We start from the raw sequence: 60,948 nt of genomic DNA on the forward strand, positions 1-60,948 counted from the left end.
CACAGGGAGAAAGACAGATAGAGGGAGAGAGGGCTTCCAGCCTCTGCAAACGAACTCCAGACGCGTGCACCCCCTTGTGCATCTGGCTAACGTGGGACCTGGGGAACCGAGCCTTGAACCGGGGTCCTTAGGCTTCACAGGCAAGCGCTTAACCACTAAGCCATCTCTCCAGCCCTTATTACCCTTTTTGTCCTCACTCCTTCACCCATGTTCCACTGTTGATATCCCATTCCTTTTGTCTGTCTCTATTTTGTATTTCAAATGTTGATGGGCTCAGAATTGTGCATGCCTTGTGGGGTAATGACAACCACGGTGAGGTCACTAGTCAGTTCATGCCCAGAGGACAGTGCCCCAGCGTATTCCTGCTCACCCTGTGGCTCTGGAGTTCTTTCTGTCCCCTCTTCCAAATGTTCCCTGAGCCTTGGGGAGCAAGGTAGAGACGTCTCTTTAGTGTTGAGCTCTCAATGCCCATTAGCTTCAGCTTCGATGAGCTCGGAGTCTCTTCAGTGTCTGCAGCCATCTCCACAGCGAAGTTTCTCCGGCTAGCAGTGAGAGCAGCGCTCGTTCCTTCTGCCACCGCGTCTTGGCAGGTGTGATACAGATGACTTGTCAGTACTAAGTGCTGGGATTTCTCTTCTCGTCACCTTGCTGAGTCAAATCTCTCCGATAGTCACTACCATCTGTAAAAAGAAGTTTCTCTTACCAAAGTGAGAACTGTATTGGTCAATGAGCATAAACATATATTTTTTAAAAATTTAAATTTTATATATATTATAACAGGTTATACTCATTTATCTCCTTGCCCCTGCTTCCGTTGCCCTGGGGGCCCTCCTCAGTGGGTTTATAGTATTCAATGTGGGTCATGAAGGCCTCAGTCAGTCTCTGTGGGGTAGCAGGGTGAGGTACTATGCCCTCAGGATATTCCTACCCACTCTGTGGCTCTTAGAATCTTTCCACACCCCTCTTCTGCAATGTTCCCTGAGCCACAGCAGGCCTGTTGGCAGCCTGATTGAGTGTTGAGCTCTCTCTAGCTTCTGAATTTCTACTTTGATAGGTTTTAATTGATCACTATGTCTGTCACCATCACCCTGGAGCTGGTTGTCAGCCTAGCAGTAAGATCAGTATTTCTGTCACTGGTTGCTCTACAATAAATATATATAGTTTTTTTATTTTATTTTATTTTTTTGTTTGTTTGTTTGAGGTAGGGTCTCACTCTGGCTCAGGCTGACCTGGAATTCACTATGTAGTCTCAGGATGGTCTAGAACTCACGGTGATCCTCCTACCTCTGCCTCCTGAGTGCTGGGATTAAAGGTGTGGGCCACCACGCCCGGCTCCTTTTTTTTGAAGCAGGGTCTCACTCTAGCCCAGGCTGATCTGGAACTCACTGTGATCCTCCTATTTCAGCCTCCCAAGTGCTGGGACTAACGGCATGAGCCACCACACATGTGAGCCACCACATCTGGCCATAAACATTTAGAAGGCAATTTGGTGGGTTCATCACATACATTTAGCCAAAGCACAGTGGTAACTTCCCTCTAGGTTCTATATCCTTCCAAGCCATAGGCTTTTCATGAGTGGTTAAGAGCCGTTGGTTCCTACTATGACTTATAGGCCACTATTGCACCTGTGGGCTCATCTTGCCTTCTAGCTCTTTCTCCTCCTTGCTTTCTATCCACCTGCGTGCACACCTAGGCCAGAGGAGAACCTCAGGTGTGCCCCTCCACTGTTCACTGGCTTGTTTCCTCGAGATAGAGTCTCTTCACTAGTTCTGGAGCTTTTGGTGGTTTCATGAGTTCCAGCAAGTCTCTAGTCCCTGCTCCTGGCAGGACTGGTTCCAGGCATGTGTGGCCATGCCCAGCTACTTAAAGGGGTTCTGGAATCAAACTACCGATCTCAGGCCACTTCCAGCCCTCCTGCTTGTCCGGGAAGTGCTCTTAATCAGTGAACTATCTCTCTAGCCCAACAAGGTGGTTTTAACTAGAAAACTGCAGTGGAGTCCCCCAGCCTGGAGCTGAATCATCTCCAAAATTGTGGGCTTTGACAGAGGAGAAAGGCTCAGAAGCCCTGGTTCACTCCCATCCCCACCCCCCACCCGGCTGATTTGAGCACAGCAAGAAAGTTAAGGACATTAGGCGAGGATAGGAGGTGAACTGTGGAATCACTGTCAGTTCATTGCTTATAGGACCCGCCAAAGTCGAGACACCAGGCACCCACTAAGAGCTCAGTGCCCTGCTCAGAGCGGGCCTTCCCCACAGCTCCCACCTCTCCTGCGGGAAGTCCTTTCCTGCCATCTCTGCTGCTCTGGGTCTCTGAAGTCGCTCTACTGTCATGGTCACAAGCCCACATTGCAGCTACCTGGACTCTGGAAAGGCCTCACATTTTCAGGTAGAAGGCTCCACCTGTCACCAGACACATACCTCAAACTATTAAAACGATCCTCAAAGCCGGGCTTGGTGGCACACACCTTTAGTCCCAGCACTCAGGAGGCAGAGGTAGGTGGATTGCTGTAAGTTCAAGGCCACCCTGAGACTACATAGTGAATTCCAGGTCAGCCTGGGCGAGAGCAACACCCTACCTCGAAAAACCAAAAAGGAAAAAGAAAAACAAAAAGCAGTCCTCGAGCAGAGTGGACACATGACGAGGTTTTATTTAATTCAGCAGGGAATCAACAGGGCATAACCCATACCAGAGCAGACAGACCACACACGTCATTAATGAAGGAAATGCTGGAACAAAATGGCTTGACTTCAGAGCCTGGAGGGGGAATGGCTGCAGTCAACACTACCCTAACCTTCGGAGCCGGGCACAGCTCTGTACTCCACAGACATAACTTGTATCTTGTCTCTTCTTTGCTTTTGGTGTGCGTGCATGGGGGGGGGGGGGTGTAGCATGTGTGTGTGTGTGCACATGTGTGTGCAAGTGCTTGTGCCTTCTGCTCATCATGCAGAGGCCAGAGGAAAACAATGGGTCTTCCCTGATCACTCTTCTGACGCATCTCCGTGACACAGTCTCTCACTGGACTCCCGCCTTTTTGATCAACTGACCAAGGAGTCCCAGTGATCCTCCTGTCCCTGTACCCTCAGTGCTAGGGTCACAGACATTCATGGTCATGCCCAGCTTTTTTTTTTTTTTAATTTTTTATTTATTTATTTGAGAGTGACAGACACAGAGACAAAGACAGATAGAGGGAGAGAGAGAGAATGGGCGCGCCAGGGCTTCCAGCCTCTGTAAACGAACTCCAGACGCGTGCGCCCCCTTGTGCATCTGGCTAACGTGGGACTTGGGGAACCGAGCCTCAAACCAGGGTCCTTAGGCTTCACAGGCAAGCGCTTAACCGCTAAGCCATCTCTCCAGCCCATGCCCAGCTTTTTTGATGTGGATTCTGAGCATGGAACTCAGGACCTCATGCCTGCACGACCAGTGTTCCTACCTCTGATCATCTCCTCAGCCCTTGTCTGTTTTTCTCTAGCTCAAAACCCTGACACCCAGTCAAGGTTCCTCGTGGGTCAGTGAAGCGCCATTCTCCCAGAGCAACCTGTCCATTCAAACTGCCTATGTTCTCCATCTGCTGTCCAGGGCAGGGGCTGTTGACTAGTGGCTAGTGAATCACTAAGAATGTGGCCAATGTGAATGTAAAGCTTAGTTTTTGGGGGGCTGGAGGGACAGCTTAACAGTTAATGCATTTGCCTACAAAGCCAAAGGATCCAGGTTCAATTCCCCAGGACCTATGTTAGCCAGATGCACAAGGAGGCACCCATGTCTGGAGTTTGTTTGCAGTGGCTGGAAGCCCTGGCACACCCATTTTCTCTCTCTCTCTCTCTCTCTCTCTCTCTCTCTCTCTCTCTCTCTCTCTCTCCCTCCTTTCTCTGTCAAATAAATACATAAAAATAACATACTAAAAAAAGAATGTGGCCAGTGTGAATGAGAAGCTGAATTAAAAAAAAAATGCTTCAGGGGGCTGGAGAAATGGCTTAGTGGATGAGGCACTTGCCTATGAAGCCTAAGGACCCAGGTTTGACTGCCCAGTACCCACATAAGCCAGATGCAGAAGGTGGCACATGTGTTTGGAGTTTGTCTGCAGTGGCTAGAGGCCCTGGTGCACCCATTCTCACCCTATCTATCTATCTATCTATCTATCTATCTATCTATCTATCTATCATCAATCTATCATCTATTGATCTATTTCTTTCTCATAAATAAATAAAATAAATATATTTTTTTGTTTTTTGAGGCAGGGTCTCACTCTAGTCCAGGCTGATCTAGAATTCACTATGTAGTCTTAGGCTGGCCTTAAATTCACAGTGATCCTCCTACCTCTGCCTCCTGCGTGCTGGGATTAAAGGTGTGCAACACCACACACAGCCTAACCTTCTTCTAATAAACTTTTAACCCCAAAGAATCAGCGTAGGCATTTCTTTCTACCTAACTGGCAATCTTTTTCAGTCAATTTTCTTTTCTTTTTTTTTTAAGATTTTTTTTTTTGTTGTTGTTGTTGTTTTGTTTTTCAAGATAGGGTCTCACTCTAGCCCAGGCTGACCTGGAATTCACTATGTACTCACAGGGTGGCCTTGAACTCACAGCAATCCTCCTACCTCTGCCTCCAGAGTGCTGGGATTAAAGGTGAGTGCCACCACACCTGGCTTTTTAAAGATTTTTAATTTTTTTTTTAATTTTTATTTTAGAGAGAGAGACACACACAGAGGAGAGAGAGAATTTGTGCACCAGGGCCTCATCCAATACAATCGAATTGTAGACACTTGTGTTACCTAGTGGGCATGTGTAGCCTTGCTCTTGCCTCACTTTGTGTGTCTAGCTTACATGGGATCTGGAGAGTCGAACATGGGTCCTTAGGCTTTGCAGGCAAGTGCCTTAACCACTAAGCCCTCTCTCCACCTTTCAATTTTATTTTTACACTTAGCATGCACCAAGACCCTGAGTTTCACCCCAGCAACAGACAAACAAAACCAGACAGCTGGCTCCACCCTAGCTTCCACTGTGCTAGTGTGTAGGTGGGGCCCAAGGCCTTGACCACCAACATGGCGCTTAGTGCTGCTGCAGTTCCTCAGGCGACAGCTCGAGGCTCTGAATCCAGATGGACCCTATTGTCTTGGAACACAGCTTTTATTCAAACAGTAAAACTTTGGGCCAAATATGAAGAAGTCCTAGATGCCTTGATGTTACAGGTCTACACAGGAGCTGAGGCCCTTGGGAGTACAGTGGAGAACTATGCAGCAGAGGCTGAATGATGGCCCTATACCAGACATGACAGTAAGCATCCCTAAGACCCAGCCACTGCCCAAGGAATAACAAAGATTAGGTGAAGCGGTTAAGTACAAGCTAGAATCTAGGCTCTTCTAACTTAATCATGGAGCCTTGAAAATGTGGCTCAATGACCACCTGCCTCAGTTTCCCCACCTATACACAAAAAGGACAACAATGGTACTTAGGGACTAGCATAAAGAAAATGCTTAGCCAGGCGTGATGGCACACTCCTTTAATCCCAGTAGTTGAGAGACAGAGATAGGAGGATCACCATGAGTCTGAGGCCACCCTGATAGTGAATTCCAGGTCAGCCTAAGCTAGAGTGAGACTTTATCTCAAAAAAACAAACAAATAAATAAATATAGATCCAATGATAAATATAATAGGTGAATCCATTCTCTTTGTAAATTAAAAGAAAAGAAAATGATTCAAAATGGCTCACATGGGCTGGAGATGGCTCAGCAGTTAAGGCACTTGCCTGTAAAACCTAAGAACTCATGTTCAAATCTCCAGGTCCCACATAAGCCAGACACACAGTGATACAAGCATGCAATGTCACACATATGCACAAGGGGGTGCACATGTCTGGAGTTCATTTGCAGCAGCTGAAGGCCCTGGCACTGCCATTTTCTCTCTCTCTGCCTCTTTTTCTCTCTCAAATAAATAAATAAATATATTCTTTAAAAAAGGGTCTCAGAGGCTAGAGAGATGGTTTAGCAGTTAAAGTGCTTGCCTGCGAAGCCTAAAGACCCAGATTTGATTCCCCAGAAACCATGTAAGCCAGATGCACAAAATGGTACATGTATCTGGAGTTTGTTTGCAGTGGCTGGAGGCCTTGGTGTGCCCATTCTCTCTCTTCCTCTTTCTCTATCATATAAATAAATAATCAAAAAAATTATAAAATGGCTCGTGCTGCTGGGATTATTATTTGTTCCTGAGTTTATCCAGTGGTGGGAGGGAATGGCAGCAACAGAAGCACCGCTTCCAGAATATTCCCATCTTCCTTTAGCATCAACTAGTCCAGATTCCATCCACTGACTTTACCCCACCCCTCAGAGTCTGTCTCCTTCTTTCTTCCCCCTCCACTCCACTTTCCTTCCTCCCATCTAGCCATGCTGAGATGACTGAATGCCACCCCACCCCAGCCCCTCCTCAGCACGTGATCCAAGGTCTCTCCATCACAGGGCAGTTTTTCTCCTCCTCTTCCCATAACCCTCACAATCTTCTTGTTCTCTCTCCTCTCCTCTTCCTCCCTCTCCCCTCTCTCATCCCTTTCCTCACTTTCTTCCTTTCCTTCCTTTCCCACACACCCCCACGTTGTGATGCCTCTCTCCCCCTATGGCTTCAGATCCTGCTGTTAAAATAAAGTCCTGGACTCAAAAAACCTTTTGTCTCTGTTCCTTTATTCCAAACCCAGAACCTGACAAATCCCATGAGAAACTCCAAATCAGATTATAAGAAAAGTTCAATATAATTTATTAAGTAGACTCTGGGGGCTCCTCCAAGGAGCATTAACAACTCAGTACAATAAATATCAACAAGGGCTGGAAAGATGGCTCAGTGGTTAAAGGTACTTGCTTGCAAAGCCTGATGGCCTGGGTGCTAGTCTCTAGTCCCCATGTAAATCCAGGTTCACAAAGTGGTGCATATGTCTGGAGTTTGTTTGCAGTGGCAAGAGGCTCTAGTGTGCCCATATTCACTCTCTCTCCCACCCCCCTCTCAATTAAATAAATAAATAAAATATTTTGAAATATATATCAATAAATAAATAGAGCTGATACCTCTAGCCCTCATAAGGGCAGAAGAGGTAAGATTTTAGACTGCAGAAGAAAGATATCTCATAAATAGCAAGGCTGGTACCAAAGATACAATCTTTTTCAAGTTACTTCCTTTGTTGCAATCTCAGCCCTCTCTGGCCGGAGGATACTGGGTTTCTTCACTGGAATACCTCCAGCCGTGACTCAGCTTCCCAGCCTTTCAAAAAGGCTTCATAAGTATCTGTCACACACGTTGACAACTGTACTAAGACAGTCATTATGAAGCACTTACGTTTAAAACTATCTTGAGGAGGCTCAGAAATGTTTAGTTTGGGTATTTTGTGAGATTTGAGGTCTTCGAGTCGTTTTATGATATCATCAATGGTTGTTTGGTTGTTGCTCAACCTTTTGACACTCTCCAAGTGTGCCTGGAGAACTGAAATGTTGTTTGACGCTTCGGGGTGCAGGGTGAAGCATGGCAGCAGCGGGAGGTAAGGCTGTCCATCCAACTGTTTAAGCACTCCGGGCTCTTCCTTCTTCTGTGGAAAAGAAGATTTGCGAGCTTTGTGAGTGTTAGGCTGGCAGTAACACCTAGACGTCCTCAGAGCTAACACTCCAGGGCTGCCTCTGTGGCCGGCCTGGCTTGTACTCATCTAATTGGTACAACATTCCCATGAGGCTGAAGCCATCACCGCCCCATTTCCAGAAGAAACAATTTGTCACAACTGGTAGATGAGGCACACGCTCCGCGGCTGTTTGCTACCATGGCTTCCTCCTGCCTCCTCTGCAGGAAGGACCTCTACAGCTTCTGTAAGCTGCTTCCAGGTGACGAGGGCAGTAGGAATGAGGGCCTCTGCCTGTCTGCATCATCTCGCTCTTCTCTGTGAGCTCCATAGGCCCTTGCTTATGTTCGCCTGGATAAAGCCTTGCCTTCCCCTGCTCTTCCTCAGAACTGACAGCTCTTGGGTTAGACCAAATTGCTGAGATTCCTCAGTGGCTCCACACCTCTGCCTTTGAATCTGCTAAAGCCGAGGCTAAAGCTTAAATGCCAGGGCAGATGACAAGATCAATGCCAACGTGTCACTTGTTTCCACTTTTTGTGGTTTGTTTGTTTTTTCAAGGCAAGGTCTCACTCTAGCCCAGGCTTACCTGGAACTCACTCTGTAGTCCCGGACTGGCCTTGAACTCATGGAGAGCCTCCTACCTCTGCCTGCTGAGTGCTGGGTTTAATCAAAATTGTCTAACAGAACCTATGAAAATGTACACTTAATTAGGTCTCCTGCTAAGCTGGCAGCTTTTGGCTGGGCAGAGAGCCTCCTAGCAGGCTGGACAGCACACACAGACAGACATGAAGTCAACTGCGCAGAAGAGGCAGCAGACACGAGGGGATGTAACATGCTGCCTCCTGGGACCATCCTTTCAGCTTACATTGGCTCTTGCTTCTCGTAGCGCGTCCTGAATGCAAGACAGCCCATCTCTGAGGATGCACTTCTGGCAAGAGCACTAATCTAGCAGGACTGTGAGCCAAACAGGTTTGAGATAAAGAAGCCTATGAGCTCATGTCCCGCAGTACACTGGAAGTTACTGGGGTTTGGGTTCCTGCTCTGACGTCTGCCTTAGCCTCCTTCATTATGACAGTTGCACCCACATAAACATCCCACCCCAGCTTGGCCAGTTCCCAATCCTTTCCTGGCTTCACATCTGGAAAGAGTAGCTGCTTTAGAGGGCAATTTAGAAGGCACTGAAAAAAAATAATTTGGAGCCGGGCATGGTGGCGCACACCTTTAATCCCAGCACTCAGGAGGCAGAGGTAAGAGGATCACCGAGAGTTTGAGGCCACCCTGAGACTACCTAGTGAATTCCAAGTCAGTCTGAACAGACAGAGTGAGACCCTACCTCAAAAAACCAATAATAATAATAATAATAATAATAATAATAATAATAATAATAATTTGGCCAGGTGTTGGTGACACACAGCTTAGCAGGCAGAGGTAGGAGGCCAGCCTGAAACCACATAGTGAATTCCAGGTCAGCCTGGGCTAGAGCGTGACCCTACCTCAGGGTGGAGGTGGGGGGAGGAAAGCTTGAAGAAGAAATTTCAGGCTATCCCGGCACTTGGGAGGCAGAGGTAGAATGATGGCTGTGAGCTTGAGGCCACCCTGAGACTACATAGTGAATTCCAGGTCATCCTGGGCCAGAGTGAGACACTACCTCAAAAAAACAAAAAAACAAAAAAAAAAAGAAAGAAAGAAAAGAAAAAGAAAGAGAAAGACAGAAAAGAAATCTCTAGGGTACTTACATAGTAATGCAACAGTTGGTCAGAGTCCCGTTTTAGATATGCAAGTGTCCTCTGTATAACAGACGATGGTGGTTGTGGGGCACCGAAGGACGGTGTGCAGCTGGACATCCAGGTTCCTACACAGAAGAGCAGCACCAGTACAGGCTTTGCAAGTCCTGGAGAAAGAGGAGAGTGCCATGAGACACAGACACCCTGGCCCACCTCAGCTTCATTCACATCCCTTGTCAAGCAACCACCATGGGGACCCTCCCAGACCTCCACCCCCGTCTAAGGCAGTATGACAACAGCCAAGGGGCTGGAGGCCCGGCGAGGAGCAGGGCCAGAGGTACCTGCGTGGGAAAGCATGGTCGAGGGCAGAGAATGCGTGAGGCCCAGCTTCGCCAATGGCCTCTGGAGTCCGCTGAGTTCACCATGGCTGCTAGAAGATATATAGGGTTGAAGTCCCACCCATGGCAAAACCATTGCTCAGCTTTTCCAGAAAACACTTTCAAAATTCTCTCAGCCGTGTCTCAGAGAACCCAAGGCTGGAAGGAAATGCTGAGGTTACCCTCAAGGCAGGCAGAGGTTTGAGTCACGCACTCACACACACATGCACATACGCCACACACCACACAGGAAGACACACGTCTTGGCCCTTTTTAGAAAGTGCTTGTCGATCTGCCCAGAGGAAGCGCGGAGTTGAAAGGTTCCACCAAGGAACGGGTGACTTAGAAGAGCCGAGGGTCAGTGCCCCTTGGGGAATTTCTGGGAGTCCATGCTGATTGCGTGTGGGGAGAGAATGGGTGGGAGATTTGCGGAGTATCTTCTTTGGGAATCTCTGAAGCCGATGAGCGAGATGGCTCTGATAAGCACTGAGAAGAGACGAATTGAAGGCTGCAGCACTACTCCATGGCCTTCAACACACTTGCACTCTCGCCTGAGCTTTTATGACCTCAGGTGCTAGGACCAGAGCCAGGCTCAAAAGTTAGGGGGTGTGTGTGTGTTTTGGGACAAACTGAGGGGGCATACACCTATAATCCCTGAATTTAGCTGAGACAAGAGGATTGATCACAAGTTCAAAGCCAGCCTGGGTCACATAGTAAGACCCTGCCGCAAATATAAACTAACATTTTATTTACTTATTTGTTTGAGAGAGAGAGAGCGGAAAGTCAGAGAGAAAGACAGAATGGGAGCGCGAGGGCCTCTAGCCACTGCAAATGAACTCCAGATGCATACGCCCTCTTGTGTATCTGGCTTATGTGGGTCCTGGGGAATCGAACCAAGGTCCTTTAGCTTTGCAGGCAAGCGCTTTAACCACTAAGCCATTTCCCCAGCCCCACTTTTTTCAGGTAGGTTCTTGCTCTAGCCCAGGCTGACCTGGTATAAGTCTTAGGCTGACCTAGAACTCATAGCATTCCTCCTATCTCAGCCTCCAAAATGCTGGGATTAAAGGCATATGCCACCACACCCACCTTTTTTTTTTTTTTTTGGTTTTTCAAGGTAGGGTCTCACTCTAGCCTAGGGTGACATGGAATTCACTATGTAGTCTCAGAGTGACCTTGAACTCATGGCAATCCTCCTACCTCTGCCTCCCAAGTGCTATGATTAAAATTAAAGGTATGGGCTGGAGGAATGGTTTAGTAGTTAAGGTGCTTTCCTGCAAAGCAAGCCAAAGGACACTGGTTCAATTCCCCAGGACCCATGCTAGCCAGATGCACAAGGGGCACATGCGTCTGGAGTTCATTTGCAGTGGCTGGAGGCCCTGTACGCCCATTCTTTCTCTCTCTCCCTCTTTCAAATAAATAAAGAAATAAAAATATAAATACTAAAAAATTAAAGGTGTAGTAGAAGAACAGATTAATGGGGGTGAAAAGGCCCAAGTGAGGTCAGGAGAAGAGATTGAGTAAAGGAAAGGTAGAGGGAGGGCTAACCAAAATCTAAAAGGATATAAATAAATCATATGGAAACCTACTTTTTTTGGACAACGGAACACTCAGGAGCCATAAGTTGTTGCTAGAAAATTTTCAGTGCCAGGAATGGGATACCCTCCAGTGAGTTGTTGGCCAGGGAGGTCCTTGAGGTGGGTGCCAGTGGCTTCCAGAACATTTTCTGGAGAACTAAAAGGCACTTGGCAAGGTAATGAAATGATTCTGGGGGACTGAGTCAGAAGGGTGGTGCAGTTTCTTTCTAAAATACCTTGTTCTTTAGGCCGAGTGTGGTAGTACACACCAGGGAGGCGGAGGTCAGAGCATTGCTGTGAATTTGAGGCCAGCCTGGGAATAGAGTGAGTTCCAGGTCAGCCTGGACTGGAGTGAGAGACTCTACCTTCAAAACAACACCTAAATTAACAAAAACACTGATGCCCCTAAAACATTACAGGCCATTGCTGAGGCCCTTGGTTTCCCACCAGGAATAGATGGTAAGACCCTATTGCTGAAGACTCCACATACTTGGGCTGCAAGTCCACTGAGAAATCCTGCTGGAACTGAGCTGATAACCTCCTCCATGTAGACCAGCTAACAGAAAGCCGGAAGAAGTCATTCTACATGTAGTTCAATGGGAGAAAGAGATACCACCAGTGAAGATACTCAACAGTGGACACTGCAAGCCTTATAATTGGCCAGCCAGGCCAAATGAACCAACGGGTGCAAAAGTGGCAGGTCTGTCATGGTGGAAACCAGCTGCCCTCTAATTGGACTGGAGACCCACTTCATGGGAGGGAATACATCCCTGATACTGAAAACTTAAAATAGGGGTAGTCATGAGCCCTAGGGGTGTGACACCTGCTGATGTCTAGATAAATGTATATACTATGCTTATCAAACTACCCAGTAAGCACTTCTGTTAATGTTCATACCTTTATATTAATGCTATTCTCACTTTTGGTAGAGATTCTTATTTTTTCAGATGGCAGTGACCTTGGGATGACTCAGAAGACATCATGGTGCTGGAAAGAAGTGACAGGAGTGCTCAGCACTGCAATATCTCTATCACACCTTCCAAGGCTCAGGGTCTCTTGAGGAAGAGGTGGCAGAAAGAATGTAAGAGCCAAAGGAAGGGTAGGACTCCTTACAACATGCTCCCCCAGACACAAAATTACCTGGATATCCATGACCTCACAGTGCCTGACACTACCTATACAAGACCATCATAATAGGAGGAAAAGATGATGACATCAAAATAAAAGAGAGACTGATTGAGATGGGGAGGGGATATGATGGAAAATGGAGTTTCAAAGGAGAAAGTGGGGTGAGAGAGGGCATTGCCATGGGATATTTCTTTTATAATCATGGAAGTTGTTAATAAAAAAAAATTGAGGGCTGGAGAGATGGCTTAGCGATTCAGCGCTTGCCTGTGAAGCTTAAGGACCCCGGTTCGAGGCTCGATTCCCTAGGACCCACGTTAGCCAGAAGCACAAGGGGATGCATGCATCTGGAGTTCGTTTGCAGTGGCTGGAAGCCCTGGCGTGCCCATTCTCTCTCTGTGTGTGTCTCTGTGCCTCCTTCTCTCTGTGTCGCTTTCAAATAAATAAATAAATATGAACAAAAAATCTTTTAAAAAATTGAAAAGAAAAAAAAAAAGGTGTGTGCCACTATGCCTGGCTGGGTTTTTTTTTTTTTTTTAAGAGTTATTTAGCGCTGGAGAGATTCCTCAGTGGTTAAAGGCACTTGGTTGCAAGAGTTTTTTTTTGTTTTGGTTTTCAAAAACAGTTATTGCAGTACACCCACCCCAGACCTGCAGGTAGACCATCAGGATGCATCTGCTCCAACCAAGGCTGACTAGTCCATTAGGTTCCAGAGGGCAGAAAATGCCACGGAGACTTGAGACCCATCAAAATGATGTACTCAGAGCAATCCTCCTGCCTCTGACTCCCGAGTGTTGAGATTAAAAGGGTGCACCACCATGTCTGCCAATTTTTTTAAGAGTTATTTAGCCTGTGTGATCCCAGATCTCAGGAGGCTGAAGGAGGAGGATCATCCTGAGTCCAACGCCAGCCTGGGCTACATAGTGATGTCCAGCTACCTGGAGCTATAGAGTGAGACCCTATTTCAAAAAGATGAGAAAAAGTTGAAGCTGGGTGTGCTGGTATATATCTTTAATCCAGAAGCAAGAGGATCAATGAAAGTTTGAAACCAACCTAGTCTACACAGTGAATTCTAGACATCTAGGGCTACATAGGTAGTGTCTCAAAGAAAACAAAGTAGCCAGGTATGGTGGCACATGCCTTGAATCCCAGCACTTGGGAGGCAGAGGTAGGAGGATCACTGTGAGTTGGAGACCACCCTGAGACTACATAGTGAATTCCAGGTCAGCCTAGGCAAGAGTAATACTCTACCCTGAAACCAACCCCCTGGAAAAAGAGAGAGAGAGAGTGTGTGACAGGTATGCTACCTCATGTCAAGGGACCAGAAAGTCTTCCTGAGAAGATGACATTTAAACTGAGACCTGAAGCTTCACACAGTGGCTCATACCTGTCAAATCAGTACTCAGAAGACCAAGGGAGGAAGCTCCTCGCACGTTCAAAGCCAATCTCAGTTATATAATTCAGGTCATCCTGGGCCACAGTGTGAGATCATGTCAAAGAAAAACAAATGTGGGGCTGGGGAGATGACTTAGAAGTTAAGGCACTTACCTAAAAAACCAAAGGACCCAGGTTTAATTCCCCATTACCCACATAAGCCAGATGTACAAGGTGGTACATGTGTCTGGAGTTCATTTGCAGTGGCTGGAGGCCCAGGCATGCCCATTGTCTCTCTCTCTCTCTCTCTCTCTCTCTCTCTCTCTCTCTCTCTCTCTCTCTATTTCTTTCTCCTTCTCCCTCTTTCTCAAATAAATAGATAAATTTTTAAAAACTTATCTATTTATTTATTTGAGAAAGAGAAAGACGGAGACAGAATGGATGCTCCAGGGCCTCCAGCCGATGCAAATGAACTCCAGATGCAAGTGTCACCTTGTGCATGTGGCTTACAATGGGTCTGGGGGAATCAAACCTGGGTCCTTTGGCTTTGCGGGCAAGTGCCTTAACCGCTAAGCCATCCCTCTAGTCTCTCTCTGTGTGTGTGTGTATGTATGTATGTATACACACACACACACACACACACACACACACACACACACACATATTCACACAAAAGGCAGGATCCGGGCTGGAGAAATGGCTTAGTGGTTAAGGCACTTGCCTGCAAAGCCAAAGGACCTCAGTTCAATCCCCCAGGACCCACGTAAGCCAGATGCACAAGGTGGCACATGCATCTGGAGTTCATTTGCAGTGGCTGGTGGCCCTGGTGTGCCCATTCTCTCTCTCCCTCCCTCCCTCCCTCTTTCCTTCTCTCAAATAAATAAAAAAATATATTTTTTTAAAAAGTCAAAATCCTTCTATTTATTGCCTTCAAGAATCTTGCCTTTCCATAAAAGATGGACACTATTAAGATAGTGAAAGGATGGAAAATGGTGTTTCAAGCAAATGGCTCTAGAAAACAAACAGAAGTCACTATCCTAATATTTGACAGGGTAGACATCAGACCAACATTAGTGAGGAAAGATAAGGAAGGTCATTTTATACTGTTTAAAGGAACATGCCAACAGGACATACAATTCTAAACACATATGTACCCCTAACATGGGACTCCCAATTTCATCAAACAAACACTATTAGACTTAAGGTAACAGATAACACAAAGCACAATTGTAGTGGGTGACTTCAACACCCCACTCTCATCAATTGTCAGGCCATCCCAGCAAAAAGTAAACAGAGAAGCATCTGGATTAAATGAGGTCATAGAACAAATGGACCTAGCAGATGTCTACATAACATTCCATCCAAATGCTGCAGAATACACATTCTTTTCAGCAGCACATGGAACATTCTCTAAAATAGACCATATATTAGGACACAAAACAAATCTTAACAAATATTGGAAAATTCAAATAATTCCTTGTACTATATCTGATCACAATGGAATTAAACTACAAATCAATAGCAAGAAAAGCTATAGGCATACACAAAATCATGAAAACTCAACAATACACTGCCAAATGATGAATGGGTCATTGAAGAAATTGACAACTAAATTTAAAAATTTATAGAATAAAATGATAATGAGAACACAACATACCAAAACCTTTGGGACACAATGAAGGCAGTCCTAAAAGGAAAACTTATAGTTTTAAGTGCCTATATTGGGGGGGGGGGGCGGGTGTTTGAAGTAGGGTTTTGCTCTAGCCCAGGCTGACCTGGAATTCACTATGTAGTTTCAGGGTGGCCTCGAACTCATGGCAATCCTCCTACCTCTGTCTCCCAAGTGCTGGAATTAAAGGTGTGTGCCACCACACCTGGCTCTTTCTAATTTCTTAATATAGGCACTTAAAAGCCTACATATATTCCAAATCAGCCTAGGCTAGAGTGAGGCTACCTCGAAAAACCAAAGAAAGAAAGAAATTAGAAAGGTCACAAGTAAACAAGTTGGGCTTCACCTTAAGGCCTTGGAAAAAGAACAGAGGAAACCAAAAATCAGTAGATAGGAAGAAATAATAAAGATTAGGGCAGAAATTAATGAACTAGAACCCCCCCCCTCAAAATACAAAGAATCAATGAGACAAAGATGTGGTGGTTTGATTCAGGTGTCCCCCATAAACTTAGGTGTTCTGAATGCTAGGCTCCCAGCTGATGGAGATTTGGGCTTATCAGTGTTATAGCCAGTTCCCCCTTGCTAGTGTTTGGCACACTCTGCTGTTCTTGTTGTCTACCCAATGTTGGCCAGGAAGTGATGTTCACCCTTTGCTCATGCCATCATTTACTCTGCCATCATAGAGTGTCTCCTTGAATCTGTAAGCCAAAATAAATTCTTTCCCCAAAAGCTGCTCTTGGTCAGGTGTTTTGTGCCATCAATGTGAACCTGACTGTAACCCCCACCCCAATACAAAGAATCAACGAAACAAAGAGTTGGTTCATTGAAACGATAAATAAGATTGATAAACACTTAGCAAGTTTGACCAAGATAAAGAGAGAAGAGACACAAATCAATAAAATTTGAGGGTTGGAGAGATGGCTTAGTGTTTAAGACACTTGCTTATGAAGCCTAAGGACCCATGTATGTTCAACTCTCCAGATCCCGTGTAAGCCAGATGCACAAAGGTGAGGCAAGCATAAGGTCACACATGCCCACTAGGTGGTGTAAGCATCTGGAGTTCAATTTCAGTGGCTGAGGCCCTGGTATGTCAATTTTCTCTGTCTCTCTAAAATAAAAATTAAAGCCTGGTTTGGTGGCACACGCCTTTAATCCCAGCACTTGGGAGGCAGAGGTAGGAGGACTACTGTGCGTTCAAGGCCACTCCAAGACTACATAGTGAATTCTAGGCCAGCCTGGGCTAGAGTGAAACCCTACCTCAAATAAGTAAATAAATAAAAATTGAGATGAAAAAGATAATACATTACAACAGATATCAATGAAATTCATGAGGACATACTTTAAAAACATATACTCCACAGAGTTTGAAAATCTGAAAGAAATGATTTCCTTGATTTATATGACCTACCAAAATTAAATCAAGATGAGCTAAACAGACCTATAACAAGCACAGAGATCAAAAGTTATATTAAAAAAAATCTCCCAACTAACCAGTTGTGGTGGCGCACGCCTTTAATCCCAGCACTTGGGGGGCAGAGGTAGGAGGATCGCCATGAGTATGAGGCCACCCTGATAATACAGAGTGAATTCCATCCAGGTCAGCATGGGCGAGAGTGAGACCCTACCTTGAAAAAAGAAATCTCCCAACTAAAGAAATCTCAGGTCCAGGTGGATTCAGAGGTAAATTTTATCAGCCCTTCATGGAAGAACTAACACTAGAGCTACTCAAACTTTTTCATAAAGTAGATTAGGAAGGGATCCTACCAAACTGCTCTACAAAGCAGCATTGTAGCAAGTCCCAGATCAGAAATCAAGTTCAAGACCATCCAAATAAGGATTTTAAAAGGAGAGTTTATTAGTTGGCCAGCAATTGCCCCCTAACAGCAAGCCTCTGAGGAGGAGAGCAACCCCGCCTTAACTTATCAGTGAGTTTATAAGGCAAAAAAAAAAAACACATTCTTTTACAATGATCTGGAAGGTCCCCAGCACCCTCCCCGCCACACAATCCTATTGTGCAATGCAAGCAAGCACCATTACCCAAAGCAGAACTTTGCCGTTAGCACAAGGTGTGGAGCAAATACCAAATATCTTGGAAGCTACATCCTCATTCTTGCTTATATGGCTCTGTGCTGAACTTTCACATAGGTGAGGCCTTCTCTCATTATTATGAAAATGGATTGGGGGGGGCCCTTAAGATGGCTTTCCTTAGGTTAAGCTAACTGGGTGTTTCAGCATTACCCTGATACCAAAACCAGTCAAAGACAGAACATAAAAGGAAAATTACAGACCAATCTCCCTCATGAACATAGATGCAAAAATTCTCTGACTGGTTTTTCTTTATTATTTCTATTTCCTTATTTATGTCTTGTATTGCCTTCTTTATTTCATGAAATTGGTGTCCTGCATCTTCTTTGATTCCTTTGATTTCCTCTTTAAGTTCCTCTTTGACTCCTTTGATTTGTTCTCTGACTTCTTTGAACATATTTACAATCATTCTTTTGAAATCTTTCTCAGGCATTTCCTCTAACTCATTCTCACTGGAGGTCATTTCTGATGCATTAATACTTTTAGGTGGATTTATATTGTCTTGCTTTTTAGTGTTTCTTGTGTTATAATGTATATATTTTTGCATCTTGGATTAAGTTAATGCTTGGATTTTCTAGCTAGCTGGGTAGTCTTAGCTGTATCAATTGATTTGATGTTATATATTTTCAGGGTAGGAGCTTAAGGTGTTAGGTGTGGCTCTTAAGACTCTCAGAGTATCTACAAAGGTGCTCCTAGGGGTTGAGTTTCCCTGCTATGGGAGTATTCCAGTAGGCTGAGTGGAATAAAATACAGGCAGATTCTAAAAGTTAACTAAACACTGTACCCATTCAATCAAAAACAGCCCCAAGTATGTTTGCCAGAGTAGTTATTATAACAACCAAATCCTCTATCAACATAGAGGTTAAGATTTCTGGTCTGTTGAGGGATCCAAATCAGCCTGTGACCAAGTGAGACCCTTCCCTGGTGCAATCCCAGTTACCTTGGATGATTTTGGTCTCAGTCAAGTTGCTGCCTGGGTCGTTGGGCTGCTGTTCTGATTTCTGGAGCTGGGCACTGGCTTTTCCTGCAGGGCAAACCGAGCCTGGCAACTGTGGCCCTGCAGATCAGCACCCCCGCTGCTGGAACTGCTGCTGCTAAAGCTGCCGCTGCTGGGTCCACTGCCGCTGCTCCCCCTGAAGCTGCTGCTGCGGGATCTGCCGCTGCTGCCACTCCTGGGTCTGCTGCTGCTGGGGTCGCTGTTACCGGTGCCGGAGCCGCTGATGTTGCTACCGAACTCTTCTCCTGCTTGGGTCCCTCTGTCGGCCCAAGTTGGCGTGGCCGGGTCCCGGGCCGCTGCTGTGTTCGCTGGAGCTGGGCTCAGGCGGTGGGGGAGGGGAGGGAGCTGCGGCTGCTCTGGTTGTCTCGCCGTTCCACGTGATCTTCTACCTCGCGGTCTGCTCCTCCACTGCTCACTGCCGCTCTCCCTTCACGTGTTGCGGAGAGCGCGGTGTGAGGGAAGCGCCCGCACCTGGCTTTTCCTGAGGCTGGAGCCGAGTCTGGCGGCTTTCTGGTGTGCCGCTGCCGCCGCCACCGCCATTGGCGGAGCTGCCAGGGCCGCTTTTGCCAGCCTGTGCGGGCTCTGGATGCTCTGGATCTCTTCTACTTCTCCGCTGCTGCTTCAATTTCCTATACACCTCACTTTTTAGTAAAAGTGTGTATTTTGTTGAGTTTTTTGGTCTTTTTTTCCCCCAGGCTGCTTTGGTGTGGTACCTACGCCGCCATCTTAACTGGAAGCTCCAAAAATTCTCAATAAAATACTGGCAAAGAGAATATAAGAATGTATCAAAAAAGCTGGGTGTGGTGGCGCACGCCTTTAATCCCAGCACTCAGCAGGCAGAGGTAGGAGGATCGCCATGAGTTTGAGGCCAGCCTGAGACTCCATAGTGAATTCCAGGTCAGCCTGGGCTAGAGTGAAACCCTACCTCGAAAAACCAAAAAAAAAAAAAAAAAGAATATGTCAAAAAGATCATTCATTCTGACAAAGTAGGTTTTATTCCTGAGATGCAGGGATGGTTCAACATATGCAAATCAATAAAGGTAATACACATCTTTATTTAATCCCAGCACTTGGGAGGCCTTTAACAGTGGAGCTGGAAAATGGAATGTGATCCCTCTGTGCAATATAGGTGTTTACTGTTACCTAAGGAATGGGATGATCCCTCTGTCCCATGTATCTCCTCTTTGTATTTCTTTGTTTCTAAATATCTTTGTGATTACATAGCATAGTCTGTTTCTTGCCTCAGTTTTGCCTCTGTGACCAATGTAACCTTGTGACATCTTGTTTAACCCCCCCCTCCTAGTTTAACAGTATGCAACTTTGTGGTTTAACTCTCAATCCTGTTTTTACTATAAATATCATGTGGTTAAAAAGCTGACACTCTCTGGGCTGGAGAGATGGCTTAGCGGTTAAGCACTTGCCTGTGAAGTCTAAGGACCCCGGTTCGAGGCTCGGTTCCCCAGGACCCACGTTAGCCAGATGCACAAGGGGGCGCACGCATCTGGAGTTCGTTTGCAGAGGCTGGAAGCCCTGGCGCGCCCAATCTCTCTCTCTCCCTCTATCTGTCTTTCTCTCTGTGTCTGTCGCTCTCAAATAAATAAATTAATTAAAAAAAAAAAAGCTGACACTCTGGATATAAGTAAATCATATGGAATCCGACTTTTTTTTGACAATGGAACACTCAGGAGCCATAGATTGTTGATAGAAAATTTTCAGTGCCAGGGATGGGATACCTTCCAGTGAGCTGTTGGCCAGAGAGGTCCCTGATGCCCCCAAAACATTATAGGCCATTGCTGAGACCCTTGGTTTCCCACCAGGAATAGATGGTAAGATCCTATTGCTGAAGACTCCACATACTTGGGCTGCAAGGCCACTGAGAACTCCTGCTGGAACTGAGCTGATAACCTCTTCCATGTAGACCACCTGACAGAAAGCTGGAAGAAGCCATTCTGCATGCAGTTCAATGGGAGAAAGAAATACCACAGTGGACCCTGCAAGCCTTATATTTGGCCAGCCAGGCCAAATGAGCTAATGGGTACAATAATGGCACACCTGTCATGATGGAAACCAACTGCTTGCTGATTGGACTGGAGGCCCACTTCATGGGAGGGAATACATCCCTGATACTGAAAACTTAAAACAGGGCTAGTCATGAGCCCTCGGGGTATAACATCTGCTGCTGTCTAACTAAATGTATATACTATGCTTATCAAACTGCCCAGTAAGCACTTCTGTTAATGTTCATACACTTATATTAATGCTACTCTCACTTTTGGTAGAGAATCTTCTCTTTTCAGATGGCAGTGACCTTGGAATGACTCAGAAGGTATCACGGTGATGGAAAGAAGTGACTGCAGTGCTCAGTACTGCAACATCTCTATCACACCTTCCAAGGCTCAGGGTCTAATGCAGAAGAGGTGGTGGAAAGAATGTAAGAGCCAAAGGAAGGGTAGGACTCCATACAACATGGTCCCTCCAAACATGAAATGGCCTGGATATCCATGGCCTCACAGTGCCTGACACTACCTGCACAAGACCATCATAAGCGGAGGAAAAGATCATGACATCAAAATTAAAAGAGAGACTGATTGAGATGGGGAAGGGGTATGATGGAGAATGGAGTTTCAAAAGGGAAAGTTGGGGAAGGGAGGATATTACCATGGGGTATTTTTTATAATTATGGAAGTTGTTAATAAAAATTTGGAAGAAAAAAAGGCTAACACTCTGAACAGATCAGGGCTGCATCTTGAGATCCCAAACTCTGGGATGCAGATCTGGTGCACCAGCTTTCTTCTTTTTACCCAATAAAACTTTGCCTTCCATTATATGAGTCAATGGTCTTACTTGTGTGACACTGGACCCCATAACAGAAGCCATCTCTCCAGCCCCAGTGAAAATATTTTAGGGGACTGGAGAGATGGCTCAGCAGCTAGGGTGCTTGCATGCAAAACCTGATGACCAGTGTTCAATTCCCTAGTACCCACATAAAGCCAGATGCACAAAGTGGCACATGTGTCTGGAGTTCATTTGCAGCAGCTGGAGGCCCTGGCATGCCCATTCTCTCTCTCTCTCTCTTTCTTTCTGCTTGCAAATAAGTAAATTAAATATTTTTTTCAAGGTAGGGTCTCACTCGAGCTCAGGCTGACCTGGAATTCACTATGTAGTCTCAGGGTGGCCTTGAACTCATGGCTTTCCTCCTACCTCTGCCTCCTGACTTCTGAGATTAAAGGCATGTGCCACCATCCCCACCCCCCAAAAAGACTATTATTAAAAATAGCCCAGGGCTGAGCGTGGTGGCGCACGCCTTTAGTCCTAGCACTCGGGAAGCAGAGATAGGAGGATCACCGTGAGTTCAAGGCCACCCTGAGACCACATAGTGAATTCCAGGTCAGGCTGAGCTCGAGTGAGACCCTACCTCGAAAAAGCAAAAAAAAAAAAAAAAAAAAAAAAAAACTACAAAAAAATAATAAGACCCCTAACCGCGGGGTTTGGGGCCGAGGGGCGTCTCTGATACCGAGAAGACCACCTCCAGGGAAAGTTGGCATCTACGGAGCACGTGGCCTCCACGCGGCCCCGCCCCCTCCAGGCCCTCGCGGCCCCGGACGGCGCGTCCCGCAGTTGCTTAGCAACTGGGCCCGGGGCTGGCGGCGGGGCCATGGAGCCGAGCGTCTCCAGCGACAGCGGGGTTCCGCCCGCGGGCGGGACGGTGAGCGCGGCCGTGCAGGAGCACCTGCGGCAGCTCTGTCTGCGCGAGTTCCCGTGCGGCACTGGCAGCTGGGTGCGGGTCGGGGAAGCCCGAGGGAGGGAAGGACCCGGAGGCTAGGGTAGGGTTAGACCTGGAGGAGCCGCAAGAGGTTGACCGAAGTGGGTGGAACTGGGGTGCGGGCTGGGAACCGGGGACACCCAGAGGAGAAACTGTGGATGTGGTCGTTTGGAAACAGCCAATTTGGGTGCTGGGGATAGACTGTGGGGACTGAGACACTGAAGGGGATCAACCATGACCCCCCCCCAATACCCGGGCCTGAGGGCAAGGCCCCTGACACTGCTTGCTTTACTTTTTAAAAATATTTATTTGAGAGGGGGAGAAGATACAATGGGCATGCCAGGGCCTCCAGCCACTGCATATGAACTCCACACACATCTGCCACCTTGTGCTTCTAGTTTACATGGGTCTTGGGGAATTGAACCTGGGTTCTTTGACTTTGCAGGCAAGTGCCTTAACCGCTTAGCCATCTCTCCAGTGGCTTAGTGGTTAAAGTGCTTGCCTGCAAAGCCTAAGGACCCAGGTTCAACTCCCCAGAACCCATGTAGGCTAGATGCATATGGTGGTATCTCTGCGTCTAGAGTTCATTTGCAGTGGCTAGAGGCCCTGGTGCACCCATATTCTCATTCTCTCTCTTCCTCTCATATATAAATTTTAAAAATATATTTAAAAAAAGAAGGGCCGGCTGTGGTGGCGCATGCCTTTAATCCCAGCATTTGGGAGGCAGGGGTAGAAGGATTACCATGAGTTCAAGGCCACCTGAGGCTACCGAGTGAATTCTAGGTCAGCCTGGGCTACAGCCAGATCCTACCTTGAAAAAACAAACAAACAAAAAATATTGTGCATCGTGTGTGGCCCATGCCTATCATCCCAGCCCTTGGGAGGTAGAGACAGGAAGATGAGCAAGGTAATCTTGGCCAGCTTGGTCTACCTGAGGCCTGTCTCAATAAATCAGCTAATTGTAGTCACAATTATTGATGAGTTACTGCCAAGATTTTTCAATGATAATAATAATTATTATTATTATTTTGGTTTTGCGAGGTAGGGTCTCACTCTAACTCAAGCTGACCTGAAATTCACCATGTAGTCTCAAGGTGGCCTCCTGAGTGCTGGGATTAAAGGAGTGCGCCACCACACCAGGCTGCAATTATTTTGCCCCAATTGTCCACTCTGTTTAATTTTTTTTGGCGGTGGGGGGGGTTGTCTTGTTTGACACCCCGTCTTCCTGTATAGTTCTAGCTGGCCTGAAACTGTATGCGATTCAGGCAGGCCTCTAGCTTGTAGTAATCCTCTTGCTTGTGTCTCCCAAGGGCTGGGTTTGCAGGCTCGTGCCACCACGGCTGTCTTTGAGAGTTAAGTCGTTGGCAGGGTTACAGGGAACCTAGAGGGGTCTTTATCTCCACCGCTGCAGAATAAGTCTCGCTTTCTTCCTCAAACATGGCGAACCTGGAGGGAGCTGGTCCCCAGGGAGGAGGAGACGGTGAGCGCCGGCGAGGAGACCGTAGAGGCCCTGCTGGGCCTGGTGCGGAGCCACCACTCACCGTGGGCCCTGCCGAAGGGCTCCAGTGCTGAGGACAGTTTTCTGAGAGAGTTAGCTATCCAGAGTCCGCTGATGATCAAAGACACCTTCTTCTACTCTTACTTCCGGTCCCTTCGGGTGGTGGACAAGGGGGTAAGTGCTGGTGGGAGACCTGGAGAGTAGAAAGACGGGCTGTGGGGGCTGCAGCTGGGGACAGCCCTGCCTTTTCTCTCGGCTCTCCTGCTTGGCCAGCGAGCAGGACTGCTGCTTGGCCACCCTTTATTTGGCATCTTCCTCCTTCCTGGAAGTCTGCAGTGGGCCCACCTGGGTCCTAGCGAAGACCTTTGCAAGGGTCCACATTGGATTCACTAAAACTCCTTCTGTAAAAAAAAAATAATAATAATTCATTTATGAGAGAGAAAGAGACAGAAAGAGAGAGAATGGGCATGCCAGGGCCTCTAGCCACTACATACGAACTCCAGACACATGCGCCCCTTGTGCATCTGGCTTACGTGGGTCCTGTGGAATCGGACTGGTCCTTAGGCTTTGCAGGCAAATGCCATAACTGCTAAGCCATTTCCCCAGCCCATAACGTTCTTTATTATTGCTCACTCACAGGACCCAAATGTTAGATGGAAACATGGCCTCAGTCTTCCTGGGCCTTTGCTTTTTTTTTTTTTTTCCTCCAGGGAAACTGGGAAATGACGCCGGAATGGAGGGCTAGTAGGGTGACCAACTCATACCAGTTTGCCTGGGACTTCCCCAATTGGCACTGATAGTTCTGCATCTTCAGGAGACCCCTCCATCCTGGGCAAACTAGCAGAGTTGATCATGCTAGGGAAGCGAGAGGCACAGCCAGGAAGCTCTTCTGATGTCCTTGAAGCCACAAGAAACTGTCCCATCATAGGAAGAAGGGCTTGTTTTGCTGGGGTCCAGCGTGTAGAACAGCTAATGGCAGCTTGCTACAAGACAAGTTACTGCCAGAAGTCGTTTCAGCGAGGGGCAGATCCCTGGGTTGGCTGTGGAGCACACAAGAGATGGGTTCCTGGTCTCCCAAGACGCTCCTGATCTAACATAGGAGGGACGTCAGTCAGCAAGCGATGCCTGGCGCTGCAGAACAGTCCGCGTGGGAAACTACACCTAAGGAAGGGGAAGGGCCGGTTGGCCCGCCTGCGAAGTAACTGGGCTGGATGGGCTGTTCAAGGGCTTGGGGACTTGGTTTCTATTGCAGCGCTGCCTGAACCACTGGAGCCTGCAGCTTGCTTGCTCCCTTCCCTTCCAGGTGAGCCTGGTGGATCGAGACCTCCTGAAATTCCTAAATCTTGAGGAGCTGGTTCTGAGTGCCAATAAAATCATGGAAATTGATGCCACCAACCTGCCCCCAACACTGAAGGTATGGGAGTCCCAGCTCCACATGAGGGCAGCTGCGTTCTACTTCTCAGGCACAGGCTTTCAAAATCTAGGCCATGTTCTTCAAAAAGTTGTGTGGAAATGGGTGTGGCGGCACACACCTTTAATCCCAGCACTTGGGAGGCAGAGGTAGGAGGATCACCTTGAGTTCAAGGCCACCCTGAGACTACATAGTGAGTTCCAGGTTAACCTAAGCTAGAGTGAGACCCTACCTCAGAGAACCAAAAAAGAAAACAAGGGCTGGAGGGATGGATTAGTGGCTAAGGCACTTGCTTGCAAAGCCAAAGGACTCAGGTTCGATTCCCCAGGACCCATGTTAGCCAGATGCACAAGGGGCACAAACATCTGGAGTTTGTTTCCAGTGGCTGGGAGCCCTGGCGTGCCCATTCTCTCTCTCTCCCTCTTTCTCTGTCAAATAAATAAATAAATAAAAACACAATATTTAAAAAAAAAAAAAGAAAGAAAGAAAACAAAAAAAAAAAAAGCTATATGGAGAATTTCCATTTGACTCAGTAGTGGAATGTTTGTTCAAGCATGTGCAAGACCCTGAGAAGAACAGAACCAGGGTGGTTAGGCTTTGCAGGCAAATGCCTTAACTGCTGAGCTGTCTCTCCAGCCCTCCACCTTATTCTTTTCTTGTATATAAACCTGGGTCCTAAGGGTTTACAGGCTGCCTTGACCACTAAGCTATCTGTCCGGCCCTTTTTTGTTTTCTGTGGTAGGGTCTTATTCTAGCTGAGGCTGACCTAGAATTCACTATGTAGTCTCAGGGTGGCCTAAAACTAACGGTGATCCTCCTACCTCTGCCTCCTCAGTGCTGGGATTAAAGGCGTGTTCCACCATGCCTGGCTTGGCCCCTTTTTTTAGATTTTTTTTTTGTAAATTATTTATTAAGCTGGGTGTGGTGGCACATACCTTTAATCCCAGCACTGGGGAGGCAGGGGTAGGAGGATCACTGTGAGTCACTCTGAGACTAAATAGTTAATTCCAGGTCAGCCAGGGCCAGAGTGAGACCCTACCTCGAAAAACAAAAACAAAAACAAAAAAATTATTTATTTGAGAGAAAGAGGGAGAGAAGGAGAGAGAGGTAGGGAGAGAGGACAACAGAGTATGGGCACACCAGGGCCTCAAGCTACTGCAAATGAACTCCAGGTGCATCCACCACCTTGTGCAGCTGGCTTACATGGCTTCTGGGGAATCAAATCTGGGTCCTTAGGCTTCACAGGCAAATGCCTTAACTGCTAAGCCATCTTTCCACCCTGGTAGAGCTTGTGTTTGAGATGACAAAAATGGAAATGGTGGTGGTGCACAAAAATGAATGTTAATTAATGCTATAAGATTGTGTACTTAAAGTGGTTTAAATGGCAGATTTGTTATATATATGAAACGATGACTAAAAAGGATAAGCCAGGGCTGGAGAGATGGCTCAGTGGGTAAAACACTTGTTGTGCAAGCATAAGGACCTGAATTCACAGTCCCAGCACCCATGTAAGCTGGGCATGAAAAGAAATCTGTATTTAAGAAGCTGGGGGAGCCGGGCATGGTGGCGCACGCCTTTAATCCCAGCACTGGGGAGGCAGAGGTAGGAGGATCACCATGAGTTCGAGGCCACCCTGAGACTACAGAGTTAATTCCAGGTCAGCCTGTACCAGAGTGAGACCCTACCTCGAAAAACCAAAAAAAAAAAAAAAAAAAAAAAGCTGGGGGAGGGGGCCTGGAGGGATGGCTTAGCAGTTAAGGCACTTGACTGTAAAGCAAGGACCCAGGTTCAATTCCCCAGGACCCACATAAGCCAGATGCACAGGGTGATGCGAGCATCTGGAGTTCATTTGCAGTGGCTGGAGGTACTCTGTCTTTCTTTTTCTCTCTCAAATAAATAGACAAATAAAATAATTTAAAAAATCTATTTAAACTCCTGGGCATAATCCTAGTGTAGAGGCAGAGACAGGGTATCCTTGGAACTCACTGGTTTGCTAGTCTAGATGAATCTATGAACTCTATGTTCAGGAAGGTGTTGTCTTAAAGAATAAGTTGGAGGTCTGGAGAGATGGCTTAGCAGTTAAGGCACTTGCCTGCCAAACCAAAGGACCCAGGTTCGATTCCCTAGGGCCCATGTAAACCAGATGCATAAGGTGGCACATGCATCTAGAGTTTGCAGTGGCTGAAGGTTCTGGTGCACCAATTCTATCTGCCTCTTTCTCTCTCTCTCAAATTAATAAAAATAAATAAAGTTTATACATAAAAAAAGAATAAGGTGGAGGGCTGGAGAGACGGCTCAGCAGTTAAGGTGTTTGCCTGAGAAGCCTACTGGCCCTGGTTCAGTTCTCCTCAGGGTCTTGCACACGCTTGAACACTCTACCACTGAGCCCAAGCCCACCCCCTTTTTCCAAAAGTATTTTATTAATTCATATAGTATTAAGTTACAGATATTCTTTCCTGGTGTTTAAATTTTTTGTTTTCTGGTTTTTGGTTTTTGGTTTTTCAAGGCAGGGTCACACTCCAGCCCGGGCTGACCTGGAATTCACTATATAGTCTTAGGCTGGCCTCTGTCTCCCGAGTGCTTGGATTAAAGGCGTTATCCTCTCTCCCTCTTCCTCTCAAAGAAATAAGTCCAGTTGATAGCCAACCTAGTGGCGCACACCTTTAATCCCACACTCAGGAGGCAGAGGTAGGAGGATCACTATGAGTTCAAGGTCAGCCTGGAGCTATAGAGTAAGTGCCAGGTCAGCCTGGACGAGAGTGAGATTCCACCTAAAAAAAACAGACAGAGCCGGGCATGGTGGCACATGCCTTTAATCCCAGCAGGTCAGCCAGGGCTAGAGTGAGACCCTACCTCGAAAAAAAAAAAAAAAAATACAGGTCAGCAGGTGTGGTATCCCAGCACTTGGGAGGCAGAGGTAGGAAGATCACAGTGAGTTCAAGGCCACCCTGAGACTACATAGTGAATTCCAGGTCAGCCTGAGCTAGAGTGAGACCCTACCTCAAAAAAGCAAAAACAAACAAAAAACAGACAAAGTCTAGTTGAGCACGGGAAAGCAGTACCGAACATCCTGTAACTCCCCTTCTGAGTTTTCCACAGCAAAGGCAAGAAGTTCATGGCAGGTAGGCTGAGCCCCTCCAGCCACGTCCAATGTTGTCCCCTCTCAGGTCCTGGAGCTTTATGGTAACTTGATCACCAGCATGAAGTGTCTGTGCACGCCACCGCCCCCAAGGCTGCAGCACTTGGGCCTAGGCCACAACAAAATGCTGGGCTCCTTGGAGAGTCTGTATGTCACCTCCAACCACTGGTAACTTGGGAGCTCAGATGGAGGGAAGGGGGGGAATTAAGAGGCAGGCGTGGGCCACTCTACCCTGGAGGACTTGGGTTCAATTCTACTGCCTGCTCAAACCAGACTGGGATTTTGTTCTTTTGGTCAGTAATGGACTCCCTGTGAAGTTTGGGGAAAGATGCCAGGCGGTGGTGGGATCCCTCAGCTTGGCCTGTGACATTTCACCTGTTCACACTGCCTTGGAGGTGGTCAGCAGTACCGGCCTCTGCCTTCGCAATAGGCTGGAAGGTTAAGGAAATGCAGATGGAAGTGGGCGGGGCAGGCTGGGAGGGGCTGTCCCCAGGGCAGCTGGGTTGGGTCAGCTTTTAGAGGGTCTAGAGAAGAAAGAGCAGGCTCAAACGTGGGTCCAGGACAGAACAAGGTGTGTGTCTGAAGGGTGCCCCCCAGCTATCTTCCTAACCTGGGTGGCCTGGCCTTGCAGGCCCCACCTTGTCTCCCTGGACCTGGGATTCAACGACCTGACAGACCTGCAGGGCATGATAGCGAGTCTGAGAACCCTGCAGCACCTAAGGCTGCTGGTGCTGCAGGGAAACCCGCTGGCACTGGTGCCCTACTACCGGGGATTCACCATCGACAGCCTGGCTGGGCTCTGTGTTCTGGATGACGTCACCGTGACTCCCAATGAGAAACACCAATTCCGAGGGCTCAGCGTCAGCGGTGGTGTGTGCAGGTGCCACAAACTCCAGCCTTTGCTCTCCCTCACCCCTGGCCTCGAGGGAGCTGTGTGAGCTGCTGCTGCACAGCTCCTTATGTGGCCTTGACCTTAGGTGTAGCAGGCTATCTTGATGAGGGTTTTCTGCAGGTGTTGGACCCCTGTGGGTGGGACTTGAACCTTCTGCTCTTTCAGCTCTCTTACTTCCAGTGTGTCCTGAGATCACCCCCTTGTGGCTCGTGGTGCAAGGTGCATCCGGGACTTTCTAAGGTCAGAGGTAACCATACTAAGTAGCTGCAACCACAGACAGCAAAGGTAGTGAATCCTCCACCTCTCACCCTCCAAGAACCAGCACCCCCATTTGACAGATCAGGAGCATACAGCTTCAGAGGGCCTAATGGCTTACTCCTAATCATACCCACTGGACTTGGCAGAACTGCAACTCAGACCCGGAGGGAAGGATCATGTCTTCCCATCCTGTCTTGCTGTCTGTCAAGTTCCAGCCCGAGTCCCTCAGTCCTGCCATTGCTCCTTTCAGACCTGTTGGCACGTGAGGCCCAGTTTGTGGTGACCATTGGAAACCTCAAAGGTGTTATGGACAACTCGGTCTTGGACCCAGAGCCAGGCCCCGAAGGGCCTTTTATCACCTATAACTATTATGTGACCTATGATTTTGTGAAAGACGAGGAAACAGAAGGGACCAATGAGATGGCCGAGGTGGACCCTGACAGTGTGCTGACTGAGGTGCGTCCCCACCGATCCTGGGAATAGGGTGGCCTCCGCACAGGCCTGTGGACTCTTGTGCAGGTAGAACAGCCGCTTGGGACCAAGAGAAATCCTTAATATTGGAGGAGAGGATTCACAGCCCTCTGCCATGTAGGGCCTTCAGCTCAACACTACCCTCCCCAGCCTGGGTGAGTGTCAGTGTGCACACCTGTGTCTCCATGGCAACTGAACCTAATGAGGGAGTAGCCCAGAGTTTTATACCCAGGTCAGTTGCTCCTGGTCACACCCTAAATATCCATGATGTTTCCTCAAGAGCCTGCATCCCAGGCAAAGCCAAAGGGCACCATGCAGCTGGGAGAAACGTGCTGCCTGCCACCTTCCATGTTCTCACATGGAATTTGTGTTCATCTTTATTCATAATATAAAACTCTTGGGAGACTCAAAATCGGTTTTGCATCTCTCTTCCACCTCCACAGTTTGCATGTTCACTCATGCTTTAGATTCACGTAGGGCTGGGGCACGGTCGGCGAGAGTACCTGGCTTCTGTCTTCAGCACTGCTGAGAAAAATCCCTGCAGACAGTTACTTGTGTCAGTAGACACCAGCGGGGAACTTTCTGGGGCTAGCAGCCTGGGGCACGTTCTGTCTTTGCCGGCAGATTGTCAATCCCACCTTCAGCACAGAAGAGTTGGATGACGAGGTTGGTCAAGAGGAGGTGCCCAGGGAGCCTGGCAGGGAAGCTCACAAGGAGGAGCGTGCTGAGGAGGAGCGTGAGGAGGCCGCCGAGGAGGTTCCTGAGCAAGTAGCAGAGGAGATGACCGACGAGATGGCCGAAGGGTCTTTAGAGTCTGGGGGGACTGAGCTGGGAGAGTCAGAGTCATCGGTCATTTCCGTCCACTCTGCTCCCCTGCTACAGTCCATTGACTCTTCAGAAGAGCTGGCCAAGCTGCGGCCACCTATAGATGCCCAAGTCTGCTCATCCCCAGGGTAAGGACAGGACCTGGCTAGAAGCAAGTTCTGGGGTTGCCAGGGCTACAACAATCCTGGGCCATACTTGCTGTCCCTCTTGTGTGTCCTGACGGCTGAGCCACACAGAAGTGACCAAGGCCATGCTTCTCATTAACTGACCTCTAGGCTATGAGCTACAGGTAGATTAGGGCTAGCCTTGGAGCCTTTTTTTTTTTTTGAGACCTAACCTTCCACTCTGTCCCTAAGTCCCAAGTGCCTGCATGGTCAACATTCCCTAAAATGTTGACAGGTTGCCAGACATGGCGATGCATGCCTTGAATCCCAGCACTCAGGAGGCTGAGGTAGGAGGATCTGTGAGTTTGATCTAGGGCTACAGAGTGAGTTTCAGGTCAGCCTGGGCTAGAGTGAGACACTACCTTGAAAAAACAAACAGTAAGATTGATAGCAACTTGCATTCTAGCTCCTGGCATTAGAATCCTTTTCAGTTGAGCTATTCATTGTGTCTGCGTTCTGACACATGAAATGCAGTAAGGTACTCTGTCCTGTTTTGTTTGCAGTGCTGGGGATAGAGTCAACAGTGCCACAGTGTTAAGTGAGTGGTCTATCACTAAACTACATCTCCAGCCCTCTTTTTACTTTGTATTTTGAGACATTGTCTCATCGTGTAGCCCAGGCTGGCCTTGAACTCAGTGATACTCTTGCCTCAGCTTCTGAGTACATGGGACTCCACGCCTGCACTACTAGACTCAGCAAGCCCAGCCTTGTCCACTCCTTGTAAGGGCTTTATGCACTTCACACATTCCATTTTATTTACTTAAGAATCTTGCTTGAGGGAGAGATGGCTTAGCAGTTTAAGGTGCTTGCTTGTGAAACCTAAGGACCCAGGTTCGATTCCCCAGTACCCATGTAAGCCAGATGCACAAGGTGGCACATGCATCTGGAGTTTGTTTGCAGTGGCTGGAGGCCCTGGCACACCTATTCTCTCTATTTGCCTCTTCCCCCCCCCCACCTCTACCTAGACCTCTCAAATAAATAAATAAATAATTGGAGGTTTTTGGGGTTTTTTTTTTTTTGAAGTAGGGTTTTGTTCTAGCTCAGGATGTCCTGGAACTCACTATGTATTCTCAGGGTGGCCTCAAACTCATGGCGACCCTCCTACCTCTGCCTCCCAGGCGCTGGGATTAAAGGTATGTTCCACCATGCCCGGGACATATTTTCTTTTTTATTTATTTTATTATTATTATTTTTGTTTGTTTGTTTTTTGGTTTTTTTGAGGTAGGGTCTCACTCTGGCCCAGGCTTACCTGGAATTAACTATGTAGTCTCAGGGTGTCCTCAAACTCCTGGTGATCCTCCTACCTCTGCCTCCCAAGTGCTGGGATTAAAGGCGTGCGCCACCATGCCTGGCTTATTATTTTTATTTATTTTTTAAAATATTTTTTTATTTTTGTTTATTTATTTGAGAGCAACAGACAGAGAAAGAGGGAGAGAGAGAAAGAATGGGCACTCCAGGGCCTCCAACCACTGCAAATGAACTCCAGATGTGCACATCCCTTTGTGCATCTGGCTAATGTGGGTCCTGAGGAATTGATCCTGGGTCCTTTGACTTTGCAGGAAAGTGTCTTAAGTGCTAAGCCATCACTGCAGCCCAATATTTTCTTCTTTTTTTTGTTTTGTTTTCTATATATTTTATTTATTTATTCATTTGACAGAGAAAGAGGGAGATAAGCCAGACACACAAGGTGGCATATGCATCTGGAGTTTGTTTGCAGTGGCAAGAGGCTCTGGCACACCCATTTTCTCTTATCTGCTCACCCCTCTCTCAAATAAATAAAATATTTTTAACTTTATTTTTATTTATTTATTTGAGAGAAAGAGACAGAGATAAGGAGAGAGAGAATAAGCACACCATAGCATCTAGCCACTGCAAACAAACTCCAGACACTTGCATCCCCTTGGGTCCTGGGGAATTAACCCAAGGTCCTTTGGCTTTGCAGGCAAAGGCCTTAACCACTAAGCAATCTCCTCAGTCCATAAAATATTTTTTTAAATAAGCAGCTGGAGCCAGGTGTGGTGGCGCATGCCTTTAAACCCAGCACTCGGGAGGCAGAAGTAGGAGAATTGCCATGAGTTCGAGGCCACCTTGCAACTACATAGTGAATTCCAGGTCAGCCTGAGCTAGAGTGAGACCCCACCTCGAAAAAAAAAAAAAATGTAGCTGGGCATGTCTGCCTTTAATCCCAATCCCAGCACTCAGGAGGTAGAGGTAGGAGGGTCACTGTGAGATCCAAGCCAGCCCGGGACTACAGAATGAGCACCAGGTCAACCTGTGCTAGAGTGAGACTCTAATTTGGGGGGCAGGGGGAGTGAGGTACTGTTTACCTTCAAGCCTGTCATCCCTCTTGAACTGATTCTCTTCCCTCCCTCCTTCTCCCCCACCCGTCTGTGCTCATGATGGAACTCAGAGCCCAATGCGGGCCACACAAGCACTTTCCTACGGAACTGCAGCCCCAGAATGTGAATTGAGTTTTGTGTACACAGTGCTTTATTTCTTCTTTCTTTTCTTTCTTTTTTTAGTTTTTATTTATGGTGCATGTGTATGTGTGTGTAGGCGCGCCTGCTACAGCACATGTATGAAGGTCGGAGGACAACCTGGAGGTGTCTGTGCTCCACCTTCTTTAAGACAGGGTCTCTCGCAAACAGACTGCCAGACTTCAAGCTGATGGTGGCTCATGAGCCTCAGCTTCTCCTGGCTCCACCTCCCATTGTCACAGGAGACTTGAGATCACAGCTGCACGCACCACTTTGCATCTGGCTTTATGTGGGTGCTGGGGAGTTGAACCCAGGCCAGCAGGATTTGCAAATAAGCACTTTTGACTGCTGAGCCATCACCTGGTCCCTGATGTTTTATTTCTTTTTAAAAAATTTTTTTTTGTTTATTTTTATTTATTTGAGAACGACAAACAGAGAGAAAGAGGCAGATAGAGAGAGAATGGGCACGCCAGGGCCTCCAGCCATTGCAAACAAACTCCAGACACGTGCGCCCCCTTGTGCATCTGACTAAAGTGGGTCCTGGGGAATAGAGCCTCGAACTGGGGTCCTTAGGCTTCACAGGCAAGCGCTTAACCACTAAGCCATCTCTCCAGCCCATGTTTTATTTTTTTCCATAGGGATATCTAATTGATTCAAGAGCATTTACTGAAGAGTTGGTCCTCTCTTGGATGCCCTTTCTGAGCCAGCTTTGCATGAATTCAGTGTCTGTTTACCAGTTAGGTCCATACCTTACTTTCTTAACAATAAGCTTTATAAGAGGGATTTTTTATTTTTTAAATTTTTTGTTTATTTATTTGAGAACAACAGACACAGAGAGAAAGAGGCAGAGAGAGAGAGAGAAAGAAAGAATGGGTGCATCAGGGCCTCCAGCTACTATAAACAAACTCCAGATGCATGCACCACCTTGTGCATCTGGCTTACGTTGGTCCTGAGAAATTGAGCCTCAAACCAGGGTCCTTAGGCTTCACAGGCAAGTGCTTAACTGCCAAGCCATCTCTCCAGCATGATTTTTTTTTTATTTTTTATAAGAGAAAGAGAGTGAGAGCAAGAGATGGCGGGGGGGGGGGGAGTTGGTGCACCAGGGCCTCCAGCCACTGCAGTCAAACTCCAGACACTTGTGCTTTCTCATGCACATGTGTGATGTTGCATGCTTCTATCACCTTGTGGCTTCCATGGGATCTGGAGAGTAGAACATGGGTCCTTAGGCTTCACAGGCAAGCGCCTTAACCGCTAAGCCATCTCTCCAGCCTTATAAGAGGGTTTTATATCCAATAGACTAATCCTTTCCATTTTATTTCTACTTATTTGCTTCAACAGTTATTTTGATGTGTATCTGTGTGCATGCTTGTGTCCTTGTGCATGTCCCTGTGGGTGTAGGTCTGTGTGTGCACAGGTACATGTGCATGTATGTGCACAGGTATGTGAAGGCCAGAGGCAAGCCTGGGTGTCACTCTTCAGGTCCTGTCCACCTCTTTGAGACAGCGTCTCTCACTGGCCTGGTGCTTACTGGGTAGGCCAGCTTGGGCTATCTGGTGAGTTCCAGGCCAGCCTGGGCTACATAAGACCCTGTCTCAAACAAGCTGGGTGTGGTAGTGCATGCCTTTAATCCCAGTACTTGGTAGGCAGAGGTAGGAGAATCACTGTGAGTTCGAGGCCAGCCTGAGACTACATAGTAAACTCCAGGTCAGCCTGGACCAGAGTGAAACCCTACCTCAGAAAAAAAAAAAATTAAAAAAACTTAAATGAGTTTCTAGTTGGTTTGCATCAGCTGTCCCACCCAGAGTCATGATCTGAAATACAGCTCCATGGATTTAATTTTGCTCCGCCTGTTCTTTCCTGATCTTCTGGTCCCCTTGCCCTACCCAGGGGTAGATAGACTCCCCAGTCTCACACCATCTGTGGACAATCTTAGTCTCTCTGCAGTCCCCTCTCAGTCTTGTCCCTGATCCCCAGCCACAGCCCCTGGTGATGGCCTCATGTCTGTGTCTCACCCTCCAAGGACAGTCTTCTTCAGCACGGTCCACAAGCCCTGGGAGGATGTCATTTCCTGTGACTACGAGATGCAGCACACCCTCAAAGACCTGGTGCCCGTTAAGGCCTTCCTGCTGTCAGGGACCACCGTGACCATTGTGGAGGAGAAGGTGAGCAAAGCAGGTGGCAGCCTCTGAGCTCCCACGGGCTGGAATATGCTTTCTCCCTCCTTCCCAACATCTGCTTTCCGTCAACTTGTCACATCCCCACTCCCTTGCCTCTCAGGGCTTTGCAGAAAGGGTGAGGGACAGACAGCCCAGCAGTGTCACCTCTGTCCACTTGAAGCCATGTCCTATCCTATCACCTAGATCCTGTCCTGGCCCTTGGTGCCACCTCCAGTTGAGCTTCCCTTGCCTGGCAAGAAAGGAAAAGGAGAGAATGACAAGCGAAAGGAGAAAGACAAGAAAGGAAAAGTGGAGGAGCTCTCCAAGGTACCAGCTCAGCTGTGCTATGGCCCGGGCATGGAGACCGGAGCCTGTCCTCGGGCCCTCACCAAGTCCTGCCCTCTGGGTGTTGCCCTCAGGATCGGAAGGGGGTCAAGAAGAAGAAGGAATTGCCCAAGGAGCTGCGCCAGGACCCACCTGTGCTGACAGTGATTGGCAGCGGCCTGGTGGTCCTGGAACCCCTGCTGGTGGGGGAACCCATGGTCTCCACGGTGTGCAACTTTGGAGTGGTCCGCACTCTGGAATCTGACAAGTTGACAAATCTCAGGGTATGGTGGCCCCCAGCCATGTCCCTCCGCCGCTGTCTTTGCCTTTTGCCTCTCCATAGAAAGCTTGTTGAGCAAGGAGGGAGGGGTTGGGTTGAGGATGATAGATGTGTAGGGGCCCTTCCCTGGCTGTGCAGGAAGCTTGCTGGGACACCCCCATGTTACTAGCTCTTTCTTAGGTGTGGCTCAGGACAGATTTCTCCTCATCGAGAGCCACCCCCCCCAGATCAGCCCAAGGCCCAGAGAGGAGGGGCACCTCCCGGAGTCAGCCTCAGGGTCTAAGTCAGCCCTTCCCCCAGGAGCCTCCAACCTCCCATAAGCATCTAGTTTTGTTCTTTCTCTCAGGATTCAAAGAAGACAAAGAAAGCTGTCAAAAAAGGTAAGAACCACAGTGATCACTGTGGCCAGGGCCTTGCTGAGAGGCAGCAGAATTCACAGCCATAGATCCAGAGAATTGGGTCTTCACACCAGTGGAGCACCTAACTGCAGACCTTCCCTTCTGTCCTCAAATCCCAGCTGCTGCTGTGGGTTATGACGTGGTGGGGAGAGGCATCCTGGGAGGAGCCGTGGTGGGGGAGGGGAGAGGCTCAGATCTGGAGTGGGCTTGGGTCCTTCGGGCTCCAGCCCTAACTTGCCAGATCAGGAGCCTGGGCTTATTCTACCAGTGTGAAGTTTCTGAACTAACTAAGCCTCAGGTTTGAGTTTTCTAGCTTTCTAGCTTTCTTTCCTTTCCTCCCTCCCTCCTCTATTCCTTCCTTCCTTTCACTTTTTTCTTCTTTCCCTTTCCTTTCCCGTCTTTTCTTCCAACCTCTCTTCCCTTTCCTTCCTTCCTTCCTCCTTTCCCTTCCCATCTTTTTTCCTTCTTTCTTTTACTACTTTTTATTTGCACATGTGTGTGTGTGTGTGTGTGTGTGTGTGTGTGTGTGTGTACACCAGGACCTCTTGCTGCTGTAAACAAATATGTAGCCCAGGGTGGCCTGGAACTTATGATCCTCCTGCATCAGCTACCAGTGTGAAGATTTGAGTTTTAACAATTAACAATTGTCTGGCTTGAATTAAGAGTTGAGAGAGCAGACATTAGGCATATAGGACAAGATACGAGTAGAATTATTTAGCTGGGCATGGTGGTGCACACCCTGAATCCCAACACTTGGGAGGAAGAGGTAGGAGGATCACTGTGATTTGGAGACCACCCTGAGATTACATAGTGAATTCCAGGTCAGCCTGAGCTAGAGTGAGTCCCTACCTTGAAAAACCAAACCAAAAAAGAAAAAAAAAAGAAAAGAAAAGAAAAAGAAAAAAAAGAGTAGAATTATTTATTATAGCCCCAAATGAAAACAAACCAATTATCTGTCCATTGTGAATGGCTGTGTGGTCTATCCAAATAGCAGAACATTATGAACATTATCTGGCCATAAAAAGAAATGAAGTGAAGTTGGACGTGGTGGCACATGCCTTCAATCCCAGCACTCAGGAGACAGAGGTAGAAGGATCACCATGAGTTCAAAGGCACCCTGGGACTACATAGTGAATTCTAGGTCAGCTTGGGCTAGAGTGAGACACTACCTTGAGAAAAAAATGTTAAAAAGAAATGAAGCATTCATGTAGGCTACACTGTGGACAAAAGTAGAAACTGATACCGAGTGAAGGAAACCCGACACAAAAGATGTATGATTCCATTTAGTTAAAATCTCCACAATGGGGGCTGGAGAACTGGTTCCATGGTTAAGGTGCTTGCCTGCAAAACCTGACAACATGGGTTCAGTTCCCCAGTACCCATGTAAAGCCAGATGCACAAAGTGGTGCATGCATCTGGAGTTCATTTGCAGTGGCTGTAGGCCCTGGTACACCTGTTCTCTCTCTCTCTCCCCTTACAAATAAATTAGATAATTAAAAAAACTGGGGGGCAGGAGGACTGGGAAGATGGCTCAGTTGTTAAAAGCATTTGATTACAAAGCCTGATGGCCCAGGTTTGATTCCCTGGTGCCCACATGAAGTCAGATGCACAAAATGGCTCATGAGTTTGGAGCTTGTTTGCAGTGGCAGGAGGCCCTGGTATGCCCACACTCAATCTGTGTCTGCCTCTTTCTCTCCAAATAAATAAATAAATCACAAAAAAACTTATAAGGATTAAAGAGATAGCTTAGTGGTTAAAATGCTTGCCCATGAAGCCAAAGGACCCAGCCAGGTCCCATTTCCCAGGACCCATGTAAAACCAGCTGTACAAGGTGACGCATTTATCTGGAGTTCGTTTGCAGTGGGTGGAAGCTCTGGCATGCCCATTCTACCTCTCTCCCTCTTTCAAATAAATAAATAAATAAAACTATTTAAAACATTTAAGATGGGAGTTGGGCATAGTGGCACACGCCTTTAATCTCAGCACTCAGGAGGCAGAGGTAGGAGGATTGCTGTGAATTCGAGGCCACCCTGAGACTACATAGTGAATTCCAGGTCAGCCTGGGCTAGAGACCCTACTTTAAAAAACCAAACCAAACCAAACCAAAACAAAACAAAACAATTAAAAAAAAATCTCTAGCGCCCAGAGCTAGGGGTAGTAAATGGAGAGACACTAGAAATAGAGAATAGACCTAGCGAGAGGTAATGGGGAGAGGTACAAGCTTTCCATCTGGGGGGATGAGCATAGGCTGGGACCAGATGGTGATGGATCCCCAATATTGTAAATATATTACGGCCACAGAATTGTGCATGTTGAAATGGTCAGCATGGCTATCTTCCTGTTCTAGGATTTATTTTTTCTTTCATTATTTTGTGTGTATGTGTGTGCATGCTCATATGTGTGTGGGAGCAGTTGTGTGCACAGGCGCACATGCACATGTGTGTATGTGGAGACCAGAGGTCAACATTAAGAGTCTTCCTCAATCCATCTTCACCTTATTTACTTTTATTTTACTTGTTTAATTAATTACTTATATATATTTTAAAATTTTTTATTTATTTATTTGAGAGCGACAGACACAGAAAGAAAGACAGGTAGAGGGAGAGAGAGAGAATGGGCGCACCAGGACTTCCAGCCTCTGCAAACGAACTCCAGACGCGTGTGCCCCCTTGTGCATCTGGCTAATGTGGGACCTGGGGAACCGAGCCTCGAATCGGGGTCCTTAGGCTTCACAGGCAAGCGCTTAACCGCTAAGCCATCTCTCCAGCCCTAATTAATTATTTATTTATTTTGTTTTTTCGAGGTAGGATCTCACTCTAGCACAGGCTGACCTGGAATTCACTATGTAGTCTTAGGGTGGCCTCAAACTCATGGATCTCCTCCTAGCTCTGCCTCCCGAGTGGTGAGAACCTGGCTAAGTTTTACTTTTCATATATATAATGTATTTTGATTTTTGTTTGACTGGCTTACCTGGTACATGAGGAGAGATCACCTAGGGGTCCTTAGGCTTGGCAGGCAAGCTTCTTAACCGCTAAGCCATTTCTCCATTCCCTACGTACTTTCTCTTGTCTCCCACTTCCCTGTCCCACCACCACTGAGCCCCTTATTTACAGCTGGTCTTTCTTCACTTTGATGTCTTTTTTTTTTCCTAGAAAAAAAAAAACTCAACTTCTTATGGTTTTAAATTTTTTCTAGAATTGAGTTGGAGATATTGTTCAGTGGTTAAGGTGCTTGCCTGCAGAGCCTAATGCTGGAGGTCCTGGCATGCTCATTCTCTCCATCTGCCACTCTTCTCTCTTCCTTATGGCAAATAAATATTTTTTTTAAAAAATCTTCTAAAATTACACCTGAGTTAAAGCTAAATATTTAAGGAAACAAAGATTTTTTTTTTCCAGTTCTCTATCTTTAATATATACTTTTGAAGGGTTTTCATTTTGAGTATTTTTGGGCTTTTTTTTTTGGAGGGGTTGCTTTTTGTTTTCCTTTTTGAATAAATATTTATTTATTTGAGAGCAGAGAGAGTATGGGTATGCAATGGCCTCTTCCACTGCAAATGAATTTCAGATGCGTGTACCACTTTGTGCATCTGGCCCTATGTAGGTACTGGAGGACTGAACCCAAATTGCAAGAAAGTACTTTTAACAGCAGAGTTATCTTCCCCAGTCCCTTGTTTTTCAAAAGGAAAACAAAAAACTTTTTATTGGTAACTTCCATAATTATACACAGTAGACAATGATAATTTCTTCCCCTTCCCCATCTCCCCCTCACAAATCCACCCTCCATCATATCCCCTCCCCCTCTAAATTAGTCTCTTTTATTTTTTATTTTTTCGTTTCTTTTATTTTAGAGAGAGACACACAGAGAGAGGATTGGTGCATCAAGGCCTCAGACACTGCAGTCAAACTCCAGATGCTTGCACCACCCAAGTGGGCATGTGTGACCTTGCATGCTTGTGTCCCTGTGTCTGGACACCTGCAAATTCAAACATGAGTTCTTAGGCATCACCGATAAGCACCTTAACCGCTAAGCCATCTTTCCAGCTCCACCTTTTTTGTTTTATTTTAATGTTAAAAGTTCACTTTGAAAATGGTATGGGAAGCCAGGCATCATGGCACACACCTAGAATATTCTCACTCAGGAGACCAAGGTAGGATGATTACACTTACTGTGCTATCCAGGGCTACACAGAAAAATCATTACACTTTTGTTCTGTTTCTCAAGGCAGGGTCTCAATCTAGTTCAGGCTGACATGGAACTTTGTACTCTGAGGATTCCAGTTAGACTCTCCAGGACCCACATAAGCCAGATGCACAAGGTGGCACATGTATCTGGAGTTCATTTGCAGTGGCTGGAGGCCCTGGTGCGCCCATTCTCTCTCTCCCTCTCTAATAAATAAGTAAAAATAAAGTTTAAAAACAATGCAGTGATGGAGAGATGGCTCAGTGGTTAAAGGTGCTTTCTTATAAAATCTGATGGCCTGGGTTCTATTCTCCAGTACCCATGTAAAGCCAGATGCACAAAGTAGTGCATGTGTCTGGTGTTCATTTGCAGTACTTGGTGCACCCATTCATATCTCTCTCTCTCCAATAAGTAAACAATTTTTTGTCTTTCTGAGGTAGGGTCTCCCTCTAGCCAAGGCTGACCTATGTAGTTGCAGGGTGGCCTCAAACTGTCTCCGATCCTTTTACCTCTGCCTCCATGTGTGCCACCACACCCAGTTCCTTTTTTTTTTTTTTTTTCCGAGGTAGGGTCTCACTCTGGTCCAGGCTGACCTAGAATTAACTCTGTAGTCTCAGGGTGCCTTGAAGTCATGGCGATTCTCCTACCTCTGTCTCCTGAGTGCTGGGATTAAAGGTGTGTGCCACCACGCCCAGTCCAGTTTATTTTTGCAAGGAGGGAGAGAGAGGAGAAAGAGAAAGGGTGTGCCAGGGCCTCCAGCCACTGCAAAGGAACTCCAGCTGCATGTGCCACTTTGCATCTGGCTTGACTATGCACTAGGGAATCAAATTCAGGTTGTTCGGCTTTGCAGGCAAACACTTTAATCACTAAGTCATCTCTCCAACCCCTCAAATAAATAACACATTTTAAAAATTGCAAATCAAGTGTGATGGCTCAAGCTTGTAATTCCAGCCCTCAGGAGATGGGGTGGCCAGGTTTCAAAATCTGCCTGGACTAGTGAGTTCCAGGGAAGCTAGGTCTACAAAGAGAGAGCCTGTTTGCAAGACAAACGAACCCAAAGTTGCCAAAAATCCAGTTCCTCAGTGTCCTTTCAAACTAAATAATAATAATAATAATAATAATAATAATAATAATAATAAAAAGCCAAGCGTGGTGGCACACGTCTTTAATCCCAGCACTTGGGAGGCAAAGGTAGGAGGAGCGCGGTGAGTTCAAGGCCATTCTGAGACTGCAGAGTGAATTCCAGGTTAGCCTGGGCTAGAGTGAGACCTACCTCGAAAAACAAAAAGCAAACAAACAAAAAAGTTATTTGAGAGAGAGGGAGGGGTCAGCGCCAGGTCCTCTAGCCCCTGCAAGTGAACTCCAGACTTATGTACCACCTTGTGCAGCTGGCTTAAGTAGGTACTGGGGAATCAAACTTGGGTCTTTAGGCTTTGCAGGCTGCCTTAACCGCTGAGCCATCTCTCCCGCCCCTCCAAGCTAAACCTTTGTTTCAGAAAAGCAGCTAATATCTTGCTTAGACGATCTGGTTAAATGCAATTTCATTTCATCCCTGATTCCGTTAACACTCGGAGGCTGTTATCAGCATCTCTCTTTCTCTCTCTGGCAAGTCGAGCTCCCTGGGACCAGGAGTCCGAGCGGGTGTGAGGAGCAGCGCGGGCAGCCAGCGCAGCAGTTCACTCGCTTGTTTCTCTCCGCAGAGAAGTCGCGGTCCGGGGTGGCGCTCTCCGAGAGCGTGTACGAGCCCGAGCCGCTGACCGTGGAGGTGACCATCCAGCTGATCCAGTGCCGCTCGGCCGAGGAGGCGCTGCTGGGCCTGGTGGCCTAGGGCCGGGACGCCGTCCAGCCCCGAGGAGGCGGGGCCGGGGCCGGGGGCCTGGGGCGGGGAGACAGTAAAGCGTCCGAGGTGCGAGCGTGAGCGTGTTTGGTGGGGCGGGGCGTGGGGCGTCGGAGCCGCGACTCCGGCTGCCGAGGGCGGTCGGGCGCCCGGGCCTCCGCGTCGCGCGCACGTAAGCCTGCGGGACCCAGGGCGCGCGGGTCCCGTTGCGGGAGGGCGGCTGCCATACTTGGGTGGTGAGGGGACGAGGGGCTGCCGGCCTGGGCCTCTGCACCCCGCGCCCGGGTGCCGTGGGTCAGACCAGCTGGGCCGCCTTCCCTGAAGCCCCTCCCGGGGCTCGGCAATCCCGTTGGACCCTAGTAGCCCTTTAGATCTTGGCCCCTTCCCGCCCAGTCGCGTGTGGTCACCGAGGGCCCGCTAGCAGAAGGGGCTGGGCGGGCTCCGTCCGTGCAGTGGGGAGTTGCATGGCACTTTCAGGGTCGGAGGGCGGGTGTGAGATACTCGCAGTAGGTTCGGGTTGGCAGCACACTAGTCTGAACTTCAGTGCCGTCCACGGCGCAGAACCACCAAATCGTCCTCTCTGAACCGTTCTTGTTCAGTAATACCCCCCTTTGGCCCAACGGCATACCGCAGATTCATTTCTCACACGTGGGAATCAAAGAGCTGGCCCCGCTCCTGCGTCCTACCTAATGGGAGTTTTCCAGTAGGTCGCCCTGCCTCCTTTCAACCCTCCGCAACACCTGCTTTCATTTTGGCGGAGATGCACTCCATAGTATGCGCTCCTCCAGATTTTTTTTGGTGTTTCGAGGTAAGGTCTCACTCTAGCCCAGGTTAACCTGGAAGTCACTATGTAGTTTCAGGCTGGCCTTGAACTCAGCGATCTTACCTCTGCCTCTGTGCTGGGATTGAAGGCGTGTGCCACCACACTCGGCTCTTCCTGCCTTTTGTCCACTCTCTTCACGCAGTGCGTGCTCCAAGGCCCTGTGACCCTCCATTCTGTTAATTTCTGCCTGCTTGTTCCCTGTGAGGTGGGGACGGTTTTGCCTGCATCACTAGCACTAGAAGAGATGCTCCAGACATTTCTGGGGACAACAGGGATGGGGTTGATGCAGGGAGACCGGTTAAAACCGAAAGATGGAGCTAGGCGTGGTGGCGCACATCTTTAATACCAGCACTCGGCAGGCAGAGGTAGGAGGATCACTGCGAATTGCAGGTCAGCCTGGGCTAGAGTGAAACCCTGCCTTGAAACCGCCCCCCCCCCCACCAAATACCCAAAACAAAACCAAACCCTGAGGCATGGGGGAGATGTAATGGAGATGAAGATCTGCCTGCTTCACTTGTGCAGGGATGGGCAGAGGGCTGGCACCTCTGGATCCTGCATGTGGGTGTGGTGTTGGATCTGAACCCATGGAAGGATGCAGTCAGACCTGCTAAAGAACTAGTACTAGGGGCTGGTGATGTAGCTCAGTGGGTAGAATGCTTGCCTAACACATGAAACCCTGGGTTGATCACCACTACTACAGAAAAACCAGGTGCCTTGGCCTGCACCTTTAATTCCAGCACTACGGTGGTAGAGGCAGAATGATCCTACGTCTTAGGTCATCCTTGGTTACATGGTGAGCTTGAGGCCAACCTGGGCTACAAGAGACCCTTTGAAAATTTGCTTGAAGCCAGGTATGGTGGTACATGCTTTCAATCCCAACATTAGGGCCTAAAGGAAGAGCATGCTGTTTGCAGCTTACTGTGGTGTATTCCATTTTCCTCGCCCTCCTGAGTGTGAGAACTTGATGATGGGAAGAAGGGTAGCCTCCAAGCTATGGTTCCTGACACGAGCTTCCCTCCTAGTTGTGCTCTGTCAGTGTTTTTGCCCCAAATCCTAGTTCTGTAAAGTTCATCAAGAAACCCACCACTGGCTGTTGGAGTGTTCTCTAGTGGCCACCAGCATCTGCTGTCCTACCATGTACCTTCCACTCCCACAAGGTGTGAGACTGAAGTTTGGTAGTTCGGTGTGTGGTGCTGTCACTAGGACAGTCAACACAGGTCTTGTCAGAGAACAGGCAGACTCTAGTGCATTGGTTTTCTTTGAGGCGGGATCTTACTGTGTAGCCCAGGCTGGCCCGTCCCCTGAGTGCTGGGATTAAAGGTGTGTACTACCATGTTGGGCTTGCACTGGACTTGAAAAAAAGAAACTTGAGAATGTTGACTGTATCTCTGCTGTAAAATAGCTGCAAGTCATGAGGGAAGACCCTGGATGGCGTCCCCCTGGGAGGAAGGCAGCAGGCAAGGGAGTGCTACAAGGGCAGACACTAATCTGTTCTCTGGAGTGGGGCTCTGGGAAGTATCAGGACACACAGAAGCATAAAATCCCTTCCTGACCCAGTGGCCTGTGCCTATAATCCTAGCATTGGGGAGGCTGAGGCAGATTTGCCACAATTCAGCCCGCCTGGACTACATAGTGAAAACCGGTCTCAAAAAACAAAAACCCACTTCTGGAGGCTGGCAAGAGGCCCCGGGTGAGCCTAGCTTGGTGCTCTCTCCCCACAGGGCCTCGCCCTGCTGTACAGGCTGCTGCTCAGCTGCCTGCTTTCTGAACAAGGCAGGCACACCAGCAGGGGCCCCATGACCAGTCAGCACTTCTGGGTGCAGCCAAGGCCACAACACAGACAATGCCCACCCAACCACACAATTGCTAGTGCCTTCCTGTCCTTGCCCAGCCATCACCGCCTCTTTTTAGCCTATCGCCACTGCCGACACTTCTCCATCTTGCTGGAGCCTTCCAGGTGTGCCAAGGACACCTTCCTGCTCCTAGCCATCAAGTCACAGCCCCGTCATGTGGAGTGATGTGCTGCCATTCGCAGCACATGGGGCTGGGCTGGCAGCTGGGATAAGAGAAAACAGGTGAAGCTGGTGTTCCTTATTGGGGTAGCAGAACCTGTACCCCCAGCCCAGCTGCTAGCCTATGAGGGTTGGCAGTGTGATGATATTCTCCAATGGGACTTCACTGAGGACTTCTTCAACCTGACGCTCAAGGAGCTGCACCTGCAACGCTGGGTGGCAGCTACCTGCCCACATGCCCACTTCATACTAAAGGGAGATGATGTCTTTGTTCATGTCCCCAATGTGCTGGAGTTCCTGGATGACTGGGATCCAGCTCAGAACCTCCTAGTGGGCGATGTCATCCATCAGGCCGTGCACAATAGGAACAAAAAAGTGAAGTACTTCATCCCACGGTCCATGTACAGGGCTCCCTACTATCCACCCTATGCTGGAGGCGGAGGCTATGTGATGTCCCAGGCCACTGTGAGGCATCTCCGTTCAGTCATGGAGGAGACAGAACTCTTTCCCATTGACGATGTCTTGGTGGGAATGTGTCTGAGGAAGCTGCAGGTAAGCCCTATGCACCATGCTGGTTTCAAGACATTTGGAATCTGGCAGCCCCTGCACTCCCAAGACCCTTGCCTATATAGAGGGCTGCTGCTGGTACATTGCCTCAATCCCTTAGAGATGTGGACCATGTGGGCACTGGTGACAGATGAGGGGCTCAAGTGTGCAGCTCCCCCCAGGCCCCAACTCTGAGAGACTGGTTGAGCAATAGTTCTACAGTGGACTTTGTTGATTTCCTACCATAAAAAAAATTGAGAATCTCAAAAAACTGATCCTTGTTGGTCTACATGGAATGCCTACTTCATTTTTATAATGCCTCCAATTTTTTTGCTCTGATTGAAAGTACTGACACCTGGTGAAGTTGTTCACTATGTACTGAATGGGAGCAAATGCTGATGGAAATCCACAGGGAAAACCAGAGGCACCTTTGGACTATTTTAGGCAATGAAGCAATGAGGCCACATGAGCCCTAGAACTACCACAAAATCAACCAGCAAACAAAACAGCAATTTCTCTTCCTTTGGATACAAGAAAAACTCAAAGAGAAAATGCAATGAGAAACGTGTTGAGAGTAAACCCTGCTGGGAGCACCAGGAGAAGATTATATTCATGACCTCAACAATCCACTAGATTCTTTAACCTTAGCTGTGCGCCACATCAGAGAGAGCAATAAAAACACTTAGAGGAAATCTTACAAACAGGATAGGCTCCCTCTCGCTCCACAAACTCTTAATCCTGCAGGAGCAAATACTAAGTTATACTTGAAAATCTGAGTAAGGCTAAAACCTGAGGTTAAATAGACTTAAGGATTAAGGATGTGGCAGAAAAGACCCCATCCCATCTCTGGCCCAGGTTGGTGAAATAAATGTGAGAAAAAGCCGCTGTGCTGAGGGGGATACAATATTAAACAGGGTACACTGCCCATGGGCTAAGAACCAGGTCCAGTAATGACTAAGACCAGAGAGAAAGGGACCAGGCATTCATAGTTCACAAAGGCTTCTGGCCTAACTGGTCAGGGCAGAACGTGTCCCCTTTGTGCAGAGCAGAGGTGACAAGTGGATGGCATCCAACCCTGCTTTCCCCAGAGTGGGTAGACTGGGCAGGGAGCGCTGGCCCTCAATCTTCTCGTAGGTAGGCGTCCTGCTCCTGGTCAGCCCTCTCATCCCCCGCCTCCTGTGTTTTCTGGTGCAGCTCCTGTGTCTGTGTTTCGGCCAGCTTGGTTTCTGCTTTCTGCGAGAGCTGGCGCACCTCCTGCACCTGCGATTTCACCAACTGGATGTGATTCCTGGCAGTGATAGAGGCCTGATCTGCTCCTGTCAAAAGATGGGACAACTGCACTCAGCACACAGAAGGACAGAAAGGACATATGACAAGAGAAGAGCCTGAGACTCTGTGGCTGTCTACTAGGTTTTCATGGGTCACTTTTCCTGACTTCTCAATATAGAGCCCTCTGCCTCTGAGTGGGTGACAGTGAAGACACGGTGATCAATCAAAACCTGTCAAAGTCAGGCATGGTGGTGCACGCCTTTGATCCCAGCAAATGGGAGGCAGAGGGTCCCTGAGAGGGTCACTGAGAGTTTGAGGTCAGCCTGAGATTACACAGTTAACTCCAAGTTAGCCTGGGCTAAAGTGAAACCCTATCTTGAAAAAACAAAAATAAATAGAATATATTAAATAAATACTTGGGGCTAGGGAGATGGCTCAGCAGTTAAAGATGCTTGCAAAGCCTGCAAGCCAGGGTTCAATTTTCTAGTACCCACATAAAGCCAGATGTACAAAGTGGCACATGTGTCTGGAGTTTGTTTGCAGTGGATGGAGGCCCCGTTGCTCCAATTCCCACACTCTATGCTTGCAAATAAATTTTTAAAAAGTTGTTTTTTTACAATGGCTGGAGGCCCTGACATGCCTATTCTTTCTCTCTCAAAAAAATAAATAAAAATGAAATTTAAAAATAAATAAATAAATAAACCTTTGCATTTTTTATGCGGAGGCACTAAGGTATAGAAGACAAATCCCTGGCTACTTCCTAACTACACCATGGTTAGTTAGATGTTGCATAGTTTCTTTGGCTACAGTGGGAATGGTGATACTAGCTGCTACTTCAAATGAACTATGGGGACTAAAATTATCTGTGAAATGCTTAACACAAAGCTTCAAACATGCAGTGATTTACTGGTTCTGTCACTATGATTCCAGGTTTTGTTATTTATTTAAGAGGTGAAGGCTCATATGACCTCAAGTGTCATTCTATTACTAAGTTGTATAGTTTGTGTAAAAATGAAATCCTTACAATGATTTCATGGCTGTAGTTTTATCAGTTTATTATTTTTCTAGAAATGTGCAGCCTAACTTCTATTGGTTTTGTCTACAAGAGTGCTCTTTTTTTCAGATTTTTATTTATTTACTAGAGACAGAGAGAGAGAGGGAGATAATGGGTGCACCAGAGCCTCTAGCCACTGCAAACAAACTCCACATGCATGTGTCACCATGTACATCTGGCTTATGTGGGACGTGGAGAATTGAACCTGGGTCCTTAGGCTTCACAGGCATGCACCTTAACTGTTCAGGCATCTGTCCAGTTTTTTTTTTTGTGTGTGGGGTTTCAAGATACTATCTCACTCTAGCCCAGGCTGACCTGGAATTCACTATGTAGCCTCAAGTTTGCCTCAAACTCATGGGGATCCTCCTACCTCTGCCTCCTGAATGCTGGGATTAAAGGCGTGCACCACCATGCCCAGCTGAGTGCTCATTTTTGCTACTATATGAATGTTAAAGGCTGGTTGTGGGGCTGGACTCTCCAGCTCAGTGGTTAAGGTAAATGCCTGTGAAGTCTAAAGACTCAGGGTCAATTCCTCAGTATACACATCAGCCAGATGCACAGAGGTGAGTCAAGTGCAAGGTCGCACATAGCCATTAAGTGGTGCAAGTGGAGTGCAGTGGCTGAGGCCCTGGTGTGCCAATTCTTTCTCTTAAAAAAAAAAAAAGCTGGGTATGGTGGCTCACACCAGTAATCCTAGTACTTGGGAGGCTAAGGCAGGAGGATTGCTATGATTTTTTTTTTAATTTTTTTTTTTTTATTTGAGCGACAGACACAGAGAGAAAGACAGATAGAGGGAGAGAGAGAATGGGCGCGCCAAGGCTTCCAGCCTCTGCAAACGAACTCCAGATACGTGCGCCCCCTTGTGCATCTGGCTAACGTGGGACCTGGGGAACCGAGCCTCGAACCGGGGTCCTTAGGCTTCACAGGCAAGCGCTTAACCGCTAAGCCATCTCTCCAGCCCGGATTGCTAGGATTTTAAGTGTGAGCTGCAGAGTGAGATCCTGTCTCAAAACCAGAAAAAAAGAAACGCTGTGAGTTCAAGGCCACCCTGAGACTACACAGTGAATTACAGGTCAGCTTGAACTAGAGTGAGACACTATCTCAAAAAAAAAAAAAACAAAACAAAGGCCGGGTGTGGTAGTGCATGCCTTTAATCCCAGCACTTGGGGAGACAGAGGTAAAAGGATCTCCGTGAGTTTGAGGCCACCCTGAGACTATACATAGTGAATTCTAGGTCAGCCTGAACTACAGTGAGACCCTATCCAAAAATAAATAAATAAATAAGTAAAAAGAGTTGTAATGGGTCTATCAACTGACAACCTAAAGACAGCACTTAACAGCTAGATGAAAGATCAAAAGAGCACCTCTTTTGTGTTTCAAAACAAGAACTTACCAGTTTGGTACGCAGCCTCAGCAGCCATCTCTGAAAGGCCAACTGCAGTCATCCAAGTGGTTTCCAGCTTCAAATATTCTTGCTGTTTTGACGTCATCTGTGAGTGCCAGACAACATGAAGAGGCTTAACATAGGTAAGTGGACTTAAAAACAGAAGATTTAGGAAGACACCTCACCAGTGAGGAACACTAACAGAAATGACTAACAAGGAACATCTACAGAAGCCAGGAAGCTAGAAAGGAATCTTGGCAGAGGAAGCAGGGAGTAGCCAAAACCAAAAAGTCATATGGAAACCTATTGCTTTGTAAGCTAATTAAAAATTAAAATCATGGAAAATGCTAATAAAAATTAAAAAAATAAATAAATAAAAATTAAATGAATAGCCGGGTGTGGTGGCACACGCCTTTAATCCCAGCACTTGGGAGGCAGAGGTAGGAGGATTGCTGTGAGTTCGAGGGCACCCTGAGACTCCATAGTGAATTCCAGGTCAGCCTGGGCTAGAGAGAGACCCTATCTTGAAAAACCAAATAAATAAATAAATAAATGAATGAACAAACAATTAGTTTGAATGGAGTTACCAGATGGGAGGATAATGCTGCTCCCAGAAGTCATAAATGAAAAACCCCAGTGCCAGGTACGGGATATCTCCCTATGGGTTTTTAATTAAGGAGGTTCCAGAGACCACCAAAACTAAATGGTAAGTCCCTGTTGCTAAAGACAACATACACTTTGGCTATAGAACATAGAGAAATTAAGCTGGACCTGAGCTGGAAGATACTAAGTAGATTGCTGGGGAATAAAGGTCACCAATGGTCTTACCCAGCTGTAAACCCTAAGTACCAGAGTACTGATCTGCCAGGCAACATGTGCTCAGTGGTACAATAGTGTCACAATTGTAATGGGAGTGACCAACTGATTTCTGATTGGATTTGAGATCCATTCCACAGAAAGGAACTCATGCCTGGTACTCTAAACCTGGTCACAGGCCCTAGATGGTATCTATTAAACCTACTATTAATTGGCAAAATGACATGTTGCTAAATTGCCTTCTTTATGTTTATATTCAGAGAGAGTGCAGCTCTCAGCATTAGACTCATAACTGGTCAAAGTGCTGAGAACAAGTGACTGTTGAATCCTCAGGGCTAAACTGAACATCTGTATCACCTCCTCCTAGGCTCAGGGGACACTGAAGAGGAGGTAAAAGGAACATGAGAGGTGAAGGAAGGGGAAGAATGCTATGTGAAATGCTGACTTATGGACACAAATGGCAATAGTGTTCATTAACTCATAGCAGCTGTGGTTTCCTGTACAACATTAGGCCCATTAACATTTCATCATAGATAGAGAAAGGGTTCATGAGGCTTCACACTCTCCCTAAGGAGCTAATGGTGACTAATGGCTGCTGAGGGGGAGTCATATTGTTCAGTGAAACAGCCAATGTTAGGTTGCCCTTGCTCCTCCAGTAAATAACCCCTCACCCAAGCAAGTAAAGCGACATTAAAGTTGGAGAGGGACTAGTTAAAATAATTTTTTGAGGCAGGGTCTTGTTCTAGGCCAGGTTGACATGGAATTCACTCTGTAGTCTCAATATAGCCTTAAACTTACAGCGATCCTACCTTGACCTCTCAAGTGCTGGGCAAAAGACTTGAGTTTGAGGCTAGCCTAGGGCCACAGTGTGAGTTCCAGGTCAACCTAGGTAGTGAGACCCTACCTTAAAAAACCAGGGGGAAAAAAGGCTCTAGAAAACTTTTTTTTTAAATGTTTTTATTTATTTGAGAGTGACAGACAGAGAGGCAGGCAGAGAGAGAGAGAGAGAGAGAGAGAGAGAGAGAGAGAGAGAGAGAGAGAGAGAGAGAGAGAGAGAATGGGCGCGCCAGGGCCTCCAGCCACTGCAAATGAACTCCAGATGCGTGCGCCCACTTGTGCATCTGGTTTACGTGGGTCCTGGGGAATCAAGCCTCAAACCAGGGTCCTTAGGCTTCACAGGCAAGCACTTAACCACTAAGCCATCTCTCCAGCCCCTCTATAAAACTTTTCACTACGTGTGTGTGTGTGTGTATTTTTTTTAAGTTCAGAAAGGTATGATTATATAATAGGAGTCGTCCTGAACAGGTAATTCTGCTTTTTGGTTTCAAGGCAGGGTCACACTCTAGTCTAGGCTGACCTGGACCTCTTGCAGTAGCTCCAGGTTTGCCTTGAATTTAAAGCCATCCTCCTACCCCAGTCTTCCCAGTACTGGGATTAAAGGCATATGCCATGATGCCTGGCAAAAAGTTTCAAAAAGAAGTAACAATTTTGCTCACCTCAACTCTGGCTCCTATAATCACCTGCCACACTTCATCTTCCTCCTGTGAATTCATTTTCCCAAGTAAACTTGTATATTGTCGATACAGAGAAACTAATGTATAAACAGCCTAAAAGCAGAATAAATAAGACTGAGTAAAATAAAAAGCATACTGGATGAAACAGTGACATTTATATCTCAAGAGCATGAAAGTCTTGGGTGGTGGAACACACCTATAATCCCAGCATTTGGGAATCTGAGGCAAGAGAATTGCACATTCAACAGAGCAAGTTGAAGACGAGCATGACCTACATATCAAGACTGTATCAAACAACAAAAATGTGGAGCCTCATTAATGGCTCTCTAGTTCTTTGCTCACTGAAATTGCACTATTATATGAAGTACAAGCATCACTCTAGGACATTAGCATCTGGACTTGCAAACATGTCTTTTAAAATTTTTCTTAGTTGGGCTGAAGAGATAGATGACTCATCAGTCAAGAGGATTTCTTAAGCAAGCACAAGGACCTGAGACCACTTGGGTTTGATCCCCAGGACCCACATAAATAGATGGATATGGCCATGTGTATCTGTGGAGCAGAGACCAGAGAAGTGCCAGAGCTCCTGAAAAGAAACAGCAAGCTCTGGAATCACTATGAGACTTCGGCTCAAGTAAGAAAAGGTGGAAGAGTGATGGAGCAGGATATACTGCCAGTCGAGTAGATTACCGCATGGGTGCATACACGTGCATACTACATTATACACTTATAAGCAAAATTAAAAATAAATCTGTTAGCAATTCAGACACAGACAATGCAGAGGAAAAATCGAAAGACTGAGGGAAAAATGTAGGTAAAAATAAATGAGTGTTTTGATTTTTTTTTTAACACAGGATGGCTTCAAACTCCTGCCTCAAGGAAGGAATCCACCTCCTGAGTAGGTAAGACTAGAGACAGGCACAGTAATACCCTGGTTGTTCTTCAGTAAATTTGATTTTGAATATCAATATAGTCTCTTTTATCTTTTTAACCCAATCAGCTTGTCTCCCACTTTATTACCGTGTTGTTATATTTAAGATTTCTCTGTTTAAAAAAAAAAAAAAAAAGAGTGCAAGGAGCTGGAGATGGTTTAGCAGTTAAGGCACTTGCCTGAAAAGCCTAAGGACCCAAGTTCAATTCTGCAGTACCCACATACGCCAGATATACAAAATGGCACATGTGTCTGCAATTCATTTTCAGTGGCCAGAGGCCCTGGCATGCCCATTCTATCTGGCTCTTTCTTACTCACTAATAAATAAAATAAATAAAGTACTAAAAAAAAAAAAAAAAAAAGAGGGTGAGGATAGTGGTGATCCCTGGAAAACATAGAAAGATCTTTTTGAGATAGGGTATCATGTAGTCAGGATGGCCTTGAATTTCTGATCCTCCTGCCTCCACCTCCCCAGTGTAGGGATTATAGATGTGTGCTACTGCATCCATATTATGCAATGCTGGAGATCAAACCCAGGTCTCATGCATGCTACACAAGCATACTAACAACTAAGCAACATCTCCAGGCCTCTGTCCCTCAACCTTCTCTGTAAAGGGCCAGAGAGTAAACATTTTAGGCTTATGGGCTGGAGAAAGGGCTTAGTGGTTAAGGCGCTTGCCTGCAAAGCCAAAGGATCCAGGTTCAACTCTCCAGGACCCACGTAAGCCAGATGCACAAGGGGGCACACACGTTTGAAGTCTGTTTGCAGTGGCTGCAGGCCCTGGCATACCCATTCTGTCTCTCTCTCTCTGTCTCTACCTGCCTATTTCTCTCTCTCTCTCTCTTAAATAAATAAAATAAAAAAGAAAGTTTATAAAAGAAAAAAAATATTTTAGGTTTGTAAGCCTTTAACCTCTGCTGAAGCTACATAAACATGGGGCTGAAGAAATGGCTCAGCAGCAGTTAAAGGTGCTTGCTTGCAAAGCCTGCCAATCCAGGTTCGATTCCCTAGTAATCACATCAAGCCAAATGTACAAAATGGGACATACAATCTAGAGTTATTAAATGAATATCCTAATGCTGTGGCAAAAAGCCCTGGAGTACCCATTCTCTCTCCTTGCATATAAAATTATATTTTTTTAAAAAGAAAATACAGGGGCTGGGGAAATGGCATTTGCCTGTGAAGCCTAAGGACCCCGGTTCAATTCCCTAGGACCCACATAAGCCAGGTGCACAAGGGGGTGCATGCATCTGGAGTTCATTTGCAGTGGCTGGAGACTCTGGCATGCCCTCTATCTGTCTCTTCCTCTCTCTCAAATAAATGAAAAAAGAAAATACAGGGCAGAGATTGCTTAGTGGTTACAGCACTTGCCTGTGAAACATAAGGATCCAGGCTCAATTCTCCAGTACCCATGTAAGCCATATGCACAAGGTGGCACATGTATCTGTACTTTGTTTGCAATAGCTTAGAGGCCCTGGTGTGCCATTTTTTCCATCTGCCTCTTTCTCTCAAACATTTTTTTTAAAGAAAAAACAGAAAGGAAGGAGAAACAACAACAACAACAAAAAAGGGCCAGGCATGGTGGCACATGGCTTTAATTCCAACACCTGGGAGGCAGAGGTAGGAGGAAAAAAAAAGGCCCTGGGGAGAAGCCTCAATGATTAAGAACACTTGCAAAGCCTGCTGACTTTGGTTTGATTCCCCAGTGTTCATGTAAAACTGGACACAGAAAGTGACATGTGCATGTTGGGGTTCACTTGCAGCAGCAAGAGGCCCTAGTATGACCATATTCTCTGTCTTTCTCCTTCTCTCTCTCTCTAAAATAAATGAAAAAATTAAAAGAAAATACAGGGCTGGAGGGATGGCTTACCAGTTAAGGTGCTTGCCTGCAAAGCCTAAGGACCCATGTAAGCCAGATGCACAATGTGATGCAAGTGTCTGGAGTTCATCTGCAATGATTAGAGGCCCTGGTGCACCTGATCTGTCTCTCTTCTCTCTCTACTTGTAAATAAATAACTAAACAAATATTTAAAAAATACATAAACAAATAAGCCTAGCTAAATTTCAATAAAATAAAAACACTGCCACTGGTTGTGAGCCATAGTTTGCTAGCTTCTGGTTTAGAAAATCAACACTTACCCAGCTATAGCACTCCTAGGCATATATCCTAAGGACTCATCTCATTTCCTTAGAAGTACTTAGAAGCCTAGATGTCCCTCAACTGATGAGTGGATAATGAAGATATGGCACATTTATACAATGGAGTTCTACTCAGTGGTAAAGAAAAATGAAGTTATGAAATTTGCAGAAAAATGGATGGATCTGGAAAGGATTCTACTAAGTGAGGTAACCCAGGCCCAGAAAGCCAAGCGCCACATGTTCTCCCTCATATGTGGATCCTAGCCAGAGATGATTGGGCTTCTGCATGAGAAGGAAAAAACTCTGTAGCAGAGGCCAGTAAGTTAAAAAGGAGAAATAAAGAGAAGAGAAAGGAAGGGAGGAGGATAATTAATAGGTCGGTATTGTATATATGTAAGTAGAATGATTGAGATGGGGAGGGGATATGATGGAGAATGGGGAAAGGGGGGGCAGGGAGGGTATTACCATGGGATATTTCTTATAATCATGGAAAATGTTAATAAAAATTGAGAAAAAAAATCAAAATAAAAAATAATTTAAATAAAAAAAAGAAAATCAACACTTAAAAGGGGAGCAAGGATTGTAGCTCTGTGGGAGAGCACTTTCCTAACACTGGGTTCAATCTTTGGCAGTGAAGAAAATAAAAGACTTCACAAAAGAAGACATACCTTAGTATACTCAGTGATTGCTTCAATCAACGCATACGTGGTTTGAGAGAGAAAGGTAGAGGTGCTATCTGTTACCAAAGACACAGCCCTCCTCATTAATGCTTCGTTACTGAGAGAATGAGGCTCCGATTTCTGAAAGACACAATCAATCTTCATTCAACTTCCAACCTAAAATAAAGCTCAAGATGAGAACTGTATGAAGAGCCAAGAATGAACAATTCTCAGGCTACTTAGTGTTTTATACTACAACAGCATTATACTTCTTTAGGATAACTTTTTTGAGGCTGTATTTTGGCAATGTAAGAAAATTCAGGGAAATAATCTTAGGGTAGAATTTCTACTTACTTTCATGGTCTGCCCAAATAAACAATTATAAAGTCATAGCTGGGCGTGGTGGCACACACCTTTAATCTCAACACTCAAAGGCAGATTATCTGGAATTTCTTTGCAGTGATGGAGGTCCTGGGGCACCTATTTTCTCTACTTCTCTTCTGTCTCTCTCTGCTTGCAAATCAAATCACACACAGGGCTAGAGGGATGGCTTAGGGGTTAAGGCATTTATTTGCCTATAAAGCCAAAGGACCCAGGTTCAATTCCCCATGTTCCACATTAGCCAGATGCACAAGGGGGCACAAGCATCTGGAATTCGTTTGCAGTGGCTGCAGGCCCTGGCATGCACATTCTCTCCTTCTTTCTCTGTCAAATAAATCAAAAATAGTAAAATATTTTTTAAAAGTCACACACACACCTGAGCGTGGTGGCACATGCCTTTAATCCCAGCACTCAGGAGGCTGAAGTAGGAGTATCACTGTGAGTTTAAGGCCATCCTGGGCTAGAGTGCAACCCTACCTCAAAAACAAAAACAAACAAAATCCCCAATATACTCCAGAATTATGGGAATTTGACCATCTTGACTGAATACTGACAACTGCAATGACCTGTCATCAATGACTTGTTTTCCCTCTCAACTGCTGCATCAGAACCAACGACTTTATGATCCAGTCTTATTTTTGCTACTTAGATTATAAAATCCCAGAATAACTGTATGTTGAAAGCAGTATTTTTGATACATGCTGTATTTTTTTTTAAATTTTTATTTATTTATTTGAGAGCAACAGACACAGAGAGAAAGACAGATAGAGGGAGAGAGAGAGAATGGGCACGCCAGGGCCTCCAGCCTCTGCAAACGAACTCCAGACGCATGCGCCCCCTTGTGCATCTGGCTAACGTGGGACCTGGGGAACCGAGCCTCGAACCAGGGTCCTTAGGCTTCACAGGCAAGCGCTTAACCGCTAAGCCATCTCTCCAGCCCACATGCTGTATTTTTGTTGTTGTTTATCAAGGTAGGATCTCACTCTAGCTCAGGCTGACCTGGAATTCACTATGTAGTCTCAGGGTGGCCTTGAACTCATGGCAATCCTTCTACCTCTGCCTCCCGAGTGCTGGAATTAGATGAGTGTGTCACCATGCTGTATTTTTGATACATAAACAAATCAAGAATTTGATAATCTTTCACTCAACTAAGTATATTCATTATGTACCTTGCAATGAAGTGCTAAAAGAATGACACCGCTAAGAAGAAGCTAATTTTGACATACTATCATTATAACTTGTCTTCATAACATGCTAACTTTACTCATTCCTCATTACAGTCCAAGTAGTATCATTTTATTTTTTGTTTTATTTTTCAAAGTAGGGTATCACTCTAGCCCAGTTTGACCTGGAACTCACTCTAGCTCAAGGCTGGTCACAAATTCACAGGTCATCCTCCTACCTCAGCCTCCCAAGTGCTGGGATTAAAGGCATGGCCACCACGCCCATCTTAGTATCATTTTGTTTTTGGTGTGGGGGGCAGGGGGAGGTTTCCAGGTAGGGTCTCACTCTAGCCCATACAGCCCAGGCTGACCTAAGTCACTGTGTAGTCAGTCTCAGGCTGGCCTCAAACTCATGGCAATCCTCCTACCTCTGCCTCCCAAGTGCTAGTCTGAAAGGGGTATGCCACCACCTCCCCTCTTTTTTTAACAGATGATTAAATGAAGCTCAGAACAGTCATGTAACTCTCCCTCCCCCAAATCACACATCTAATTAGCTGCCAAGCCAAATCTTTTCCAAAACTTATACCTTTCTCATAGTTCTGCTGGCTCAGATGAGTGCCACAGGGATTAACATCAATATCAAAATGTACAATTATGGGCTGGAGAGATGGCTTAGTGGTTAAGCGCTTGCCTGTGAAGCCTAAGGACCCTGGTTCGAGGCTTGATTCCCCAGGACCCACGTTAGTCAGATGCACAAGGGGGTGCACGCGCCTGGAGTTTGTTTGCAGTGGCTGGAAGCCCTGGCACGCCCATTCTCTCTCTCTCCGCCTCTTTCTCTCTGTGTCACTCTCAAATAAATAAAATTTTTTTTAAAAAGAGTAAAAAACCTTGATGGATTAAAAAAAAAAAAGTACAATTATGGAACCAGGGACAGCTTTGCATTGTGGAAGCATCTTCCTTTCTTACTGCCCAGCCATCTTGGCAGCTTCTCTGGGCTGGCATCCATACAGCACCAAAGATGATGGCCAGAAAAAGATGAAAAGTCTCTGGAGTCCATCAACTTATGAAAAGTGGCAAGTGTATGCTGGGTACAAGCAGACTCTGAAGATGATTAGACAGGGTTAGGGTTACGCCAACAACTGCCCAACTTTGAGGAATTCTGAGATGGAATACTATGCTATGGTGGTCATCTCAGTAGCAGTATTGAATGGGCAGAACATCCAGTAAATACTACTATTGATCCAGGTGATTCTGACATTAGAAGTATGTCAGAGCAAGCAGACTGGTAAAAAAGAACCCATGTAAAAATTTTTCTTTAGTGAACCTTGCCAGAAGCTTTGTTTGATTTTTCAGAAGTACAGTTATCTAGTGGCTAGAATGATAAGATGGTTGTTGATTAGGTACTTAGAAAGTCTTTAAAGAGGTGGGACTAGATACTGAGGACAGGATTAGAAGGGTCAAAGGCTTCAGGAAAGAAGAAAAAAAGAATACATTTGCTTCCTGCAAGGGATGTGTATGAATCTAGCCTGGTTGGCAAAAAAAGAAATGAATCAGAGCTAGGCATGGTGGTGCACATGCCTTTAATCCCAGACCTTGGGAGGCAAAGATAACATTATCTTTGAGACTAGAATGCCTCTAGGCCAGAAGTTTATCCTTAGGTGGGCTATCCTCAACTGGTGGAATAAGATGGCTGACAGAGCCTCTCTCACTTCTGGTTAAATGATACACTCTTCAGTGCCATGGCAATTGGCAACTGCCACAGCATAAGACCATAACAATAACAAAAAGATGTGGTACCTGAATTCACTGGAAATTTCCTCCTATTCCCAGAAAATACATGAATATTCCTCCTCCTTATTAGCCTATCTCTTCCTTTCATTTCTTTTACAGTGTGTGACTTTTCAACTCCCAAAGGTTGAGAAGTTCATTTTGCAAGGTTATCTCCCACTTCTATTTTTGGCCAAGAATAAAGGTCTCCTTTATTGCTCAACTGGTGTTCAGTCTTACTGGCTCCACAATTCTGAGACAGGGAGAAAAGGACCTAGTTTTGGCACCAAAATTGATAACTACTGTCTCCACAAAATGAGACAATGAGAATGGAAATTTTAGCATATCTGCTCAATTCTGCAAAGACGACGCAGGTACAACAGAGAAAGCACAGCATCCTGGGGAGCCCTTGTGAAACTACAGTAGTTTCCATGCTTACTTCACCAAGGCAAGAAACACTGAGTCACATGATTGTACTTCACCTGAGCAACAGGAACCGCGCACAGGGTCACACCGAATCCAGCCACCAGGGTTTTGTGCCATGGTCTTATCAGTTCCGAGAAGCAGCGTTTCCTCGCGCTGGCTAAGACCGGAACACACTGTCTGTACCTAGAGGGCAGAAATCAAATGTAAAGGGCTCTAGGACTCGCAGGGGTCGACCCACACAGACCGCTAGGTGCTGACGTAAGCGGCCCAGGGCTGGGCGCCTTCCAGGGGGCGGAATGGACATGGCCTCAGCGCAGTCAGCGGGCCTTCTGCTTCAGCTCGGGCTCCCGGCTCCCAACGGTCCGCGGGCCAGGCCCTGGGGGCGAACGTCCCTTGGCCGGCGCCACCGCACCGGGTCCTTCGGGCCTCGCGATCCTCAGGCGCGGACGGGCTCACGGCGGACTGGCCGGCCGGGCGACGGAGTAACCGAAAGCCACGGCGCGAGAAAGGAAGCGCGGCTTCAGAGGACGGAGGCGGAGCTGTCCTCCAACTTGTGAGCGTGGCGGGACGCCCCAGCAAGGCCGGCCCCGCCTCCCCTCCATCCCCGGCCGCCCTCCTCGCCGCAGCGCTACCTGAACAGAGACGCCGCGCTCCGACACAGCCAACTCCTCAGAGCCGCCATCCCGCGGCGGACGGACGCCGGACGCACACGCCGGAAGTGACGCACCGAGCGAGCAGCGGGCGGAGCGCCGCCTCCCCTCGAGAGGACCTGCCCCCGCCGCCACGCCCCCACCCGAGGAAGCAGTTGGGATCGGGGTGGGGAGGGGAGTCGGGGCTCAAAGTAACCGCTGTAACGGCCGCCGCCCGGGGCCCAACCGCCGGAGGTCCGGGGCCGGACGCCGGGACGCGAGCCGGGGTGGCGCCCCGAGCGGCAGCTGGGCCCGGCTGCGCGGCGGGGCGAGTGCGCGTGCGCGACGGCGCTGTCACTTCAGCACCAGGAAGTAGGTGGTCCAGCCCGCCAGCAGCAGAGCCCCGACGAGCACCGTGTAGCTGAAGAGCACGAAAGCCAGCAGCTCCCGCAGCAGCTGCAGCACGTGGACGGTAGACGAGGCCGGCATCGCCCTGCGGAGAGCCCCAGAGCCTGAGCACTCGGACGGCGGCGCCTGGGCCCAGGCCAGCCACGTTTGGAGGGCCCGCATGGCTCCGGGCCTCCAACACCAAACGCCCGCCGTAGCAAGGCCAAAGCGCCAGTTTTCTCAGAAACCCACTGGATGCTCTCTCCGCATTGTCTTCTGAAGCAAAAGTTGCCCTCATTTTCCCACTCGGAACTGGGCTTCAAAAAGAGATACGGGGCTGGACGTGGTGGCGCACGCCCTTAATCCCAGTAGAGGTAGAAGGATCGCTATGAGTTCAAGGCCACCCTGAGAGTACCGAATTCCAGGTCAACCTGGAAAAACCTCGAAAAACAAAACAAAAACAAAAA

At 47.1% G+C, this 60,948-nt stretch overlaps 4 protein-coding genes across 5 annotated transcripts; 2 read left to right on the forward strand and 2 right to left on the reverse strand.

Annotated features, from left to right (window-relative positions):
• Window positions 1-7,199: 7,199 nt before the first annotated feature.
• On the reverse strand, window positions 7,200-9,664 carry LOC101612515 (interleukin-31). Its single transcript, XM_045132124.1, has 3 exons — window positions 9,649-9,664; window positions 9,320-9,474; window positions 7,200-7,559 (listed from the first exon to the last, which is right to left on the reverse strand). The coding sequence occupies exons 1-3, from the start codon at window positions 9,662-9,664 to the stop codon at window positions 7,200-7,202; spliced, it is 531 nt and encodes a 176-aa protein (XP_044988059.1).
• Window positions 9,665-22,163: 12,499 nt separating this feature from the next.
• On the forward strand, window positions 22,164-42,571 carry Lrrc43 (leucine rich repeat containing 43). Its single transcript, XM_004668435.2, has 13 exons — window positions 22,164-22,286; window positions 23,683-23,943; window positions 25,073-25,183; window positions 28,348-28,487; window positions 28,951-29,189; window positions 29,720-29,925; window positions 30,565-30,606; window positions 30,673-30,893; window positions 35,427-35,568; window positions 35,767-35,889; window positions 35,982-36,170; window positions 36,513-36,546; window positions 42,444-42,571. Exons 1-13 carry the CDS (start codon window positions 22,164-22,166, stop codon window positions 42,569-42,571), a joined length of 1,959 nt encoding a protein of 652 aa, XP_004668492.1.
• Window positions 42,572-44,915: 2,344 nt separating this feature from the next.
• On the forward strand, window positions 44,916-46,257 carry B3gnt4 (UDP-GlcNAc:betaGal beta-1,3-N-acetylglucosaminyltransferase 4). The gene is given in 1 exon segment (XM_004673343.2): window positions 44,916-46,257. A coding segment is annotated over 1 exon segment (957 nt). The 5' UTR covers window positions 44,916-45,199; the 3' UTR covers window positions 46,157-46,257.
• A 256-nt stretch (window positions 46,258-46,513) lies between these two features.
• Diablo (diablo IAP-binding mitochondrial protein) lies at window positions 46,514-60,191 on the reverse strand. Of its 2 annotated transcripts, XM_045133157.1 has the most exons (6): window positions 60,098-60,191; window positions 59,522-59,648; window positions 55,738-55,869; window positions 51,981-52,091; window positions 49,678-49,774; window positions 46,514-47,277 (listed from the first exon to the last, which is right to left on the reverse strand). In XM_045133157.1, the coding sequence occupies exons 1-6, from the start codon at window positions 60,145-60,147 to the stop codon at window positions 47,081-47,083; spliced, it is 714 nt and encodes a 237-aa protein (XP_044989092.1). In that variant the 5' UTR covers window positions 60,148-60,191; the 3' UTR covers window positions 46,514-47,080. The 2 variants fall into 2 exon arrangements, with proteins under 2 accessions (XP_044989092.1, XP_044989093.1); XM_045133158.1 differs by lacking the exon at window positions 51,981-52,091.
• Window positions 60,192-60,948: the final 757 nt, after the last annotated feature.

Source organism: Jaculus jaculus, chromosome 13 (genome assembly GCF_020740685.1).
Source record: "Jaculus jaculus isolate mJacJac1 chromosome 13, mJacJac1.mat.Y.cur, whole genome shotgun sequence".
NCBI lineage: Eukaryota > Metazoa > Chordata > Mammalia > Rodentia > Dipodidae > Jaculus > Jaculus jaculus.

What these genes read in the sequence shown, in the direction of transcription:
- LOC101612515 (XM_045132124.1), bottom strand. An exon ending in ACCAACTGTTGCATTACTAT is followed by an intron (nt 7,560 to 9,319) that starts GTAAGTACCCTA and finishes TCTTTTCCACAG; the next exon opens with AAGAAGGAAGAGCCCGGAGT.
- Lrrc43 (XM_004668435.2), top strand. Translation starts at nt 22,164, where the DNA reads ATGGAGCCGAGCGTCTCCAGCGACAGCGGGGTTCCGCCCGCGGGCGGG. An exon ending in CAGAAGAGTTGGATGACGAG is followed by an intron (nt 30,607 to 30,672) that starts GTTGGTCAAGAG and finishes CGTGCTGAGGAG; the next exon opens with GAGCGTGAGGAGGCCGCCGA. An exon ending in AAGTGGAGGAGCTCTCCAAG is followed by an intron (nt 35,890 to 35,981) that starts GTACCAGCTCAG and finishes TGTTGCCCTCAG; the next exon opens with GATCGGAAGGGGGTCAAGAA.
- Diablo (XM_045133157.1), bottom strand. Translation starts at nt 60,147, where the DNA reads ATGGCGGCTCTGAGGAGTTGGCTGTGTCGGAGCGCGGCGTCTCTGTTC. An exon ending in TTATAGGAGCCAGAGTTGAG is followed by an intron (nt 49,775 to 51,980) that starts GTGAGCAAAATT and finishes TGGCACTCACAG; the next exon opens with ATGACGTCAAAACAGCAAGA. An exon ending in TGAGGCTGCGTACCAAACTG is followed by an intron (nt 47,278 to 49,677) that starts GTAAGTTCTTGT and finishes ATCTTTTGACAG; the next exon opens with GAGCAGATCAGGCCTCTATC.